Raw genomic sequence first — 72089 nt, forward strand, 5'->3', positions numbered from 1 at the left:
TTCTGTTTTCAGTTAGCTAATATAAATAACATAAATAACACTGTCAAACAACACGTTGGAAGTGCTGACATTTCTAGGCTCTGAAATTCAAATCATGCTGCAATTACAACCTTTCATGCTGTTCAGTTATCCCAGTACTTGTTCAGTAGTTAAAATGAATGCATATTTAAACACCATTTATAAGCCGTTATTTTTATTTTGCTAAAGCAGTTTATATAAGATTTTGTTATGTTTGGCAAGAAACAGAAACAATTTTTGCAGCATCTAGGTATAAATGGTTGCCAGAAGGAAATCCAGGACTTCTAATCATTTAAAGCATCGGGGGAACAGAAGGGAAAAGGGAGAGAAGAGATCCTAAGAAGGCTATTGGAGGTTTTGAAGACTGGTAGTAGTTGGTTTTGGTGACAGCGGCATGTGCATGCTTCCGACAGAACTGTCTGACTATGGAAATGGGCAACAGAGGTTTGAAGGTTTCTAAGGAATGAGGACAGTTTTAACGTCCAACACTGATATTGCAGGTCTTGCAGCTGGGATCTTTCTTTGCATTTGCAGTAGACAAGCTCATTAGTTGGTGACCAGTAATTTCAGCAACTGTGCCAAGGGAGAGATCCACAGGATCAGTGTAAATTACTTCCAAAATAACATCCTGGGCATGATGGTAAACCATGACCCCGTCTTCTTCATCGCAGGTCAGAAATTTGTTATCTTTTATGTTTAGCTGGGGAAGGCGCTGCTTACAGAACTCATCTCCCGGTGACCCCACGGGGGCGATCACAAGGATGACGTAGTGGTAGGCTGTGTACATGCAGTAGAAGTCTCCAAAGTACAAGTTAGTATTTGGGTTGAAGAGTTTTTCAGCTGCAATCTCATACCTGTATCTTCCATAGGGTGAATCTTGGGGTGGTTTGCCAGTGTTAAACTCAGTGTTGCAGCTAAAGAAGATGCCTTCCAGCTTCCCACTGATTGGAGAGCCGTGGCTGCCACTGTTATCCTTAACAGAGGGCTGCATAGCATTCCCATGATGCTCTCTACAAATGAAGGACTGGTATTGTTTATTTTGTAACACATGGCAAAGAAAAAGTGGGAAGTTAGGGCATCATGCTGTTTGGAAACAGGACTGAAGGGACACAAAGCAAAACCATTAAACTGAAAGATGGGGATTTCTGCATTGACCACATGGCATAAGCAACCCGGTTTTTATCTCAGTAAGAAGATTTTGATTTTATAAAGCCTATTATGTACCAACCATGTTTGTATTTATCTAGTATGTAATGGCATGATGTGGAACATGATGCCATTATGATGTCAGGGTCTTAGGACCAAGAAAATCAAGTACCATAAGACTTGGGAAGTGCTAGAATAATTCCTGTTTAAAGGGAAAATCTACTTTTCCAGCCTGTCTTCTCTGCCAGCTGTCTGTGTATCATAAACAGACAAAAAAAAGCACAAACAAAAAAGCCCCCAAATCACAAATATCTTTAATTAGCTGATTTGTTCAGACTTTCACTACATTTCTAACAATAAACACATGTTGACAATTGCAAGTCAGTCTCCATATGCTGAATATACTGCTTGTTAATATGTATTTTTAGCATAGGCAGTATATAGTTCATGTAGAACACTGCCAGTAAAAGTTATTTCTGAAGGATGCTTTTTAGAGAAGTTATAGGAAAGAATATCCTGCCTGCCAGTATATTTTGTCCCCAGATGATCATTTCAAGTCTAATTGGTCTACTGCTGACTTTAATCAGTGCAGAGCTGGACACAGAGAATTAGGCAATTTGGTTAGTTTCCATTTTGGTTGGTATCCAGCTTCTGCAGTCACTAGTCCTAAGGGGAAAAAAAACCTAACTTTTTTTTTTTTTTAAACTTAGCTCAATTTTATTCCAGTGAAAAGAAATGTACAACGAACAAGTGAATTTTTAAAACCCCAAATCCCAAATTGCATTCAGCAGCATTAGGCTGCTAAATTTAGGAGAATATTCCAAAACACCCCCTCTTACTCTCCTTAGCACCTGAGATTTTATGTATAGCAGGGCATTCTCCAGTATTTGTGTCCCACACAACTCTGGACATGCTTCAGTGGCAGCTTTGGCTCCCTCTGCACCTGCAACCACATAATACTTGAAAGGGAACCATCGCCTTTTGTAGGTCCTGCAAAACACCATATTTGCTAGGCACCCTTAGAACAATATCTTTATACTCACTGACATGACTAAATATGCATGAGGCTGTGGGCCTGGAGATTCTTATGATTCTTATATTTCCCTCTTGCTTTGCTTTTACTTTTTTTGTTTTCTTTTTTCCTTCTTTCCTTCTTTCAGGAAAGGGAAAAACAGCCAAGAAAGACTGTTCTCTCTCTGCTTCTGACTTGCAACAGGTCCATGTAAAATGGTGCTGTGTGGGAGAAGGTTTTGCTTGGTTAAAGTGGGAGGTAGCAGTCAAAGCAAACAAACTCAGTGTATACATTACAAAACATCTCTGAATCAACTCAGTAATATCTCCTGCTGTGAGTAGTTTTTCATTATTTGTAATCTCCTCAGCAGCACTTTATTTTACTCTAAGATACATTTCAGAAGTTTTCTAAGCCATTCAAATACTACTTACTTATTGTCTCAAGCCCAATTTCATAAGACATTGATTGGAGTGGGGGGGGGTATAATTAGTATTTTATGACTGAAGAGATTACTAGGGAGAAAAAAAGAGGGAAAAAACCCCGTTGAATAAGCTTAAATAACCACCTGAAACCTCTGCAACCTGAAAAGTCAGGGTTCATTCTGAGAACGTAGGTTCCATTTCTGTGGCAAGATACTGACATCCAGTGGCCAATTAGGCTAATTATAGGTCTCCCTTTTGGGGGATCTGAGCTGCTTTTGGTGCTCCCAGCCCAGGTAAGCTGCCATGACACAAACACCCCTTCTGAGCTCACCTCAACCCCTCCATTTGGGGCTGCTGCTTCAGCACCAGGAGCAGCTGCCTGTATGCCAATGCTACCAGAGCTTTTCCAGGCTGTGTGATGACACCAGCGACCATGCAGGCATGGGATACCAAGGAATTTTCCCTCATAAGAAGCATGTGGTTAGGGCTTTTAATGTAAAATACAGACAGGTGTACTGGGGAAGGATTAGGCCTTGTGACTGTATTAGTCTTTTTCTGATCGCAAGAGATGACCATCAGCCAGTTCTGGTAGTTTAGTTTCCCACTGACCTGGTAAAACAGCTTTTTGTCTCCAGCTCACTAACACAGGGAAAACAAACCCATCTCTATTGGTGTCAAACCAAGAACTTAGCAGGAAGAAGAGGAACAGATAGAGTGCAATCAATTAGAGTCACATTTGGCAGAACAAGGCCAAGCCCACAGCTATAAATGCACCTCAGTGGCAATTTTCAGCACTAATGAACAAAAAGGCAGATGCGCTATGATTACATAGCTGAAAACAAAGCAATGTGAGGATCAGAACAGCACAAGCATTTCCCTTCTGTGGTATCCAGCCCAGGATGGCAGCAGTGGTTATGAGGACCTTGAAGAACCTCAACAACTGCAATTTATTCTCTACCTCTACTGAGTTTTGCAGCTGTGTCCCTATGTGCAATAAAATAATCGTTCCAAAACACAGAGGGGGAAGAGCAAGCCCATGCTCTGCAATATCCAATACACTCGGAATAAATTAGATACCCAAGACTACAAAGTGGGAATGCTTCCAAATATAGTGGAGTCTGTTCTTTGAAGCTGGATTGCCTTGAGTTGTTTTAAAAACTTTCCATTCTAGGCAGGTACTAGTGGGACACTCACATAAAACTGAAATTATGTGGCACAGCAGGAGCCCAGTCTCCTGATGAATATTAAAGAAGCACATCAGCGGTGCAGCCTTCCAACACACTGCTTACCTCTCATCCATGTTCTTCTAACAGGAGGTTACTCTGTGTGGCTGTTCCTGCTCATGCAGCATGAGCTTTGACTCCTTCTATCAAAAAGTCTGCTTTTCTCTTATTGTGATGTTGTGATGCTTCCCACTGTGTGTGGAGGGCACACTGGGTCTCCAGCAGAACAGGGAACCTATCTCCAGCAATCCTGTTTTTTCATTCCAGCTGAACCATGGTGGTTTAACACTGTCCAAACATAATGCCCTCTCCCTCCCCACATGGTCTATAAATTAACATTTAGATTGCAGAGTCTGTACAACTGCATTTGAGCATGGAAATAGGATGGTTGTACATGGGAGAGCAAATATTTGAAATGGAACTCTTACATGCAGGCAAACGCCTGTGCACACTGTTGTACATTCCTCCTGTCAGTCACCTCACTCTTAATTTCTCAGTACAATGGAAATATTTGGCTACTAAACTCTCCATTATGATTACAGATGCTGTAATCAGGCTGGAGTCCCTATGAGTACCTCAGTTTCTGCTTCAAAACAGACTTTATTGCCTAATGGAGGTGCTGAGTTAAGCAAGGTGAAAGAAATGAGTTGTGTTTTATTCTTTGCCTTCCTCTGAATGGGCTATAAAGCATATAGGCATTCTGCTCCAGCTTCAGCACAGCTGTCTCTATTTACTTATTTTCATTTCTCCTTTAATTTGCCAAAGGACTTTGAATATGCTTAGTTTCTTACCTGATATAATCAAAGTATTCTTTGTGCTGATTCCGATAAAAAACAGACAGTTTAAGCATACGGCCTGCAATCACTTCAGCTTTTTCCAATAGCTGTGTTAGGTGAACTTTTGAATAATCTGAAAAGGAAAGACAAACTGCTAGTACAGGGGGCAGGAAAAACTACAACACTCTCCAAAAGTCACAGACACACAGACTGAAAACTAGGAATAGAGCCTTGGTAATATACATCATGCCCCAGTTTTCAACAGTGGCAACAAGTAAATCTAATGGCAGGAGCGGGTGTTTGTGATTCTCCCCACTCCTTCTTCGTGAAGACTCTGCAAGCCTGCAGCAACTTTCAGCTCAGGATTTCCTGTGTTAGAGCTGGTTTCCCTGTATTTGGGACAGCAGTGCAGCTCAGGACTGCAGAGGAGCTCAGGACTGCCCTCTCTGGCTCATATCAGTTGATAAACTATTTGCTACAATATACCTCGTTGTGAGCCAACAACCAATGACAGTACTAACAAAGCTTGCCTAGGACCTAGCTTAAATGGCTTCCCAACCAACACGGGATTCATACTGAGCTTGCCTGAGCCCTCAGCTTTCACACAGGTTTACACAGTGACAGCAAGTCATGTTCATCCTAAGGAAGCCTTTTAAATCAAAGACAGGCCAAAGTGACTCTTGAGATGGGGTGTTGATAGCGCTGAGGCTTTGCAGCAGGCAGAAAAGGCAGAGCAGCAGAGTGTCTTGAGCTGTCAGAGAGCTGCCATTCTACCTGACCCCACAGGTGCTGGTAGCCAGCAACAGGCACACAAGTGGCTCTTTCCTAGCCTGGGACAAGCAGTGGTGCCAGGCACAGCACTTTGGGAGAGCTAAGCTATTGCACAAGAAAAGGGCAGTCCAGCTGCCTCTGCTTTATATGCCAAACCTCGGCACATACAAAGCCTAAAGTGTGAATTCTAGTTTTCCAGAGGTGACTATTTAAGGGGACCAGCACAGCTGGCCCCGGCAGCTGATCAGCCCAGTGTGTCAGCAGAGGCAGCACTAATTAACTCCAGCCTGTGGAACAGGAACTCTCAGCTGTTACCTGCAGTGCAAAACTCGATGATTTCGCTCCACTCGGACACGACGTAATCGCCATCGACCTGCTTGGAGGCCGTCTGCACTGCCACCGTGTACTCTGTCCTGGGGCTCAGGAACCAGTGCCCACGCACCGTCATGGGCAGGGGAACAGCCTTGGCCACCAGCTTGGTGGGCACATCCTGCCACAAACAAAACACCAAAAGACACACAAGTCAGCAGTAAACCAAACCAAACCAGTCTGCCACCCTTTCCTTCACTGCTTTTGCAGCGTAGTCCCCAACTGTGGCTCTCCTCTGCAAACTCAAGTTATTTCCCACAGTTTGTTGGTGCAGCAAGGCGAGCAGTGACAGAGGACAGTGGTGTAAGGCCTGTTCTAAGAGACATGGGGATAACCTGCATGTATGAATTAATTATTTGTTCCAAGTGACTGTAGAGTAATACTACCATGTATAGCCCAAAGATATAAATCTCTCTAGGGTCATTTATGCTTATATATGCAAACAAAGACATACTATTGAGAACAAAGGTATACTAATTTAAGAGATTCTTGTGCTCTCACTGTTTTCTTTCAGCCAATGTAATCAAACAAAATTCTTCCTTCTGTCAATCAGTTCAGCTACACTGCTGCTGCTACCTTCCAAACTAAATTTCAACAGAGAAAATTAAACACATTGCAGAGTAACTATGGCTGGCTTACATCGTTCAAAGTACCCTTCTGTACATCAATGGCCAGAAGAAGCAAACAGCTTGAGCATATCACAGAACCTCCCGCTTTCCCCTCCACTGCCCCTTCAGATCCTCTGTTATGCTCTTCCAGTATATCACAGCCCCAGGGTGCAACCAAGAAAAATAGCTGCTTGTTGTAGTTGAAATACTTGATTTCGACAGTGCCAAAGACTTTGGTGCAGACCAGCCAAGGACAGAAAAAATGGAATAACGGGACATTTTATGCAAGAACTGTGGGGAAAAGGACTCACAAGGGAGTTCAACGATTCTCTGTAGTGTACCTGTGGAGCTGTGATAGAATGAGAGATATTTATTATTGGATATTCACCAGTAATAACAGAATAGTAAGAGAGCTGCCATGTGAAGTGGGCACTTTAAATGACATCCTTAACTGTCCACCTATAAATACTATTCCACAATCATCTACCTATCTATAGTCCTATACTAGGACTATAGGTAGATGGACAACTATAGTAGTCCTATAGCATCATAGTCTTTAAAGGAAAAAAGGAATAGAAGGGAGATATTTCCTGATCATGATCTCTAAGCAAGATCTGAAGGATTTTTTTTCCCCTTGTCTTCTATTATGGAAAAAGGTCTTTTTCCTTTTGTTTTCCTATCCACAAAAAAATTATCTTCAGTTTCTGTATTAGGAAACTGTAAAATTAGCAGCTTTGAATATTACAAGAATTGATGTAATTGAGTGATAATCCAGGGTAAAATTTTGTTGTCATAATTTCTCTTTTGCCAATTATCATTTAAATCAAGTAATAGTTAGATGAAAACTTTATCTGAAAAGGAGAGAGTTGTGCATGCTACAATTCATAATATGTAGAGAAAAATTACAAAGAAAAATAAAAAAAAAGAACACCAAATGGCATTTAAAGCTACCACCCTGAAAGGTATCCCATTGGACTGAGTCTGCTACTGTTAATGCAGTCAGCAGGTGCCACAGTTAACATCATTGGTCTTCCTGTCACCTCTTCTTGGGTTATGGTAAAAACAGCCTCCACCTGGGTCAGATCTCTCTGGTCACACCCCAGTAGTGGCTTTTTCCCCGTTAATTTTGTCAATTTTCATCTAACATTAAAAGCCTTGTTTCCCCAAGTGTCAAAGCTTTACCCTCCAGCTGTGCATCATCTACCTCTTAACCATACCAAAAAAGGGAGAGACTACAAAAAAAAAAAAAGATAAAAAGAAAGAGACAGACCACCACAGACCTGAGGGTTTTATGTCTTGCACAGCTGGAGAGGAGGGGCAGATGTGATGCTTCTCACAACGCTAATCTGCTGGTTTCTTCCTAAGCAAACACCACGTTTTTTTAAAGGCCACAATAGAGAAGAAATATTCAAATGTTCACATTGAGGTAACTCTGGGGATTCTCTACTTCTCCCTTTCATCTCTCTTCTGCTCAGCTCTCATTCCTGGCTGAGCCACCAAAGAAGTGCAAAGCAGGTACTGTGCCAGCTCAAGGAGAGCCAGGATCCTAGAGTGGCAGATGGCTGCTCCACTACCAGCACCCACCAGACAGCTCTAAAGGTACCTAGATGGCAATAATTTCTAGGAACAGCCTGGGAGCTTTGAATAGCTAAGCAGCAAGGTGTATGAGTCACTCTACTCTCCTTTTTGGGAAAAGAGTCAGCTTTCAGTATTTAACTTTCTTCCATTTCATGTTACCCTTCTCTTTGCCAGGTCATCTCATAGAACACATTATGGGAACTTAGCACACCCAGATTCTGGTCCCAGTTTTGCTAAATATTTGAGTATTTCCTTAGTACATGAGAGTAAGAAAAAAGCAAAATTGCCCTACTTTATTTGCTATTACAATTAAAAATGGGGCATAATACATGTCTATTATGACATTAGGTTTAGTAGTGCTTCACACACTGGTTTCTAGCAATTGCAACATCCTGGCCAAATATGTAAAATTCTCAATTTCAAGAAATAGTAAGTGATTTTTTGTTACTCTTACTGCACATGTTACTTCCAACCAAAAACAACAACAAAAAAGGTCATATAAGAAAATTATACACCTGCCATTAACAGAAATCTTATGAAAAATACTCTCACAATAAAAAGCCTCAGAGAAATTGGTGGGAATATCTTCTGTTTATCTCACTGACTTAGAAGCCAACAGTTATTTAGGTGCTGAGAAAATTACAGCCCTTACATTTGTTTGGACAGTTATTTGTGCCTTGGCAAACCTTATCTTTTAGACAATGCCAACATTATTTTTAAATTTGAAGAATGTTCTATCTCAATGTTTCTCTAGACATCTCATTATTTCAACTGTTCTGAGGTCAAAGTAAATTTTGCTGGATTTGGTAAGTAAAACATTTGCAGATCCTACAATGCCTTCAATATGTTCCTGCACCAGAGGCTCGAGGAAAGAGGCCAGATGAATATTCAGGTCACAGTACTGAATGCTGCAAACTGAAATTGCTGGAAGCCTTCCTGAAGTGCATTAGAATTTGTGGCTCTTCTGTTGAAATGATATGTATTGCTCTCAGGAGTCTGTCACTGAACAAGGACAGGCAGAGAATACACAGATTTTGTAAATAATGATAAAGACCTAGTCAGGAATAAAAATGGCAGTCTTGTACTACATTGTAGAGGTACCAAAAATGCTTTCAAATGAAACAGAAAAGGTAAAAATAGAGTTCTCTGTGAAACAAATGTATTTGTGTGTAAATGCACACAGGCTGGAGACAGAGAAGGTACTTTGAGTAAACCAAAATTCCATCAGATTAATCAAAACCCACCTTTGCTGGATATCTAATTCCTGTTTCCCATGGCCTGGCTTTGAAAGGTTAATAAAACACAGAGATTCATCTGTTTAAAATCAAGCATTTGTGCCTTGATTTTTAAATGAAAATTACCTTGTGTTTGAATTTGTTGGAATTCTTGTTTTCTTTCTTGTTGAGATCGATGAAGTAATGAGTAATGCGATCCTTGGATTTAGAATCCATGTCCCAAGAAATCTTGAAGGAATCACACGTGATGTTGCTTATTTTGATGTTGTGTGGGACTGGAAGCTCCTCCATCTCTGCAATCCCACTATCTTGTGATTTATTCCCTGCATGGAAAATAAGCACAATTTGTTCAGTGGAGGACCCATTTGATCAGTGTTTTGTGTGCTCCAGTATCAGCACATCCCTGAACAGCCTTTCACAACTGCTCAGAGGGGTCCTCAGCAGCCACTGGGGGACAGTTATACAAGTCTGGATGTCAGTGATGGAAAGCAATGGAGAGGGATGAAATTCCTCAGGTGAATAAGTACTAATAACAGCACATAGTGGCTGGCATCACCACTGTGTGTGCTTGCAGGCTGACAGAACAAACCACCTGAAGCTATCAAGTGCTCCAAGGTTCAGTTAAGAAGCCAGCAATGCCCACAGTTAACATAATGGCCCTATTCATATCTGTCAGCAACTTAAACACAAGCAGAAATCATATCCATCCTTAAACCACATTTCAGGCACAAAACACAGCCAATCTCTACAAGGTTTATAGATGGTGGATGCACATACACATAGGTGTTCACATATTTAAAACAGCAACTCCTTTGAAATGAAACAATTAACAATTTGATGAGCCACAGCAAAAGAGACACATAAGCAAACTTTATTTTCTGTTCTTTATTCTTCCCGTTTTCCCAGCTGAGACCCTGCTGTTTTCTTGGGAAGTTCTTTTCTAAGTACAGATGGGAGATGAACAAATAACCATTGACCCTAAAAAGAATCACTGGTTCTAACTTTAGGTCTCCCCTTAGTTCCCAAGGCAATTTTATAGTTCAGCATTCTGTGAACATTAGAACGCAGAGATGTTAGGTGTTCTTGCACTTACATAAGACTTAAGTCAAAAGAAAACAAATGGAAAAAAAAAACAGTAAGCTGAGAAAAAATACTGGGTAAAAAATGAAAAAATCTATATGATGTATGAGAAGAAGTAAAGGAACAAACCAGAAAAAAATGAAAACGGACAGATAGAATCAAAGCTAGTGTCTCTATAAGAGATTCAGGAAAGCTCCCAAATGATGAAGATGGGAAACTCGTGCAGAGATGTGAGACAACGCATTGTCAGAATTATTCATAGTCACATTGAATTATAGAAAAAGATAGTATTTATACTTTCATCAGAACTGGTAAAAAATTATAAAAAACTGAACTCTGAGGTGTTTAGGCAGTAATAAAAGTTAAAACTTTACTCGGAAAACATTAGGAACATTTCAGCCTCTCAACATAATCTGCCAAAGAATTATTCCAGCACTTCATTGCAGGAATATTACTGTTGGCCTGATTGCTCAAAATTCTGCTTATAGATATGTGAAATTCAATCACAAAATCTGCAAAATTCATAGATCACCATCTAGTATTGTTAATAATGTATTTTTACTGATGACTTCAAGAACTAATAAAACTATTTTTCAATTTTTGTCTTATTTTATGCATTTACATCCAAAAGGTTGTCTATTCTCCAAACATTCTATTGCTCCTTTTTTTTTTCTTTTTCAACTAAAACCAAAATCAGTTAGTGCATGGTTTTGCTCAAAATGCCCCCCAATTTGTGCCATACACAGTGACATTTTCAACAGCTGCACTGGCTGCAACAGACTCAGAAATACCAGTCATTACTGAGAGCTTTCTCCTCATATGAAAGACGTGGTAAGTGCTTTTCCCAACATGACATTTCAGAAAGCCAGCAGGGAGAAAATGGCACTGCTTTCTTTTGCAAGCAATTTGTATTTGAAAGATGACTGAAAGCTCTGCCAGGTAGACTGAAAAGGCTTCATATGTTCGGCTCTTCCAAGAGCAGGGCTTTGTGTTTATGTAAAATGTGGAGTGTGGCTGCTGAGGTTCCCAGAGCTGGAGAGCTGGACAGACTGAGACCCCAGCACACTGAACACTGTGTAGCATCCTGAACAGACATGCAGCCAGGAAATCCAAGCCATAAATCCACAATAGCTCAATGTGCAAATTATTTGCCTAAAAATTAGCTTTTGTATTCCATAGCCAGGGCCTGAGCCCTGTTACAAACAGCCAAGGTGGTTTCAGCCTCAGGACACATGCAAAGCAGTAATGACCATTCACAAAAACAGAGAGAAAGAAACATTCTGGAGAGCACCAGTGGTAAAGAGCAAAAGTGCTTCTGGAAATAGGTATCATTTTCTGTGTGTTTCTTCGTATTAATATCTGGCACACAAGTTCAGATATCTGCACTCCCATTCCTTTTAATTTCTTTGCTTTTGAAGTAAATAAATAGCTGTAAGCAAATGTCAAGCAGAAAATCTCCAGGTAATTTTTAGGGTTGGGATATGGGTTAGAGTAAAAGAGCCTACAGCTTCAGGAAAACTGGGGCTAAAGGCACACCAAGGCTATTCCAGCAGGGCCTCAACATTGCTGCTCCTACATCCTTGTGATCTGGAAACCCATGGCGCTGGGTTAGGGGTAGGGTAGTGCTTAGACAGAAAACTAAGTGATACAACACACATATTTTAGGGGAAGTATAAAGACAACAAAGAAATCTAAGCACACCTAACATGCCAAGTTCCTGAAGAACTTCCATCTCTAACCCTGGCCTTTTCCCCAGGACTGAAAGTTTGCTACAAAAAAAGAAATCTCAGATTCAGTGGTGATTGTTCTGCTCACCCAAACCATGTCCGTCTGCACTCAAGGACCTCAAAGCAGCCTCTAGGTTGCTGGAATTTTTTTATGGTGTGTGAGACATCCAGAAGCCACTGAATGAATTGGGAAAGACAAAAGCACAGGGAAGCCCTGGTGATATCCCACAAGCAGTGACTGGGAGGAAAGTCAGTGGAACCGTGGTGACCAAAATATCCTGTGTGTCACCACAATATTCCCCTACACTGATGTAATTGCCCTCGTTGCGGCTGCTGTCATGCAGGAGAGGGTGCACCAAGTGCTGGGTGTAGTGTCTGGGAATACACACAAGACATTAACTCCTGCAGTTACTTCTGTGAGCTGTCAGCTTCATGAAAACCCAGGAATGTGATAAGGGAAACGTGACTCAGTTTCATGAGCCAGAAATAAGTGAGACTGTACTCACAAAGTACAAAATTAAAAGTAAATGCTAGATGCTTAATGCATTCTGGGAAGATATCTGAAAATCAAAATATGCGTAGATGAGGATGAGAAGCAATTTCTGAGACCCTGAAAGATTAGATTGATATATATAGATATATATAGATATATACATATAGATATAGATACCAACAACACATGTAATAAACACACTAAAGGCCAAACAGAATTTTATAATATGAATCACATTAAAAAAAAAAAATCTCACCTTATTCAGATTTTAAAATGCATGGCCTGGGGAAATCAGAATGCAGTTTTCTCAAGTTAACATTTTCAATACAATGAGAGATATCAGCTATGGTATTTTGAAGAAGAAATGTTTGATGAGAGGGGATCAATGTCTGAGAGCCCACATGTCTTAGGTAACACGACATAAGAAATCCTCTTATAGACGTGGATGCTAACTGAGAACAACTCATTTACAAACAGGAACTCCCATGACATGAGCAGAGAAACACTTACATCTTCTGAAACACAAAAGTTTCTAACTTTTCTTGTCTTGATAATTCAATCGATAGGTTAAATATCAGATCTATAGAGGTAAAATATTGTAATTACAGAAATCTGATATAGACTGACAATATTTAAGTGCTGTAATTGACAGTGAATTTTCCAATTTACTGAGAAGTTATTAAATTTCCTCAAAAATTCAATAGAAAGGAGAAAACTTCATTCTGTATAACCATCAAAAATGACAGGGAAGTGCCAGGCTATTACATATTAGCTGCTATTTTAAATTTAACCAAGCAAAAATACAGTCTCATATTTTCCTCCTGTGCTCAGGAATGAATGGCTCCCAGTCCAACTGCTGGCTATACAGAATTATTTTACAGAGCCAGGACAATATGTCCCCACCAAGCAAATAATTAACCTGAATACCAACATTTCAATGTTTACAGCAATACCTTGTTCACGAGAGATAGTGAAATCACACAGAGGAAATACAAATGCAACAACATTAAAAAATATTAAATTGAGGCTGTTATTTGTTAGGCTATGTAAGTGCACTTCTCTAGGATAGTTACTCTATATCAAAGCTCAATTTTTTATCCACAACCTCCGAAGTAATGTTGATGTTTTGTTTGTGCCTCTTTTCATGTACAAAAAAATGAGTGAAGAGTCTTAGACTCTTAAGTATCTCTCTCTTCTCTTCCTAAGAATCCTGGTAAACTACCTCCCAATAGAGATTTTTATACTTATTTAAGCATATTTAGGAATATTTTCTAAATAAGTACCCTTGTAAAACTAATTCCTAAATTAGATAAAGAGAGAATGCCTGACCCTAGAAATCCTGTTAGAGGGATAAACCCCTCTAAACCTTCTCCTCATTTCCTCCCCATTGTCTGACACTACTGCTGTGAATTTTCGAGTAAGAAATGTGCACTGTGTCCAGTACTTCAAAAAAATAGTTTGAAAACTAATGCATTACTTAACTATGACATGTATATCTATATTTACTGAGTGTTTTGAAGCATGCATATACACTCAGATTCTCATTGCATGGTTTTAACAGCCTAATTTATCTGTTTCCTGCTAATCTAGGACATTGACTTGAGCAGGAATATTCCACACACAAACCAAAGAGAACACAACTGGACTCTGCGAGTACAAATGTGCCTTCAGTACAGGCATCTTCTTCAGCTGAGAATGCCCCCCAAAGAGTGCCCACATAAACAAAGCACTGAGCAGTCTCTGGATTGCCTGGTTTCTGTGCTGAAAAATTTGTCTCAGCCCCTTACAAAGGACTCGATTCTTCCTCCTTCTCACACAGAGGATGAATGCACTCTACAAGTGGCACCGTGATTCACATCAGCAGCGGCTCAATCTCTCACTCCTGCCACGGCCAGCCAGAGATGTGTGCAGGCTCCCAGGTCCTGCTCTCCAAGCCTGGTTTCCCAGTGTCTGCTGTATCACCAGGGGCCTGCAGCCTTGCCCTGCGAGGCTGGAGGTGCAGCACAGCAGCTGGGGGACCATGGGTGCCCATGAGAAACCACGGGCTGTGAGGCCCACGCTCCAACACCCACCCAGCCCAGATGCTGATTTAACAAAATGCCCTGAACAAAAGTAGATGGGACTTCAGGGGTTTTGTTTCCTCAAACGTGTGTGTTTCACCAACACCACTGGGAATACAAAAGCATGAGTGGCAAACCTGACAGCTAGCAGCAGTCAGCAGAGGTACTGTGGCAGATCTGGAACGTGGTTATGCTATCAGAACTGAGGGGCTTTGGTTTACAGCTCATTCTCTCAGCAGGCACTGAATACAACATTATGTTCAATAGGAAATTAAGTGTATCTTTACAGAGAAGGTTACTATAATTAGTAAGCAGAAATTAAATAGTCACATTATAACATTTCTGTGGAATATAAATTTTGGCATAGATACTAGATTCTCAACGGTGGATTTGTTGGGCCATATGTATTCCTTCTAAGTTAATGATAAAACCTAAATATTTCTTAAATATGACAGCAGAAACAGTAACAAGAAAAGAATCAACAATATTCACTCCTGTGACAAGATCATAGACATCTTGCATTACACTTGGAATAATTTTGCTATAAAATATGCATCTGTTAATCCAAAAGCAAAGGCTACTCTCCAAAAGATTTTATGCCTATTACTTGCAATGATGTTTAGGTACAATTTTCATATGATGTACATAAAATAAATATATGAATTTATATATATATATATATATATATATATGAATTTTCCAGACTACTGTGGAAACTGCTAATACTTTTACTCTGCTAATATAGACAAAAATACTGACAAAACCCATCCCCCTTGGGCATTGAGCCTCCTCAGGCTCACTTTGCATCCAGTGAAGAGAGGCCGTTTCCTAGATGGGGTAATCTGAGTACCACAGGTAACTCTCACATTTAACTTGGCCCTGGAGGAATCTAATTCTTTTCAGAGACTAGAGAGGGAGGTCACAGAAGCTAAGAGCTAGCTGAAGTTACCCTTTCTAATAATTTTCTAAATTACACTTGTCAATTTGACTGATTCTCATGATGCAACAGCAATTTGCAAGATTTCTGCCAGAGAAAAAAGAAAAATCATGGGGATAAATAGTATGTTTTGCATTGTAGCCAATTTCTGAACTCCTTAGCAAAGAAATCTATGTGTCACTGTCTCAGAAATATCCTTTGACTAATACTTTAAAAAGGATAAACTTTTCAAGAATAATTTTTCTGAATTTCTGTGTTAAATACATCATTTATCCCGACAATATTTTTTCTGAAAGCACTGATAGAATCAAATATCTCAGGACCATTTAAGCTTGAATGTGGATGAATTTATAACTTGCTAACTTCAATTATAGACAAATTATTTAATAACTCTAATTTCATTTTAAATAAATAGTGCATTTAATTGCATCATTAAACTAATTCCTCAAAATAATTGCTTCCTCTCTTGCTATTTCCATACAGAAAATTCAGATATATCACTGTACATTGTCCTCTGGTGCTATCAGCCAAATGGTCTAAATCAGCAACAATTCTTCCTTTGATTTTTGACCTATCCTTACTTGAAACAAAAATTTAAGTAATGAGTAGTAACATCTTCAGCTAAATTATTTGCAAAAGTCTGATTGAGATCAATGGAATCTAAGCTGAGTTACTCAAGATCTTCTGAAAACATGATTACCACTATGTACACAAACTTCACAAACCCGAAGGAAATCAGATCAATGGCTAAATTGGCAAGGCTGACCTTATTCTTTCACTAAGATTTAATAGTTATTTGATATCCTGAAATTATTTGATATCTAGAAAGTATTTAATATTTATACCTTACTCATTCAAAACTAAACCACATTTTCAGAATGTCAATAGCAGCCAAACCCCTAGACTGAGTACTGCAATGGAAATAGATGAAGTCTATGTGGATATAATTACCTTTTTTAGAGTTCTCCTTACTCCTATTAGATATTTTTTGAAGAATATTTGTACAAAAACTGGAGGTCTCTATGCCTTTGTAAAGTACGTGGTGTCACACAAGGCCTTTATTATTGAATTTTTCCTCTTTTCTTTTTGCAATTTTGTTACAAGTAAGTTGAGGAGTGTTAACACGGTAATATGCTAAGTTAACACACAGAGCTTCACACAAAATTTAGTTTTCACTGTATTAAAAATAAATGGAGAAAATATAAAAAAGGAGGAATTTTATTTTCAGATGGAAATATGGAACTGTAAGGTTGTAAATAATCATGTAAGTTCATTTTTCTTAACTAAGCACTAGGAAACCTGTGAGACTGAAAAACCACTTAATCTAGAAAACCTGTGAGACTGAAAAACCACTTAAACTGCCATCCATGCTATCCTGACTACTCTCCACTGTATCCAAGATATGGAGATCTATTGAGATCTCTTGACCCTACCATGCTCTAAGGACTGACAAAATCCCTGGGTGGAGAGCTGAGAAGTGCTGGGATCTCCTTTTATGACCCATGAATACCAAAACTAAACCAACGGAATTGGCCAGATAAGCTGAGACTGAGCGCAAACTTCGCCACCATCCATCAGCATCTTGCTCCTCATCCTGTTTGCTGAGTGACTCCTATATGCAAAACAATTTCTATCCAGTTCCCTCTAAGGTTCTCAGCCTGCTTTTACTAAACATGGCTACATTTTTTACTGTACCTTGTCACATAAAGTTAAACAAGCTTCTCTGTGGCCTTCTGTAAAAGGAGAGTTGCAGTATGAAAAAAAAAAAAAAAAAAATTCTGTCTTCTTGAAACCAAAAAGGACATTATTACTGCAGGCCACAAACACTAAGCCACCACAGTATTTCCTCCTAATTAAATACTCCTATTTTGTTCAGCACAGCGAGCCTGCAGTACATGGGTGGTAAGTGGCTCTTCTCAGCATGTGTTGGCTACAAAATACATTTGAAAAACAAATTTTAATTAAAATGTGCATTTCTCAGTTGCTGAAAGGGAAAGAAGGTAACAAGGGATGTAAAAAGCTCTAAATCGCCATCTCACTTAATTTGAATGCCACTTAAAAATTAAAATTAACTTTACAGTCCTTACACATACAACTAATATTTGAGTATAATACATACCTTCAGTTATACAGAATTCCAGTATGTCAGAAACTACTACAAAATCTCTCCTAGATCAACCTATCATATGCACTTCATTCATTTAGCAAAAATCTGTGTTATCAGATCTCTATTATTATCTAGCCAGTGTGAAATTCTGACCACACTTCAGACTGCACTCAGGCCTATTTTGTGGTGTATTTTTGTAAGGATGCTATCTCAGTGCTGTTCTGCTGAAAACTGGGAATAAAATTTTTCAGCAGACTCCCACCCTGTTGATTCCTAAAGGGGCAGATTTTGGAGCAGGAAGAGATACAAAGCTTTTAATGGCATGAGGTTTGTCTGTGAATAAAATGTACAGCTGTGTCTGAGACTGTGGAACTGCCTATGTCTCCAGGACTAACAACAAAAGAAAACAGATCTCAGATGAAGGCACTGACTGTGTGACCCCAGACAAGTTGCTTGGGGCCAGATTCTGATCCAAGTTACACTGCTATGGGTCACTGGCCTAATTGCTCCAGTGCTCTTCAGCTAACAGCGTAACTGAGGCAAAGCATTGCCCTTAGTTTTCCATTGCTTTTAATATAAACTGTGTATTAGAGAAGTGAGTGGCCTTTCATGATTTGTGCTTCCACATGTCACTAAACAAAGGAGAGACACAAACAGTTCCATTTTAGTTTATTACTGGGAACCTCATTCATATTGGTTTACCTCATTCTTTGGCTGGCAACAAATTGTGCCATTTATTGCAGCTGTGTCTTCATCTAAACCAAAAACGTGTTCTCTACTTCAAGCTGAGTCATGTGAGTTCAAATCTAGCAAGATGAGGCAGCCTTGTTGTATTCACATGAGCTTTAATGTGACCTGCCAGCTTCCCTGAAACTGCAAGTGCCTTGATCACAAAAGGATTTTTTCATTTAAAGTCCACTTCCTTTCACCAAAGGGAAGCCCAGACAGCAAGGCAAAACTCGCCACTTGAAGGGCAGCAGAGAGAACTCAAGGCTGGGGAACATAGTTTTACTAAGCATTTTTCTTGAGAAAGTAGGGTGCTCAGCATGAGTGGGCTTTTGTAACTCTCTGAATACCCTGGCAGTCTGCAGCATGAATGAGCATTTCTTTACTCCAGTGCACTGGCAATTGCTGGGTGCTTTTCACGCGCATCTCTTGTAAGGAATGGGATTAGGCTCAGGTTTACACTAGTTTGTGCTTTTTAGCTGTGATTTGAAATGTATAACATATTCACAATAGTTCAAGAAATTCTACGTTGTAACTTGTACTGTTCTATTTTATATTTAAATTGTATGCACGTTTCAGAATTGTATGCCTGTTTCAGACTTTCTCTCAGGCCCTAACAAATAAAGGATATAGGAGTTTTGAGAGTCCTTTTTTTTTGGCAGGAGTTGTTCTGTTTCATTTTTAGCTGGTTTCCTAGGGAAACTAAACATTGCCAAGGCCTTTAGATGTAGGTCTGCCACTGGTTGACTGCTCCTAACTTTTGAACTTCTGACAAGAGCAAAGAGCTCACAGGTAACTTAGGTTGCTGTCAGTTTCTTTAAGGCAGGCAAGCATGCAGAAATGAGAGGATCCTGCTAAACACTCCTTATCAAGAGGAAGGCTACAATGAGGTAAAGCTTTTCACTGTTACTAGAATATAAAGATGACACAATTATGAATATTGTAGCCAAAAGAAATCTTTCAGCAGTCTTCACCACATTGGAATTCACCCCTCACTCAGACGCAGTACAGCACACTGACCGTGCATATTTATTAAAAGTCCCAGCTGTAGCTCATCAGCTTCCTGTCCTGATGGCATTTGTGACAGAACTCTCCTGTAGGTTATCTAATGAAAATTGTCTAATGGAGAGGAGAAAACTCAAAGCAAAGTTTTGATGTAATTAAGTTAAAAGAAACCTACAACAATTCTAAAAACATCAGATTCAAATCCATGGTCCTCAATAACTCTCAAATTGCTCTTTAAAATAAGCACAGCTCAGTTGGCTACTTACAATAGTTCCCATTATAAATTTTTCTGTAGTCTTATTATGCAGGCTGTCAACAGCTATTGGACTGCAACAATGGCACCAATCATGATCATGACAAGACAAAAATTGGTTAGCTATAGAGGAATAGCTGCACAACCTTCTACAAATTCACAATGCCAAATAAGTTCTCTTGGGTATGGTACTTAAAAAGAATTCATATTTAGATTAGTTTTTCATCTTTTGGGTTTAGAGCATTTAAAAGCATCTCAAGGAATGCTTTCCCGTTCACACTCCCTACTATATGAGCTAATCTAATAAGCATACTGAGATACACTGAAGGATTTAGTTTCCCTCTCTGGCTTCCACTTCCAGCACTGCAGACTTGCACTAGGGCTGACAGCCCCACCATGCAGCCTGGGGGCTCCCTGATGGTCTGCTTGAGGGAGCAACACAGAAACCAGCTGAGCCTTAGAGAATATACAAAAATAGAAAAAGGAGAATCACTATACATGGAGATCATGGTTCTGTCTTCTCTGCGCTTTTCCAGTTATGAGAAAGCACAGAGTACTAGATATGTTCCTATCACACAAGCCAGGCTGGGCCACATGGCTACCTAATGTGCCACAAAACCTGAAATTAAACTCTCATGCTCTAGAAAGGCTGCCCTACTCAGATCCCTGGATATCAAGTATTATTTCAGAACTCCATGCTACCTAAACAGTGACAGAGAGAAGTACAGAAGTGACATATTTTTTGTGTCAGGGTCCCAAAGCATGGCACAGAGCTGTTCACAGAGCAAACAAAGAATTGTAGTCAGAGTTTCAGGTGCCTCCATCTATGGGGGAAAGAAAGAAACCTCTACACAAGGGCAAAGGTGAGACAATCACAATAAATGCCATGAGAAATCTTACTGCCCAAACCTGTCCTTTCCTGAGGTGTAAGATGGTAGCTATGTCATCACAGCACAGGTAACACAGCCTAAAATTCCAGAATGTTCCACTCAAGAGGGACATAAATTCCCTGTGATCTTCTGGAATCAGTCAGGAGCCTGAAGGGATTTTCAGTTCCTGTGAAATATGGAACATATTCCCTATTTAGAGATATGTCTTGGAATTACACTGGAAGTGTAAAGGCTAGAAGTTCATCAGAAACAGTGCTCTGAAAATCACATGCTTTCTACTCAACATCTATATTAAGCTACCAGCATAAAGTTCATCACAAAAGCGTAAGTACATAGTATTTACCTTATGGTGTCACATGGAAGATGTTCCTTAGTAGCCTTAGAAAATACAATCTGCTGCACGCCCAGTGATTAATTTTATCCTTCCTTTATATAAACCCACATATAATTTCCCTTTACATAAGTTGCATTAAAAAGAACAACAACACAGCATGAGTCACTCCACAGATACTTGCACACTAGAACTTACAGCTGGCCAAGACTAAAGGAGCCTTTTAACATCTTTTTATTCTGCTTATTTTGAAGTCTGAATGTTTTTGACTATGAGTACACATGGAAGTGAACTGTAAAAAATGCTCAGAATAATCTTTTAAAAATGTTATTTCTAGCCAGAAGTTAAAAGCAGATTATAAATACAGGTTAAATATATAAACAAGTATATAAATCTATCTTATAAAAAAAGACAGATTAAATCCAGACAAAGTGCAGAAAAACTCCAAATGAGATGCCTATCTGTATGAAATAAGCTAGAACACACACACCAAAGACTAGGAAAATACAGCACTTGTAAAAGCTTAATCATGCCGTATTATGAATGCAAATTGGTTTCTACACAAAGTCTTACTGAAGCCAATAGAACTGGTCAGGAAAGAAATTTATGAGATGTTTCAGATCATTGCAAACTGAAGAATTCTCCTAACAAGAGTGCATGGATATACAAAGGTTAATACTGCAATTCCTTCAACTGTTCTTCTCCTAGAACTGCCAGCTGGGAATGACTTTCCCCAATATTGAAGAAATCAATTACAGACTCCACTCTGCTTGGAACTAAGAGTTCAATGCTGATAATACTTTTTGTCACTCTGCAGGAATGAAAGAGCAACACCAAACTAGTTTTAAGGCTTCCCATTCTTGGCAGCAGCTACACCTGTCAAGACTCAGAGAAACACTTGTTAGCTTATGAAAACAGTACAGCTAATCATTGCTTTTGGAAACATCCATGCAAAACACCTTGTTCATTCAAGCAGAAATCAAACAAGAACACTCTGAGAACAATAAAACAAAACTGACTAATGATTCAACTACAAACACCACTGTGAAAACTGATTCAGTTACAAACGCTACAATGAATTCTAAGCAAATCTTCTGTGCTGAAGGAAAATATTTCAAGGTCAAATAAAGAATGCTCCACTGTGGAACAAACCCTAGTGAAGAAATCACACTAAGGGATCCTGGAGCAGAGTTTTCTTTAGTTTCAACTCCTTAAACACTGTCTTTGTTCGTACTTTTTTATAGCAGTGACATATTTTATACACATATCCTGTACTGGAAGGGTTAGCACCGTTTCTCCAGATATGTTTACAAATTTTTGAAGAAAGTGGTCTGCAAGAAAAATGCTGAAAAATTCTGTCAAAGAAGACAGTTTAAGCCTGTGTTCAGCCAGTATTAAATATAGCCTTCAGGTCACAAAAAGCACAAAAGGCCACACATGCTGGCAGAACAGAAGATGTACCTACTGTCCTGAGTGGTCTAAGAAAAACTCAGACTTGGGAGGATTTTAAAGATTACCTCCTCAGGTAGGGTGGAAGATAACACCACTATTTCAGCAGCACAAGGGGACTGAAAACTATCTTATTCAGAATAGGCAGAGCCTTCAAACCTGCTGTTTAGAAACCATGAACAATAAAAGATGCAGGAAATTACAAGGAATGGGTAAACAAGGAGATCTTTCTAGATTCTAGGGGAAAAAATGGAAAACTAATCAGGCAGAGAAGTCCCAGAATGAAAAACCAAGGTCTGGAAGACAGGTTGGAGACAAACACAACAATGCCTGACTAGAACCCATTCAAAAATCAGTGATGAAATACTAGAGAAATCTAAATAAGAATATGATAGAGTCTTTCCTCAACACACCTCACAGGACAGAAGGGATACTCTGCCTATTACAGAAACTATGGCTCTGGGACCAGGAATCTCACTGAGAAGCTGTTGGAAAGACTGAATTGGCCTTCGGGGTGTACTCTGACCCACATCATACAGGCAGAATGGCAGGAATTTGGAAGCATGAGCTCAGAACACTTCTCACAAGAGGTGGTAGAGCCACCAGATTAGTAGGCTCAGAAGAAAATTGCTAGTAGAATAGAAACATCTAGCCTAAGATGAAAGATGAAAGAGATGAATTAGATAGTAATGGCTTAACTCTTCCTCAATAAAAACAGCTTAGTCTTTGAGATTTGCAGAAGATATATGAAATTTTACTTGAGGGGTGGGCTCAGCTTCTTCTTCTAGGGGACTGCTTCTCAGATGCTGGAGGGGTTAGAATTTCTCTCCCTAAATGATTCCTTCTGCCACTGTACTCACTGAGAGCTACTGATCTGCAGGGCTGAAGCAGGGCTGGCAGAGGTGAGACTGACATATGGAAAAACAAGTAAGGAGCTCATGTGCCCACTGTGCTACCATAGAGCCTGTGGCTGGTTTCAGGCTTTGTGTCTTTGTGAGTGATCTAAAGAGAGGTCACATTTTTGTATTGCAGACAACATTAAACAGAAGGAGCTGCAAGCACAAGATGGCTTACAAGCATAGGCAGGAAGTGCTCCAGTGGATTCTGTTATAGAATAAATAAAAGAATGCATCTGGGATCTCTAATCTGAAGCAAACACAAAGAAGAAGGAACATACACAGGAGACAATGATGATTAAAATGCTTTAAGTATAAAATTGACTAGAAATTAACTACAAAAGCTATATTATGTGTTTGAGTTTCAACCCAGCAATATCAGCACTGGGAAAGAACAGTGATTCTGTTGGTGAATCTAGAATAATTACACATCAAGCATTTCAGTAGCTTTATAAAGGATCTCGTAGAGTTGCAGTAAAGAATAATTTAGTGAAAAGGAGAAGAAATAGAATGACAGGCAAAACATAAATAGTTTATAATACATAACTTGGTCATTGCCAGACAAAATAGCTCATAATCAATAATATAGGTTCTGCCAGACAAAATAGCTCATAATCAATAATATAGGTTCGGGCATCATAAAGCTCTAAAAAAAGATGAGAAGGAAGAAGGAACGAAAATAACCCCAAAAATTCATGAATATAAAGGAAGAATCTGGATGACTACATTTCTTGACACCAGGATGTTGAGTAGCCAGTTTCCAGCAAAGCATTGCTGCTTAGTGACATCATTACTTATGATATAACCCAAGACAGGATGAAGTACTTCCTGAAGTGGAAGCCATAGGCAAACCATTAGTTTTCTTTTCCACAACTCTAAAGATCATTCATGAAGACTTGTTGCTCAGCTCCATTTAGTATTTTTCTGTTCTAACAATGAGGAATATATGAACTCTTAGTCTCTAGCAAGAATCTAAAGCTAAAACATTAATTAGCATTTTTTGCAGCAAGAGAGCTCTTGAAGTGATGTACTACATTTTAACTCCTACCTGAAGCAGAATGATCATTTGTCACCAAAAAAAAAAAAAAAATCAAAAATCATAATGTTCAAGTTTAGCCAGGTTAGACATAATTTTATGGAAGAAATAAATTAGTGAATTTTTAACACCAAATTTGCAGCCAGGGAGATGAACAAACCAACAATAAGCATAACCCTGAATTTTGTGTCCTGTCAAAATATCACAAATACAAGCACTTCTCTATTATGCTGGATATAGAAAATAAAGATTCAGGACACTAAGAATTACTGTGAAATTTGGATCTCTCAGTCATACATGATGACATTTCAGAAATAGCAGTGACACTGCTCCATAATGCCAAAAAGGGGATTTGAAGATTGCATCCAGAGACTGGATGATGCCACTTTATCCCTTCTGTTTAAAAGGTGAATGTGTACACAATATGGCAATGTAAACCACAATTAATGAACTGCAGAAAAATATTTCTGAATCCTCCAATAAATCCAGCATGGTAATAAACTCCTGAAATAAATCAGAAAACATGAGACATGCTCCAATAATATGAGGAGCCAAAGATTCAAGCTGTTTACATGAACCAGAAATGACATCTTAGCTTATATGATGTAATGTTTTTATACAAGCCTGGTAGACTAAACAGTTGTGGTGGTGCCAAGTGTTTGGAAGGTGATGAAATTGATTGAAACTGGCCAAGACACCAGTTCCAGCTCTGATCCTGATTCCTAAATACTATCTTCAGATATATGAAGGCAAAGTGTAAAAGCACATTAGTGAGATTGTATAGCTGAAGCCATCAATGCTTAGAAATTACCAGAATGAAGCATACTTGAATAATCTTACATTGGACACTTTGTTTAGATTATGATATAGCCTTTAACTGCATGATTATGTACTAATTTTTCCACATAAATTCTGATTCATTCAGCATACATAATGAATAGTGCATACATAATGAACTATTTTTTTTGTAACAGCTAGTTGCTTTTGTTCAATGTGTAGTCCCAGGACTTATTTGCTACACATTATTCATATTCTTCTCTGAAGACAAAATTATGAATTTCATCATGGGTTTTTCCATGCACCTCATGGGTTTTCCAGGCTACTACAGCGTCTGTCTGATTAACAAACATTCATTAGTTTATTTTGAAAACATTGCTGTGAGGGGAAGCAGCAGTATGCTTCCATTTTACACATGGAAAACTAAGGCACAGGAAAATGACTTCATGTGCTTGATATTCTCTTCAAAGCCTTTTTTTTTTTAAAGTCCTACTCTCACAGAAGTGAGCAGCAGCCATTGACTCTAGGTACTCCATGGCACCCCTCTCTGCTGGCAAATGAACAAGGAGAATTTGTCTTCTTGGGGTCATGTGTGTGCACTGATACACATTGACCCTTCTCTGGCAGTCACACCAAAGCATGGCCTCTTCTGCCCTGTTCCTTGAACTTCTTCCTGCCCCTCTTCCTTCGTCTTCTCCAGCCACACTTCAAAAGTCCTGTTCTTCATTCCTAAGGCTGTCCTTTCAGTCCCAGTCTCTCTGCTCAGCAAGTCTTAGTTCCATTCCTATACTCCTGAGCTCTGTGGTCCAAACTTCCAAGTAACCCTGTCTTGAACTTCCTCATTCTTCAAATTAGTCTGGGCGAATATGCCCTCACTTTTTTTCCCCTCAGCTTTAATTCCCTGAGCATGCTGCCTGAACTTAGATTATCTTCTTGCTCCTTCATCTTCTTTTTCCATTCTGGGTTATTTTGTCGAATTCCCATTTAACCTAATCTCTATCTTGCAAGTCTTTCCTGTTCTTCCACCCTTGACCAGCCACTGCTGTCTGTTAGCACCTCCAGGGCCAGTTTTCTTGCCTCACTCCCTTGTCTGTGTGCCCCACGTTCCAGCATCCTCTTTGAAGGTTTGTTTCTGTGCTCCTTTCCTTTCTGCGTTTTGACAGGTGTCATTGGGATCGGTGTCTCCTGCTTTCCCTCTGTCTGTGCCAACGAAGGGCAGGGGAGTGAATGATGGTGTCACCACCCTCGGCCCGGTGGGACCCACAGGTACAGTGCACCATCGTCTGTAGGGGGAGCACAGCCGCAGAGGAGTTTCGGGACATTCAGCTGCTGACATCCAAGACTGTTCTACCAAGCCTGGGAAAAGCTTGCTTTTTCCCAAGACTTTCCGACATCAGCTATATTTCTATAGCATTGGCATGCTCGTGACACAAAAGACATCCATTCATCTACTCAAGGTTTAATCTCTAGGTAAAGCTAATACAAATTTTATAAAAAGGTCACCAGAATGTTCAGCACTGATTAAACATTCACTGCTGGCCTAAGCTTGCAGAAGTATGGCTACAATGTTCAAATATAGCAAAGAAAAATAACAAATGCTACACTTTTTCCTATACACAAAGTGAGTTCAAGAGAGTTCTGAGGAGCTGTGCGTCAGACTGAGCTGCGCTATTAGACCCATGTAAAAGAACAAGAGCAAATAAGGCAAGATGTCTTTGAAAATAACAGCTCATAACTGGCTTTATAATGTCACATTCACTTTCAACCAAATCTTATCAGGAGTTTTTATCTAAAAAAATTTCCAAAGTGCATATATTTCTTATCACTTATTTAACATTTGCAAGTTTTTTAATTGATTTGATTGGTCAAGAGAGATAGCAGTGCCTGAAAAAATAATACTGAGAGAAATCCAGAAAAAAAATCCAAAAAAGATGAACTGCCATGATATTATTAATTACTTACTCCAATTTCTAGATTTGTGGCTCCTGTATATACCTTCACAGAAGGTATAACCATGTTTGCTGAATATAAAACATCTCAATATTAATTCTCTCTTTTTAGAAAATAGGAAAATATTTTGCTATCTACATAAATTTTCCATTACTCCTTATGTTTCTACTGCAGCAGTTCTTGCAATTCCAACTAAGTGCATTGCAGAATTTGTCATCATTGGATGTATAATGTTATGGTTTCACTGGCTATCTTTACAATTACTACAGCTTAACACCAAGGAACATTTTCAGATTATGAAAATCTAGCATAATTATAACTTAGTATGTGTAATACATTGCTATTTATAACAAGACTTGGTTGAACCTCAATGATGCCAATCACCTTAAGAAAATCACCCTATTCAACAAAGATACCCTAAAATAAATTGCTACTATTTAAAATACAAATGTACCCATGTGCACACTCAGGGATCTAAACGTATGGCGGGTACATTGGTACACTTATCTCAAAGATGAAAGCCCTAACCTTTGCTTCCTTGTTTAGTGCTTCCATTAAAACAAGCTTTTTGATGCATAAGTGCCACCTGTAGGAAATAGTGGAGTATGCTCAAGAGCAGCCCTGTGCCAACTGAGGCACTGAGTTGTCTCCCTGCCATCCCCAATACAGGCACCTCCTGTGGAAATTCAGATATGTATTGAGGAACAGCCCTGGATGATGGCAGCTTGCTTGACAAAGGTTAGTTTGTAAAGCCACATCTACAGGAAAGTTGTTGTTTTCCAGTAAAGTCTAACCAAAAAGGAACTGAAACAAAAATACTACATTTTTCCATTTGCTGGTCTCTATGACATTAATCCATAGGAATCATGCAGTCCTTTTCTATTGTATGTTGATCCAAATAGAGTTTGTCGCGATTAACACAGATTACTTCACTACAATTACTTAGGGTACACAGATATGAAAGATTGCATAATTTATCTATTTTAAATTATATCTACTATTAATTAAAAGGAATATATGTGAAAAAGTGTTTTAACGAAAACCCCAGTGTAATCTCCACTACTAAACATAGTTCAGTTTCCTGTGGCAGTGAGTAAGGCATGAATGGATGGAAGTACATATATCTTAATTCCAACATTAGAAGAAAAAAAACCAAAGAATTTCTAATGTAACGATAAAAATAGTACTGATAAAAACCTGATACTGATAAAATATTATTTGAGACTTTTTAATGCCTCATCTTTCTTCCCCCCCCCCCCCCCAATATTACAAGAAAAAATAAGAGCTTACAAAAATTCAGGTTCTTAAATGGTCTGAGTCTTAAATGGTCTTAGAGTCTGCCTAGGTCAAAAAAGTGAAGTATTTAATCCCAATTTGTAAAAAATAAGAGAGAAAACTGGCCTGACTCCCTCTATAGCCATCAGCTTTAACAGTTATGCTCCAAAAATATGCTCACCACAAGGAAATAGTTTCATTAATTCAGCCGTAACAGTCACTGATACAGTATCCCGATTCCTTGGTACATTTACTAGGTAACGAATTCCACACCCAAAGCATATTTTGCATCCAAGAATGAAAACTTATTTTTAATAATTCGATGTGAAACGACAAGATAGAAATTATCTGATACATGAGAACAAATGATATGCCACTCTATGAAAAAATATTAGTTCATTGTTTCACAGCCAGGGAGTCTGTTTAGTTTTGTCAGTCACAGCTGGGTACAAACGACATGTCTCTCTTCTCCCCTACTCAGCCGTCAGCGTCGCTTCCAGCACGTACGCTTGTTTTGGCTGTCCCCCGTCACCACCTGACATTTACCTGCTTGCTTCAACACAGACAACCTTTAACACCCGCACCTGCTACTGTGAAACCAAACTTCGCCTGCCTGTCGGGGAACAGACGGGCGGCCGGACTGACAGTCGCTGTCCCCAGGGCACTGCGGTTTCCCGCGGCGGTGCGGGCGCCAAGCGCGGCGCGGCGGGAGCGCGGCTGGCCTCGGCGGGGCTCGGCGTGCCCGGGCCCGTCGGCGCGGTGCTGTCCGCGGTGCTGAACCGCTTCCCGCTCGGTCTCCCCCCGTGCCCCATCTTGCGATCCCCACGCTCATGGGGGCCCCGACTCATGGCTCTCACGAGGGACCGGCAACAAGTCTGGCCGCTTGCCCACGCCAGCCGGCACATCCGCCCGTCTACCTGAAGCACGGGAATCGCCCTGGATTACAAAGGACTTTGGAGACCGCGGGCAACAAAACGCCACCAGGGCCGCTACCCCATCCCTAGCTCCGGACTCTCCGTAGCTCGGGCTCTGGCTCCCATTGCTGCCTCTCCCCAGCGTCCATTCCTGGCAGGGGCAGGGTTGTGCATCAGGCTTGCCCGGGGTAATCGCGCCGCAACGCCAGGCACGGCTTAGGGAGCGGCGGTTTTCCCTCCCTTCCCTCCAGCAAGGTGCAACCTTCTCCTCTTCTTTTGTTCTCAATGGCAGGAGGGTGGCGGCAGCGGTGGGAGGGGTGGGGAACACTTGCACCTACAAATTCATGGGGGATAACAAAGGACCATACGACGCGCGGATTAATTTGCATTAGCATCCATGAGGGCAGCAGCATCTTACGTCTGCAGGGATTAGCCGCGCCGAGCCCGGGCTTACCGTCCCTATCGCAGAGCTGAATCGCCTCCAGGCTGAGGTTCTTGATCACCTCCTCGCAGGGGCTCGTGGGGCTGCTCATGGTGTGCGCCAGGCGCGGAGTCTCCATCGCGCCCCTCGCCGCTCCCTGCTTTCGCTTGGCCGGGGGCTGGGGCTGGGGCTGGCCGGCTCCGGTGCAGAGCCGCGCGGCAGCGCTTCCCGGCGCCGCCCGGCTCGGCTGCGAGCGCTCGGCGGAGGAGGCGGGCGAGGAGCGGATTTGTCACCGCAGCGAGCCGGGGAGGGGGCAGCAGCGAGGCGGGCGGCCGGCGCGCCCCGGGATCCGCGTTTAAAGGGGCCGCAGCCGGCGCCTCGGAGCCGTCCCTTCCCCCTCCGCTCCTTATGTAACAGCAGCCGCGCTTCCACGGGAAGCTCCCGGCGAGTCCAACCCCTCCGGGTCAGGCCCTGCGAACGGCCGGTTCGGCTTCCAGCCGGCCTACCTCGAGCACAGCTGCCCACCGCCGCGGCGTGGTTTGTTTCGAGGTTACTCCGTAACCCAACAGAGTCCCCCAAGGCAAAACCGTCCCCAAGCCACAGTTAACGACTTCCCGTTCCCGAAGTACACAGCCCACCATCACCACACTGTGAAATCACACCCAACTGCAAGGGCTCGGCCGTCCGCTCTGATCCTTCCTGATTATGCAAGAATTTGCAGCAAGAAATATTAGCCTTTCCAAATATTAGAAAGAAATATTTAGGTTTATCAATCTAAAACCTAGAAAAGCTGGCAGAAGGTAATTCATTGCAAGAGAGGGTATGGGAATGAGCCATTTCTTGCTATCTGCCCTGCACACTTCCCACCTGCCCTTTTTGTGGGAAGGAGAAATAATCCAGATGGTATTGGTGCCATTCCTATTGAGCTTTTTTGAAAAGTACTTATTTATCAGTTCCCTGCTTCAGGAAGAAGAACAGGGCCAGAAAAGGAGAAAATTTTAAAAGGAATAGGATAATAAATTAAACTTGTGTAGCACTGAGCCATCATCAGGTGTGACAGCTCAGCTCCCTGCCCACCACAGCCCTGCAGGCTGGACAAAGGAGCAGCCTCTGGGCCTGGGGCTGCAGGAGTGCACTGCTTTCTCCAGGTTATGGACCGACTGTGGGGTCAAGCTCACCGTGCAAGGATGGGATCACTGGTTTCCAGACAAAGTGGTTTGAGTCCATTTCCTACCACACATTACAACAAACATTCCTGGCACCAGTTTGTTGTTTCACCAAAATAAAATTGACACTGTTTAGCCATTGATAATGAGATTTCAACACTAGTTGCTTTGAGAAACAGCAGTTCACTGCATGCAGGCTCCCCCCAAGACTGAGGCTGTGATGTTTCTTGGTCAGCATTGCATTACAGCAAGTCCAGAGAGTCCCTAAAGCTCCCATTTCTCTTTCTGTAGTCCCAGGACCACCCAGTGTCCTCCCTCACTGATCTGGCACAGTAGCAAGCCCATGCACAGCTGGATATCTGTCATCCCACTAACAATGGACTTTGGGATCCTTCCATTTTCTTATGATGGTTTCCAGGGACACTAATCTCAGAAAATGAACTCTGGTGTTGCCTTTCATGAAGCCACGACCAAGTGCTGCAGCTTAGAAGCAAGGAATAGTTTTTAGGAACCTGGATTCCTCTGACACCTTCAAAAATCTGTAGTACATCCTGGGGAGAAAGAGCAATGCTGAGCACCCTTCTGGGACTGTGTACTCTTTACATCCCCCCACCCCTCATTCTTTCTTGTTCATCTTTTTGTTTTCCTCCCTGCTCTTTATTTCTTTGATGTTTTTCATCATGATAGAAAATGTATGCAGAGGGGTCAGGCAGAGGAGAAATGGAATGAGTGGGAAGAGAACCTAAAGGAAGAGAAAATGAAAAGGAAGTAATAACAGGAAGGGAGAGTGTGAGTCAATTGGGAGGTGGGAAGGGAGAGGAATATATGAATGAATGCACAGACAGAATGAGGACAAATTTAGAATCAGAAAGGGAAGAAATTAAAGTGGGTGAGACTGCATTCATCAGGTTTTAATTTTGTCTCTGACAAGCATTAATTCCCTGTGCTGAATCAAAACCTTTCTCCTTGATATTGCAACTGTTCTTAGCACACAGGCATCTCCTACGTAAGGCTGGAAAATTTCTTTCCCTGAAGATGGTGTATTCAGTCTCTCAGCCTTATGTTCCACATTCATTCCCTTCCACAATGTGGCAGACTCTTCAGCAGCTCACACAATCTTGTTACTTTGCTATAACATTATATAAAGTCCATTTGAAACAGACACTGTTCTTGAATACTGAGAGAATTCCCAATTTATTCTCTCTGCCTCTATTTTATACATCTTTCTCTCCTCTACTTCCTATTCTATGCAACTGAAATCGGGTTTTTATGAACGGATGGATTTTACATAGCTCTTTGAAAGCAGACAGCTTTGGAGATGTTCCCATTCCTCAGAGGCCTCTCATTTCTCAGCTACCTTGTAGCAATAACCCCTGTCTGAGCTCTATTTCTTTCTCCACACCATTACAATTTTTTTTTAAGAAAAGACTGATTAACTCTCCAAATACCAGCAGACATCAGTGTAAGTGTAGAGCAGAGAAACCTTTCCCATAGCTCTGCTTTTCTAAAGCTAGACCTGCCTGAGACAGTATTTTGCAGAGTCACACTTCAGGCTGCGTGCTTCCTTCAGCCTATCACCACTCCCATCACCTGGGCAAGGGATTAACATTTTTTTAAAGCTCAAATTCCTCCCAGATGTGATTCCATGCAATAACTTGGAAATGAATTTAATCCTAGGTATTTCAGTCTCAGAGCACACAATGCTCTCATGGTGGTTTTTTCACCTGAGAGAACTATACTCTGCTTGTCTTAACAAGGAATATCATTGTCTGAGCCACAAGTTATGTTTGTGCTAAAGGATGACAGTCTCAGCATATAATCAGAAAGCTTATTCTGTGACAGATTATCCCTGACAGTGTTTAGCAAAAAATGTCACATATCACAAATATGGGTCAACATTATGTAATGGAAAGTCTGCCAATGGCAGCACAACGATAGAGACAGCAGAGGGTCATGTGCTTAGAACTGCAAAAGCTTGCAAAGAATTTACCACAACAGCAACCTCTCAGACTTCCAACCTTTAGATAAACAGAATCTTACCAACTTCTGTAGTTCAACAACAGTGTATCTGTTATTACAGTAACCTCACATAAGGAGAGTAAAGCAGCATTTCCTAGCGTGATGCGCATACCCTGAAACGTGAGCTGTGACACACAGCTCTTGCCTGGCAAGGTTCAACAATCTCAGCTCTCCTGCCTCAGCCTGGCATTCAGAGTGCCCCAGGTAGGTCAGCAAGATCCTGCTGCAGGGTTACCACTCTACAGCAGAAAGGCAGAGAGGCTGCCAGCGAGCTGGAGAGGTGTGTGGCTTTCCTAAAAGGCACAACCTCTTTCATGTCATAAAAAACAAGGGGAAAAGAGATTCCTGTGTATTCCTTTCCTCCCCCATACACAATTAAAAAGTTCAGTCCCACCTGTGTTGCACTCTGTTTTGGGAAAACTGCTGAGCAATAGCAGCAGAGCGCAGCACAGAGCTGAGCAACCCCATTCTCACTATTTGAAAACTCTTTTGTATTTTATTGTAGCAGGTTTTTATCTGCAAGTTATAAAAGAAACCCCCTTTCTCAGACCTCAGCAAGACTCAGAGTTCCAGCGCTGCCTTCCCACTTGGGAATAAAAAACGGCTTGTGTTATTGCTCAGTGGACTGTGCAAGCAGAAGGCCAAAAGGCTACAGACATGGTTTTCAGGAAAGAAAAGCCAGGGAGGAATTAAAGAGAGCATTTTGGGGTTATTTTTCTCCTAATAATATGTCACTTTTGATGAGAAAAGCAAAATATTAAAGGAAAGAAAGAAGGATGAAAATCAGTATTGAGGATCAGTCCCAAAAGGTACACTGGCTAAACTCAGCAACTAATCCCTGAAGTTTCATGGAAATAAATTCTTTGCAATTTTGCAGTCATTCTCTGTCTTTAATAGACATATCAACTGTTTCAACTGTGCAGAGGCACACACTTGAAAAGGGATTGTATGCAAAATATTATTGAAACACCATAGAACCGAAGTAAAATCCACAACTGGTAACAGAAAGACAAAAAACCCACCCCAAAACTGAAGACCCTAAGTGAAAGCCATGACTCCATAGAGTTAATGTGCAGTGTAACACCTCATGCTGCTGAAACAGACTGGTGTATGACAATTTAGAGCACTGGGTACAGTATCTAACCAGGAACCTCTTTCTTTTTTCTCAGATAACAAAGCAAGAACCTCCACAAGTGCTCAAAGAATGAGGATGATGGCAGAGGTCCCCCTTTTACACTCTAGGAAAATCCAAGGCAGAGCAGCAGTGTTTGTTCTTAGCTCTAGAGTGAGTCTCTCTCTCTCCTTCTGCAAAGGTAGCACCCATGGCCAGGCACCCTGACACCAAGTCCTGCAGTGAGCCTCCAGCTCCCCTGGAAATGTCTCTGCCTGCTGTTTTCTCCTTTACTATTGTTGGAGATGCTGGGAAGCCCCACAACTTCTGGGAACCCTCCGGTGAGGTGCATACAGTGGCTCATATATCTCAAAATGTGTCTCCTTCCCTGTTCAGAGGGCTTCATTACAGCAACTGAATTCAGTTTATGCATTCAGGCTTCTCTTGCAAGGCCATAAAGCATACTTTGAAACACCAAGGTACAATTCTGAGGTAATCTTGTGCCAGAGAACCTACTCATGAATCTGGAAAAATGGCTTCAGTGTAGGCAAAACTAGTTTACAACTTGCAGAAAAAGATAATCAGTCCATGAAAAGGACAACCAAGGACATATAAGATGGAAATTGCCTAAAGCACAAGTGGCACGAATGGGATGCCCAGAGTCTGACTTTGCCAAGTCTCCCAATAAAGAAGTTAGAGGGTGGCAATTGCAGTTAATAGCAGCAGCTTCAGAGCAAACAAAAGGACATAGTACTGTTGTATTGTGTTCTTATATGTTTTAGTTGCATTAAGTTGTACTTTGGTTTATCTCAGTTCCCCCCTGTTGGAATGGTTCTGCCCCTGCTGCCTCCTCCCTTCTTTTAAATGTCAATCTCCCTACCCCCTCCCCCAGTAACCCAAAGGGGCTGAACCCTTCCCTAAACCCCTCCCTGGTGTCCTGTCCTTCGCTCAACAGCCCATCCCCTCCCTCTAGAAACTTGTACCAAGGGCATCGAGTGATAGGCTCAGGCACTGGGAACCCTCCCTTGGGTGGTCCCTATTGGACCCCCTATCTGCCCGTTTCCCTGATCCCCACGCCTTCCTGTATCCCCATTGGCAGGCAGGCAAACCCCTCCCTGGTTTACTCCCCTCTTTAAAACACCCTCCATGGTTCACGTGCCATTTTGGGGTTTTCAGCTGGTTGGGTTTCTTATTTTAGGGGTGTCGTTTGAGCTCTGGAATAAACCTGGACTTTGCCCCCAGCTGGAGTCCACTCTCCTTCTTCTACTTCCGTCATGCTAGTTTCTCGTCTGAAAGGTGAAGGCCTTTAGCCAGTCTCCCGACCTCCCGAGAATGAGAGAGTGTCCCTCGCTGCCTGCAGTGCCAGAGCAAGCCGGGGTGACTCTGAGCACACACTCGGAGAGGGACTGCGACAGTGGTGCTTCCTGCAATGAATGTTATGGTTGTAAGACGAAAGCACAATGCCAGTGCTTGTTCATTTAAGGGAAGGTTGGAAAAGTTCATGCAAAAGGAATCATTCAGAGTTACTAAAACCACAAGTGACTGAGCTGAGAGTGACTGAGCCCTAAGCTGAAAACCAATTGAGTCCAGGGAAAAGTTACTGAAGATTGTTATATGTGTTTGTCATGTCCTTCATCTTCGGTAAATACCCATTTTCAGCCCCTGCTAAAGAGACTGCACTATCCTGGCTCAGTCCTTAGTCTGACCCAGGACAATCACAGAAGTGCCCTGCTATCCGACCTTTCATTTCTTCCTACCCACTCCTGCCGAACCGTCCTCATTCATGAGGAAACTTCAGAGTATGGAGCCCTCTGTTGGTACCGGTTGGGTGTGCGAATCTCAACCTAATCTAAGCAATATAAACAATCTAAAGGGAATATTCCTCAGAACAAGAAAGATAGCCAGCAAATTACCCTTTTATTAATGCTATTGATGTTGCTGCTTTCTGAATTTCAGTTTTCTGATTATAACAGTCTGAATAAGCATCTAAGAAAGACCAATTCTTTTATATGCAAAAAAAAGTATTTCTAGTTCATAAAATTTATTTGTTCCTTAATGGGCATAAAATGCTGCTAATGCTTAGCATTATTACTTATTAATTTCATTTTAAGTTTAGCCTCCCTTTATGAGATCCAGAGTAACCTTAGAGAACAATCTGAACCTCTCTCCTCTGTAATCAGTGTTCCAACTTTTGTAACCACTTTCACATTTAATTAATGCCTTATCCTCCAGACATTGGACCATATCTTGACCTTTAAAGGATACTACTCTCTGCTTATCCTTGACAATGCTGACTGCTATTCAGATTTAGTTTCTGTTTACAGTTCAGTGGCCAGCTTTGATACCTTTTAAGTGAATTTTAGCCCTGGCTGACTTATTTCAGTAATTTCCTTAAGATATAATGTGGCACAGCATCAAATGTCTTTGTAAAGTGTTGATGGTGTTCTGTCCTCTGCTAATCTTCTGGCTTCATTGTAAAAGATGTGGAGGATAAACATTCTAATTGGCCTGCCTTGGTTTGCTGCAGTACACCTGGGCCATATCAGAGTCTCATTACACTATTCACCTCCATGTAAATACATTGCCCCCTTCAGCTTCACTATTTATAGTATTTGTTTCAATTTGGAGCCATGCCCATAGGACAATAGTTTCCATAGTTACTCTTAATTCAGTTTTTAAAGACTTCTGGCATGCTGACACTTTATTAGTCTCCTGATACTTCCTCAATTCTCTGTGGGGTTTTTTAGCAACTAGCTGTTCCATCAGTTCTTTAAATATCTGAAGGGACACCTCAGATGCATTTCTTCAAGTGATGATATTTCATTATGTATTTCTTAGTTATTTTTCCCCAGCAGTTCATAATTACATCAATGATTTCTTAAGCAAGCCATTATTTAAAGTTTAATCTCCTTCCCAATAAACTTCATGGCAAAAGCCCAATTAGTCTTAGGGAGAATAAGAACTGGTCTCAAAATTTATCTCCTTGTTACAAATTATTAAAATTAATATTTTCTTGGTCAAGTAATTCTGTGTTATTGTGCCTTCAAGACTTATAACACAGTCTTTACCTATCATTTCTAACCTTTTAGCAGCTGTTTCAGTGTATCCTCATGCTGTCCCTGTTTCTCTCCTGTGTATTAAACTTGGAATAAAAAACCCTGTTTTGGTGACCCTCCAGTTTTCTGTTTCTAGCACAGTTCACATTTTGGTTTTAGTTATTTAAGTAGCCCACAGTGACCCAATCTCTCTTCAGTGTTTCCCATTTTCATTGGAACAAGACATTTCTGCTGGCTTTTCATTACAGTATCCTCTCATGTTCCCCCTACTACCCTTCCCCTTTCCACAAAACCTTTTCTGAAACTCTCTCAACTGATCCTGTGAATGAGATTTTTCTCATAATACTACACCCTTTCACTGGATAACCAAAACCCTTCACATAGCCAAGAAGAATGTACATTAATAAAGATAATGAAGAAAGTGTAAGTGATTAGTTCCTCAGTGTCATCTCATTTTCCTATAACTGTGGAGCTATAAGCATTTTGCATAAGCACAGAAGATGGAATCTAGGTTGATGTCACTGCTTTTGTACCATCACAATCTGCTGTGACTGAGGTGATGTGGCAACACTGGACTGACACCATTGCTTCATCCCCCACTGCTACCATGAATACAGTCAGTTAACCACTGAGGAAACACCAGGAAGATTGTGTTAAATCAGTGAGAGCAGAAACACCAAGGCATGCCCTCTCCTTAGCTCAGAGACTGGATGAGTAGTGAGACTAATCTTTAATTTCTTTCATTTGATTCAGCCACTTACTACAAGCTCTGATACTGTTTTTCAAATCTAAGATTATTTATATACATGTTTTGCATTGACCCAGGCTGGATGCCAGATGCCCACCAAAGCTGCTCTGTCACTGCCCTCCTCAGCTGGACAGGACACAGAAAATAAACAGAAAAGCTTGTGGCTCAGTAGAAGGGCAGGGAGGGATCACTCAGCAGTGACTGTCATGGGCAAAATGGAATTGACTTACAGAAATGAATTGAATTTACTACCAACCAAAACCAGAGTGAGATAATGAGAAGTAAAAAAAATCTTAAAAACACCTTCCCCCACCCCACCCTACCCTCATTTTGGGCTGCACCTCCTCCCCAACCAGTGGTTAGGGAGATTGGGAATGGGGGTTACAGGCAGTTCATAACAGATTGCTTCTGCTGCTGCTCAGGGAGAAGAGTCTTCCCCCTGCTGCAGCATGGGGTCCCTGTCACAGGAGACACAGACTTCTCCACAGACTTTTCCAGTGTGAGTCCTTCCCACGGGCTACAGTTCTCCATGAACTGCTCCCAAGTGGGCACTGTCCCATGCAGTGCCTCAGGAGCAGTCTGCTCCAGCATGGGCCCCCCATGGGGTCACAATCCCTGCCAACAAACCTGCTCCAGCGTGGGCTCCTCTCTTCGCAGGTCTGCAAGTCCCTCCCAGGAACCTGCTCCAGCATGGGCTTGCCACAGATTCACAGTGTTCTTTGGGGCATCCCACTGCTCTGGCATGGCTCTCCATGAGCTGCAGGCTGGTCTCTACTTCCCTGAGGATTTCCATGGGCTTCTGGGGGACAACCTGTCTTGCCATGGTCTGCACACGAGCTGTACACGAATCTGCTCTGGCACCTGGAGCACCTCCTGCCCCTCTCCTCCTGACCTTGGTGTCTGCAGAGTGTTTCTCTCACATATTCTCAGTCCTCCCTTCCCTATCTGCAATTATTTCTGCACAGTAACTTTTTTTTTCCCTTCTTAAATATGTTATCACAGACGCATTACTGCAATTTCTGGTTGGCCTGGCCTTGGCCAGCAGTGGGTCTGTCTTGGAGTTGGCTGACTTTGGCACTGTTGGACATGGGGGAAGCTTCCAGCAGCTGCTCCCTTAAGCTCCCACTCCTGTCCCCTCCCTGCTACCAGAACCTTCCTACGCAGACCCAATGCAATATTTGATCCACAATTAAAATGTCACAAAATTTCACAAGAAATAATTTCACATTAAAAGCATCAACGAAGAGCTGTGTTTTTCATGGGTTTGCTCTGGTAGGAATGCATATCCACTTAGCACCCATAAACAGGCAGATTAGATAAAGAAAGTAAAGAAACAAACAATAAAATGAGCATTTGTCTGCAGCACTGTTCCTTTAACAACATCCACAAGCATTTTAATTAAACTGTGTTCTGCTCTGAATTATGTCCTACTGCTGTTACTCGTGTTCTGAATATATGTCAGCCCTGCAGTATGTTATTTATTGGTAGTGTAGCAATCCTTACAGATTTCCAGTTGCTGGAAAGTGCCCTGGAGTGTTTAAAGTCAGTGGAGGAGTTGTGGTTTTCTGTGAGCCTTGAAAATCCTAGAACTGACTCAAAATCTGTTAGTGACTGATTCACTGCTCCTGCTTCTTAAACCAGGCTGCACAGGAGGATAACTGCAAAGGCCATCTTTAGCCTAAGGAGTTTATTTGCCTTAGGATCTTTCTGCAGTCAGTGGAGAGTAGAAAAATCCTCATCTGTGTCTCAAAGGGAGTTCATTGTGGGTGCTCAGAGTTGCTCCAGAGGAAATGCTGCTTCTTGATTCTACAGGAAGCAGGGGGAGAAAAACCTTCTGAGGCTAAATTTAGTCTTTGTGAATGCCCTCTAAATTGTTCTATGTATGTTTGCAAGAACCATCTTTGATAAACCTGCACTATATTCTGGAGTGAGAAATGAGAACAGCAAACAAATTTGGCAAACTCTCTCTCCAGGGCTAACACAAGCTCCTCAGCTCCTTCTCCAAGGTTCAGGGGGCTTAATCTCCACATACTGATGGGGACAGGGCTGCCTGCAAAGCAGAACAAGGGTTCATTTATCCAGGCACAGCTGTTGCCTGATGACAGAGGTCCGACAGTGGCTCCTGTGTGATGGAATGTGGGTCTATGTTCAGACTTGTCTGATCACTGCTTATCTGAGACCTCCTGAACTCACATCAAATGCTCATCATTTGGAAATTCTTTTCCTCTAATTTCCTCTATTTCTTCCATGTTAACTGCTAACATGATATCTTGCATTAGTTTTTGAAATCAAATTTACTAGGGTTATTTATCTAATTTTTCTTTTTAACATCAGTATTTTTCTTTTTGATTCTCTCTGTTCTTATTTTATCCATTTTCAGTCTAACCTCCCCTACTCCCATCTGTCTGAGAGCCAGCTTCTGATTAATGTATCTCCACATAAATTCAATTTAGCCATCGACAGTACATTTTTGGGGTTGATCACATGACATCCACCTGGTTATTTCTGGGATGACGAGGGAAAATGAGGTAGAAAGTAGCAAAATAAATTTCTTTCTGTGTTGAAGCATTTGATTTTAATTAATGAAATTAAATTTTACTTGGTTTGCATGGCAAAGTTTTGGTAGCTACAGGGAAAAGCTGCTGAAGTTTCCCCCAGGTCTGAGGGAGCCTGTGCCAGTCAGCTCCAAGGTGGACCCACCCACATTGGTGGCAGCACCTCTGGGATAAAAGATATAAGAAGAGGGAAAAGACTGTGCAAGAGCAATCAGAAGAGAGGAATATGTGAGAGAAACAATGCAGCAAACACCAAGGTCAGTGGAGAAGGAGGGGGAAGAGGTGCTCCAAGCTCTGGAGCTGAGATTCCCCAGCAGTCTGTGGGAAGGAGTCACGTTGGATAAGTTCTAGAGGGACTGCCTTCCATGGGACAGACCCCATGCTGGAGCCAGGGAAGAGTGTGAGCAGTTCTCCCTTGAGATGGAAGGAGCAGCAGAGAAAATGTGCGATAAACTGACCAAACCCCAAATTCCCCATTCCCCTGTGCCACTGGTTAGGGAGGAAATAGAAAAGATCAGGAGTGAAGATGGGGAAGAAAGGAGAGGAGGGGGGGAAGGTGTTTTAAGATTTAGTTTTTATTTCCCATTATCCTACTTCGATTTGATTGTTAATATATTAAACTAATTTCTCCTAGCTGAGTGCATTTTGCCCATATCAGTAATTGCTGAGTGATCTCTCCCTGCCCTGATTTTGACACACAAGCCTTTCATTACATTTTCTCTCCCTTACCAAGCTGAGCAGGGCAGTGACAGAGCAGCTTTGGTGGGCACCTGGTACCCAGCCTGGGTCAACCCACCACATAAATTTTCTGGTCTCTCGTCCTTAGCAAGCTACTTACAGTAGCTGCCAGTTGACAACAAGAAAGTTGTTTGTGTGGATTTTTATCAATCTTATAACATATTGCCTGTCATACTGTGGAAGTATTAATTTGTACACATAAGTGACAGTGAAGCTTTTCAATACCATATCGAGCACAGCAACACAAGTAAGGGTATGAGGTGATACAGTTTTGTACCTTAAATACCAATCTAGATTAGCCCTACTATTTTGTGTGGGCAATAGCTAGACTACTGCAATTTAATTTCTTGCATTTTTAAAAGTCATTATATTTTTAAACATATTTTAATGCCATAGCTCCATCAAATTAATTTAGAGGTTGCACCAGCTTAATTATACACACCCCTACAGTAATATAGCTACAGTTCACCAAATCTAAGGACAGCCTTCCCCCTTAATTTCTGTGTACCATTAAACTGCTCCTGCCAGGAATGAAATAGACCTGGTATTAAGGCAGTACTGAACCCTGTATGGGTTTTTGGAGGAAAGCCAAATGTTCACGTATATTAAAATCTCTAGAAATGTATTGCTACATATGTGTTTGCATTCATAAAATTTATGAAGCAAAGCTATCCAGAAAAGAAAGATATGACACAGAGTCAGCCTAAGGAGAGATTGAAAATGGGAATATTTTATCGCTAACCAATGACTATTTTCATTTGTCTAATAGTGCAATAGAAATGAGTGCCAAATCCTCCATTCTCTGCAGACAGTTTGAGGCCTGAGGAAAAAATCTTCATTACCACTTTTTTATTGTTCTTTATTGAAGTTGAGTAATATATCACTATAAACTAGGGGAAACAAATGAGGTATAAATAAAGCAAAATTCAAGGATTAATGAGATTAGCAGCTATCAGATCCATAGGCTATCAATAAACTGACCACTAAGTCTTATGCCCTCAGGAGTTAATTACAGAGGTATCACAACACTGAAAATGCACATGACTAGCCTCTACCTGAATTGCAAACATACCTTTCCAGTCCTTGCACAGGAGCAGTGATGTCTGACAAAAATGTGGCAGCAAATAATTCAGAGACAAAAGACAGAATAGTACTCAATAATGTCTTCAGGGCCTCCTCCCATGTTTAGGAGGCATGAGGGATGCTCAGTGACAAGATAAAAACTGGGAAGCTCAGATGTCAAAGCAGAGGTTGGTCCCCCCTACTCCTCTCACCAGAGAGTTCAAAATTGCCTTTATAATGAACACTCGGGGAAAATTATTTAAAAGTGTGCAGTGATCATGATGGCTAAGGTGGGGAGACCCAAGCACTCTGGGCCTTGGTTCTGTTTTGGTGCAGTGCTTCTGCAGTTGAAATGGTGCCATGCAGCCCTTTTGGGAACAGTTGCTGTCAGGAAGCATTATGAACTCACAGTCAGTCTGGACAAGCTTGCTCATTCCAAATGTGGCTGTTTGGCTGCAGGAGGCAAATTCTGGGAGTTAAGAGGAGTGTCAGTAAAGAAACAGGAACAAGCGGTGGGGTTAGACTACAGTCACTTTGGGGGTTTGAGCACTCATTAAAATGACTGCCTGACAGCACTGTCTAAATGGAAATATTATGCAAATGGTGAATTCATCCTGGAGTAAAATCTCCTTCCTGTATCTTGCTGGCAAAAGCACTTTCCAGGCTGAAATAGATCATGCAACCAGCTTTAGAGAGAACATGTAAGTCTTATCCCTATTTTCTAATTTTGGATTTCTCCATCCTCTCGAGGGATGGTGGTCTGAACTCCTTATACTCTCAAACTCCCACTGACCTCAACAGAAAACAGCTCATCTCAAAACACAGCTGAGCAGAGCAGCTAGCTGCCTTTGCCTGAGCCAGCTGTTCCCAAACCAAGGTTGCAATGCCACATGCAGCTGCAAGGCAGGCAGTGAGAGCAGGGTCAGTTCTCCAGCCTATTATGTGGTGCTTCCACAGACTGTGGGAGCAAAAGCTTTGCTACAACAATGATCATGGGTATCTTCTTTCACTGCTTTAAAGTTGTTTTCCCTCTTCCTCCCCCTCAACTACTGGAGTCTTATTACTGCTTGATCCAGCTGAACCCTAAGGCAAGGTTTTCAGCACTGGGCACACTCCTGCAGAGAGAGTTTTGTACGAATTATAAAGTCAGGGCATTCAAATACTACATCAATTCACTTCCCACAGGCTGTCGTCATGAATGCTTATTCATCTTGAAATGACGGTACTCTAAGAAGTCACTTAAGCTCTTAAGCTTTCCTGATCTCATATCAGAACTTCAAGAACAATCAAAAGGAAAAATGCTTGGAAAAGCATATAAACAAAACCCATAGTCAGAAAAAATTGTTGCTGCAACTTCTGCTAAATAAAGTGATCACTCCCTGCAGATACAGCATAATATGTTCTGCTGTATAGCTCATTAAAAAGTTTGATTCAGTCATTTCTGTCACCAAAAGATTATTGCTGTGGTGTCCTCTGTGTTTTGGGACATAGACAAACATAAAAACCCCTCTGCACACACCGTTCTAGAGACTAAAGGAGAAGCAAAGAGTTGCTCCTCCTGCTTTGCTGGGGGAGGGCTTGTGACTGTTTCTGACAATCAGATTTTCATTCTGGCAAAGACACCTTAAAAATCATGTTTTGTTGTCATTACATGTATTAGTATTGGTAGCCTTTACAAAGAATTCTTGTGTTTCAAAGATAACATTACCACACAAACACTGGCTGTGCACTTCCACAAAGGCTAAACAACACGTTTCTTAGTGCCTTAAATCGTGTCTTCCAGTACTGCTGGAGATCAGAGGGGCTGGCACAGGGGAGCAACTAAGTGCAAGTCACTTGTAATGTTCTACCTGCTAACTAACAAGCAGACAAACCGTGGCAGGCTGGCTGGAGCTGCAGGCACACAGCACTTGCTGGAGCTCATTTCAGAAGTGTAGCACTGCTTTCCTCTCTCTCGTGCCCTCTGCCACATGCCAGCAAGCAAACAGGATCACGGGAGCAGCTGACCACTTGTGCTGCCAAGGACTGTGTGTGTGCACTGTAACAGCCTGTGCTTGCCAGCACTGCTCAAAGGAAACCAGAAGCCAGTGTTCCTCTCAAGCCTTGGCTGAGGGCAGGGAAGGGAGGGGGAAGGAACTCCCCCCATGCTCTTTATCCTGTCGTGGGAGCCAAGCAGAGGAAGACAGGTTTAGGAAAGTGTGAGTGTGAGACCATGGCAGGTTGTCCCCTTCCACACAACACAGCAATTGAGGGAGTGCTGTCAGGGCCATGGCACCAGCTCTCCATGCAGAGTTCACACAGTCTGGGAAAGTGGGCAAGGTGGAAGCACAGGAACCCCTCTGCATCCTGATGCTGTTCCTTCCCTTCCTAGGGCACGGCACAGTGCCTGGGACAGACAAAGGAGTAAACACAGGGCAGAGGTGCTCTCAGAGAGTCACAGAAAATGCTGAGCTATCAGGAACCCACAAGGATCATCAAGTCCAGCTCCTTGCTCTGCATAGGAGCTATCCCCACTCTTAAAATCACTTTGCCCTTTTTTTTCCCCCAAAATGCTTTCTCCTACTCACTAAGCTTACCAGTGGTCCTCAGGGAAAGGAAATAAAAAGGAAAAACCACAACGGGCAAATAAAACTTGACATTTCCAGACACCCAGCCAGGACACGGTAGTGATGCACTTCTCCTGTCCCTGACCAGGCACATATAGAGAAACTCTAACTCTCGGGACTCAGGTGACATCTTCTTGCCATGTATATCCTGACTGTGTCCCCTCCCCACACTGCCATAGCACTGGGTCTGCAGGATCACTGAGCAGCAAGAGGCTGCTGGAGACAGTGGACTCCACATATTTCCATTGTTCAGAGGCAGTTTATCAATTGTTTGAGGACCTGTCCAGGTCAAGTTTGGTTCTATTTTCAGAGCTGTGTAATGACTGTTGATGACATCTGCCCACAACTGGCAGCACACATTGATGAGTACTGTAAATGACCAGTTTCCATATGTACAGCCACGTGTCTCCTTTCTGCTCCAGGCTGCTGATAAAGATCCACTGGTGGTAGCTGCTGTTTAATATGGTAAATGATTTTGGAGATTACAGTCTTCTCTTGTGTAATCTCCTTACGTAAGGACTGAGAAAGAAAACGTGTGAAGTGCAGAATTTGAACATTAAACAGTAGTGGATCTGGAGCTCAGCATCTTGAAAATCTTTTCTGACTATTCCAAGCTAATAAAAAGCCAACAGAAATAATGTTCACCCTCTTATACATACAAGAAACTTAAACAAGAACTGCACCTCACTATAGAATCTTGTGTGCTAGTCCATTATGTGGTTCTTAGCTAATCAGATGTTCAGTGAATAATATGGAAGGTAACTAAGCAGGTCAATTTTAATCTAAGTAAAAATTAACAAAACTGAACAAAAAGTTTCAAAAACTGGAGCTTTGGGATTGTGAATGGGTTTTTCCCAGGTTTAAGTTGGAAAAAAACACATTGCTCTTCCTAACCAGCTACCTCATGGTGAAACACACATTCTGAGACTTTTTGCATGCTGATTTATGGTTTTGAGCCATGATATTCCATTTGGTCTCCTCATGTGCAGCATCAGCAGTTCCTGCTGTTGTTGCTTGTAGTTCCTTTTGCTCATTCCTCATAACTTACACTTGTAGTAAAGACAGAGGGACTGACTTAAAATGTTTAAAATCTTGGTGGCAGAGAGTGAGGAATATAAAAAAACCAAAACAAGATAAAGAGAATGGAAAAAAAGTGAAAGTAGCAGAATGGGTGGAAAATGTTGAGAGGCTCTTTTGTCCTTTTCATTCCTATCGATTACTGTCTGCTCTGTTCCTTTCTTTATCTTTCTTTGCTGTATCATGTGTCATACTGCAAGCTTTGAGAACACTGTGCTCAGATACAATGACAAAGAGCCAACACATGCAAGACCTGAAAATACCAAAGAGATGAAAAATATTCATGGGTGGAGGCTGTTTGCAGTAATGTGAGGAATTTCATGTCTACAGAAAAAAGGTCACCATTAGGAGAGGGTCTTCTGAGCATGAGGTATAGAGGGCTCACAGATTTACAGAACTCAGTAGGAGATGGAAGTTTTCATTGCTTTTAGATGAGAGTTATATGAGTTCTTAGGAGAGCTGAGAAAATACTGGAAAAACCTTCCACCAGCATTTGCTCAAACTTTTTAATGAATTCAGTTTAGCTCTGTTTGTCCTTCATATACGTTCTAATGAACAAATATGCTGGTGATGAGACTCATAGCCAGTGCAATCATTATGCAGATTATTCAATGAAGGATTTGGAATAATGCATTGGTAAAGACTGGATTCCTAAAAGACAGAGACAACTAATGAAATTTCACCTCTTCCCTGTTGATGCACTATATATAAACAAAAGGCCTTATCCAGAGAGGTTTTTGTCCTATTCTAAAAGCGGTAATTCTGAAATTGATTAATATTAAAATGTTTTTCCTGCTGGACCTGATCAGCCTCTCAAATGGAAAATACAGCCTAAACATGTATATTTTATCAAAAACTTTTTGTTTTTCTTTCCTGTTTGTGTTTTTTTCTTTAAATGCAAAATCTTGGTTGAGGTACTTTTTCTTGGCAGTAAGATGAAGACTGAACTGTAGGAAAAAATTCTTAAAGCTTCTAACATTGACTTTACAGTGAAAAAACACATACATAACAAATCCAAACACCCAAAAATGCAGCCATCTTCTCTTATACCCTGCAGAATGGCTCTGGTAGAAAGAATGTCCAAAAAGAGATGAGTAAGGAGGAAAAAGCCCCAGACTAGGGGAAAATCTATTGCATGTTCTTCTTTCATGGTGGAAATGGAGTAATGACCCATTGATAATCTCTAGATCCAGTCAGTTTAAAAAAATGAGAATTTCCTGTGCTTGTTTCTGAATGAGAGCAGTAAATGAGAGCAGCCCTGTGAGCACCGAGGCTGATGGCACGAACCCCACTGAGCTCTGTCCCTGCTGCTCTGTGCTGTTGCTGCACACACCAGTGCTGCAAGTCTCCTGCTTTGCGGGGCTCTGCCCACCAAATGAATCTGCTCATGTCTCTCACGGGTGCTATACTGGCATCCAAGTTCATCATTCTTTAGACAGACTCCTCAAGATAGCTCTGGAGAGCTGGTAACTAAATCATAGTGTAACATGCTTATCTGGAATTTCTAAAAGAAGTGTTCTTTGTGAGGCAGACAATGATAGCGAAACCAAAACCAAAGCCAAAACCCCCAATGTTTTAAAATTATTTTGCTCTCATCACACAGAAACACAGAGCCAGGGGAATTTCAAGAAGCCAGCTTTTTTCTCAAATCTATCTTTCCTATTAACAATTTTCTATAAACTATCCCTGTAATTTTCATAAGGTTCTTCCCGTGCTCCTCTTCCTTCCACTTGCTGGGTTGTTTTCCATCCTAAGCAGTAAGTTGGCTGTCTGGCTCTCTTCATTCATTGTGACATTAGGTACTTAAGCCTAAGGCACCAACAGCTCTCAAAAGGTTGTGCAGGGTGGCAATGCTTTGATTCAGAAGACAAAATGCATCCAGGCACACAACTCTGAGTTTCACTTATTTCTTGACCTGTGCTGACAATGTGCACTCTTTTTTCCTCCACTCCTAGGAGGAGACATTCAGTCATCCAAATATTTGTTTTGGACACAAATATAGCTTAGTTGCAAAAACCACTGAATGTATATCAACTGCAGACCTTATTTATAACTGCTGTGTTCTGTATGTGATTGATTGCCTCCAGGAGGGCTCCTCAGATGGAGCTCAGCTGTTTGTGTTGGAGGCAGTGGCTGCAGAGCAGTGTCATTTGGTGGTCACCAGATAGCTGAGCTTTCTTAGTGCTCCTATGTACATGCCCCAGCATACAGTATAATTTTAAAAGTTACTAATAGTGCTTACTAACATTCTGAAGGAAGATTTTTTTCTCTGGTTCTGCAAAGTTTTTGCTTTTCCTTTTGCACTGAGGTCATAGTTCTACTTCTCCTCTCAACCTTTGTTTGCCAAGTTGCCTTTTTAATTCATTCATCTAATAACATAGCATACACTATATAGTTATTCTTTATTTATATATAACACCTAAATATTTCCCAAGTAATAGAGAGTAAGGAAAACCATAAAGATTAATCTCTTACAAAGTCACCTAAGACAAAGATTATGTTCTTTCTTCCCAGAGTGACAGCACAAAGGAAGTTCACTGACTCCAACACAAGAGATGAAACAGAGATTCAGCTCAAATACACTCAGTGGATAAGCAAAAAAAAAAGGATTTTCACAGGAAAACATTCTATAAATAGATCTGGAATTTGATGGCACTGTATTTCAACAATAATGATGATAATAATAACAACAAATACTACTTTATACCTATTATGACACTACCTCAAGTAATTAAAGAATAATATGCCCTGAAGCTATAAACAAATAATTTGGTGATTATCTGGAAGAATGCTTTTAGTTCGGAAAACCCAGAATAAATTCAAAGAATGAAGTTATGAAAGAGTCTGAGCAGCAGAAGCCCTTCTGCTTTAAGAGATGTACGTGTTGATGTCTGTTTCTATACATTGCTTCTAAGCTAATACATCCCTAAAATAACATGACGCCAGAACACAGATTAGGTCAGAAGGGAATGTTGGCAAACGCCATCATAACACAGAGATCCTCCAGGGCTCCACTTAAGAGTAAATAGTTCCACACAGCCATGAGTACCCAATGGGAACTGCTGAAAGGATTAATTGTGCCTTACTCAGGTTTCATCTCTCCTGTAAATGTCCTACTGAGAGTAATAAAATACTGGCTAACAGTAGATTACAACATCAGGAGTTCTGAAAGCATTCAAAGAGTGACACTCCTGAAGAACCCCTCTTGACACTATACCCAAACTCCACATAAGAATGGTACTGGTGGCATTTTGAAAAGATGCTGATACATGATTTAGATGTATTTTTGTATTCTGTGTTTCTATTTCAAAGTACTTGAAATTACCATTAAGTTCTGAAAGGATGCACATAAAAAGCTGAAGCCTTTTTCCTCTCGTCTCGATGATTAGAAAACCACAGTATGTTCTTTACATGCTTCCTATTCATCACAAGTCTGAGGAACATTAAATCCTTAGGAACAGGGAAAAATTACTATGCAATCACAGAAATGGTATGCTCCAAATTAGGTATATTTATTTGGTTTTTAAATGTGAGAAATATAACTCCATTAGAAAATTGTGTCAACATCCTTAGGAGTAAAAAGGAACACAAATTTAAGTTTTGAATATACCCTTGCAGCATATTTTGGAGGCAAGCAGGCAGAAACTACCTTAGATCTAAAATAAATTCTTCTGAAGATGAAAACTTATTAGAAATTATCATCACCTCCAGTTCTGTGCGCTCAGGAGGGAAATGCAGTTCCCATGCAGTCTTGATAGGGAACAGACCATCATGGGCTGGAGCAGCATAGCCTATGAACAGAAGGGCAAAAACCTTGTGTGCAGTTTAGATACAAATGCTGATTATGGAAGTCACCTTATCTTGTTGCAAAGCAGCCCCATGGCTGGAGGAGCCTTCTGTAGCTACATGTCTCTGTAGTGCCTTAAGCACTAAACAATGTGTCCTCCAGCACCCACTGCAGGAACCCATCCCCTTGGGCAGGATGGGAGGGATGAGCTGGGCAGCTGCAGGAAGACCTGCTCCACTACGACTAGAACAATAGCTGTCTGCTGAATGTTCTATGTACAGGTGCTCATTTTAATTAAGGTTTAATCTCCTCAATCTCTACACTAATCCTTGGCTCTCTATAATAATATTCACACAGAGGACTCCAGGGTGTTTTCTGGCAACAAACAAGTCTTAGCTGCTGGGTTTGTTCTGGAGTACAGACTCCTGTGTATCCATCTTTATATTCTAAGAAATATGTGACACAGCAAAAATATCACTGTTTGAGCATTAATTGGATGATAATGGCAATTTATGGATTCGAGGAGGAGAAAGGTGCCACTAGAGTGTGTAAAGTGGGCAGCTGGCACAGTAGCTTTTGCCAACATTTGTGTCAACGTGGGAGTACAGCAATATGGTAGCTGTTAACGTTGCACTCAATAAATATCTCCCCATATGTGGAGATGTGACTAGCCTTTTGGAGGAAGAAGCTGAGTATTCTCTGTATCTGTGGCAGGATTTTTAGTGTAATCCTAACAAATCTCAGCAGGCTTTCATGTGTGCTTAAATACTGTATACATAAAATTGCTTTCTTGAAATGTAGCGTGTAGGGAAGCAGTGAAATAATAATGTAATAATTCACACATTGAATTATCTGGAGAAAAACAGTGTAATGCTCAACATGGCACTTTTTCTCAGCTGATTCAAGCCTTAAGGAAAAATACACAGGCCTGTTGTCCAGTGCATGTGACTATTTTTGTTACTAAGTGGCTTGGATTCTGTATTATGTATTTGTGCATCCACAAAGGCACTTAAGTTATTTACAGCTTTTTTTGTTATTGTTGCTTTTGCTGTTAGAAATAGGAAGGACATGAAAATTATTATTTTAGGACTGAGGAAATTGTTTCTGTTACACATGAACTTATAACTATTGGAGTTAAACAGCAAAAATGATACTGTAGATAAAAATGGCACTAGACCTTTTTGGGGTATTATTCTACAGATATTTCTTGCCATGAGGTTTCCTCCTGTGGATTTTCTACAATACTTACACAATGATTCACTAAATTCTTTTAACAGGGGAAAAAAAATTCTGGTGTTAGGTTCTGTCCTCTAGTCATGTTTTGTTTTCATTTTGCCATGACCTTTCTCTGTGTGAGGAGTGTGCCCCCCATTCTCCACCTCTTCGAAGCCTTCTTCCCCTGCCTCCATCCACCACTGCTACTCTTCTGTCATTCCTGCAATACTACTAATTCTGAACAAATTCCTCAACCCCATTCCCTTAGAAGAAAATTCTCCATAATAAAAATTTATCTTGACATCAACAACTGAAACATCATCATTCTGAAGAGTCAAACCCACTGAGATTTTAAGGAATTTTTTTCTATGAAGCCTCAAAAATCTCAATTTATAGATGCAAGTAAAACAGAGCTGTAGAAAATTCAAAATATATATTATGTAACAAACTGTCCAACCAAACCACTTGTAAAATCAACTGGCTACACAGGTAGAGAAGATTTTTCATTCAGTTTCAATGATGCCTATTCACTCTCCAACCAGCCAACAAAATGAGGATTATACCAACAGAACATCACCCATGCATTTCTTTTTACATTGACATAAGCATAGACAGTCTTTTATAGAAGGATTTGGGAATGTAAGGTGGTGTAGGAAAAAAGACAGTATTAAATGACAGTGCTACTTCAAACTAAAATGACAAAATGCCTTACTAAAGTGCTTTGGGTATTATGATGGACAAAAATGCTCTTGTATGCATAGGAAATTAAGCTTTATAGTTTCTTATGCAAATATAAGAAGGGTCGTTTACACTTTCTTACTGAAAAGGTAATGACTTTTACATTTCCTAATAAAACACTTTCAACAAGCCTCATTAATGCAGCTATTTACATTCACAGTTATTGGCATAAGCACACAAAAAGAGAAAATACTTTCTCAGCCCTGTCTCTCAAGCCTAAAAACTTGAAATTTATAGCTGTAGAGAAATATCTTACAGCAACACTGCCTCATAGCAAAACCCAAGCATAAAATAGCACTTTCTGAATGGAAATGAAGATCCTGAAATGTTGGTCTGGAAAGTGAGACATCAGCAAGCTGATTTTAGCAGCAGGTGGCCAAGAAAGACTAAGGCAGAGGTGGGTATAATTTTTTCCTGCCAGTGTGGGGTAAGCCTATCACAGGGATGGGTCTGGATCTTCCCCAGAAAGGACAGAGGAGTGGGGAACCTGAGGACTCTGCAAAGTTACCACTTCTCTTCCAGTTGAAGAGCAAGGCTATATTGTGTTGCTGCCTCATCTGTATTTACCGAAGAGGTGGAAGAGCAGCCTCATGCTGCCATCACTAGACTGGTGGGCAGCACTGAAATTGAGGGATGAATCTCACTCTCTCCTTTGGCATTGCCAGTACCCCAAGGAGAGCAGGAATTTGTGCACTCACAATTTGTTCAGAGGGGGCTGTGATCCATCCCTGTGGCTGCTGCTTCTAGCTTGGAAAGCTCTTTTTGAGCAGATCCTACCTAGTGAGTTAGGCCTGGCTTGCAGCCAGTCCCTGGGTGGAGATCTGTCCTGTGGATGCTGCTGCATGGTTTGTGTGTTTGATAACGACAAGATAAGGCTGCAGCCATGGCTGTGCTAGCCAGCTGTCCTCAGCCTGCCTTCCAAATACCAAACAAGTCTTGGGAGAAATACCACTGGGGAAATACTGTATAACTGCATTTTGCATAGAGAGTACCCTGCCATGACACAGACAGCGCTATTTTGGAAAAGTTTCTTAATCAAGCAGTAAATAATCTTGTATCAAAATAAAGACAGCTGGGACTCAATACCCTACATAACTAATTTTTCAATAAGAATAAAAATGAAGAGAAAAAAATCAGTAAATCCAAGCATGCTGACCTATGTGAGATACATGAAAATGGAAGGTTATATGAAATTTATAAAGCCAAGTACTATTTGTTTTATAGTCAACCAGTGCTCTGGTGGGGTTTTGAATATTAAGGGAACTTGAAGCAAAACCACTACTCAGCTGCAGAGTAAAAGCACCTATTTCCTAAAATAGGTGTCTGACATCCCTCCCTGTAGAACAGAGCATTTTGCACATATAAAAATAAACATATAAAATTCCACTCAGAAAACAAGCAGCAAACAAACAAACAAGCAAATCTTTATCCTAGAGCACCCGTGATCCAATGACATTCAAGTCCAAGAAAACAAACCATATTTGAGCTTTGTACAAATACCAAAGAGCAGGACTAACCATCCCTTCAGAAGAGGGCACCATCTCTTACATCTTATTTCCAAATCACATACATGTTCTCCCCACTTCCAAAGATAAATTTTGAAAGGTATTAATTTCATGGAAACAGTCATATTCTTTTGAACAGATGGAATGGGATGCAGTGAACCCCTTATTTACTGATTTCAGGAAGAGATATTTCTGATTTTGAAAATTGGTTTTAGAGAGTTTTCTGACTTCATGGCTTGGGAGAAGATCAGCAATTGTAGAAAATACAATTGTATGTTGATAAATTGTGGAGATAAGTGCAAATCAGACAAAATAAATGTAAGCCAAGAAGAAAAATGCACATTGGAGTTGTCTTCATAACATGAGTATTCCCATTCAACTCCCTCAGTCACTGCATACTCAGGATTGAATCAAGGCTTAATTGTACAGTAAATTCTCCTTCTTCTCCCCATAGCATCAGCACTCCCTTGTTTCTGCATATCTGAGCATCCCATTGAATCTTATTTTCCCTTCAGGCAGTGGATCAGGTTCTTCCAAGCCCCTCCATCCCAGTTTCTCTGCTCTCTTTAGCCCCTTCCCTTCTCAGCTGCTCACCTCTTTCCTAGTTCCCTCTCCTCCCCCTGTGCCCCAGCAGTGCAGTACCTCGTGCACAGGGTGACGGTCTGGGATCCTGGCTGGGGGAGCTGCCTTCACTCACGCAGGAGATGGCAACTTCTCCTGGGCCCTTCCCATCACCGAGGGCTCTGCACTGCCCTGCTGGTGCTCCTCCCCCAGCTCCTGCCAGTCCCCTCGTTCAGACTCAGAGAAGAGAGGTTTTGTTCAAAGTTGTGTTGGGGCCTCATGAGGGAATGGTCCTGCCCACTCTGGCCACCTGCCAGACTCCAAAGACACCTGAAGGGAGGGATCAGTAAGGGTCCTGGGATATTACTGTTTCCATCCCACTATCAGATGGGCATGAGCTTTGAGCTCTGAAGGCAATGTGCCTACCAAAATCCCTTTGCAGCCAGCACTTCTGGTAACCTCCCAGTACCAGAGCTGGGGAGGGCTGAGCAGGGGAGAGGAGGAGGTGGCTGCACAGCCAGGCTTCCCCTGCTGCCACTGTCATCGCATTTGCATTGCAGGGAGATGATCTGGCTGCCTTTGTGTGGCCCTTTGGCAGGAGCCCAGCAGCATTTCTGTGCCACTGCTCACATTGTACTGCAGGAGTATAAACACAGGCTTGTCCACAGTGCTCTCAACAGCTCTGGAGGAAATCCATGATTGCCCAGTGTCAAACAGGCCAGAGAAGCTGGGTTTTCTGCATACCAGCTACTGTCCTTATCCTAATACCTTGTCTCTTGTAGGAATGTAGAAATTTGCTGGTATCAGAGAAATTGGACAGTATGATATTACTATGATAAATATTCTACTATTTCTAAAGACTCAGATGGGTTAGTGTTTAACGTTTCTCAAGACCATGCCAAGGTGCCATAGAGAAATATAACTGAGGCAGAAAATAATGTTTGAGAAGAAAAAAAAGTGAGTTGTTAGTGTGAGGAGAAAAATTATTTTGAAATTAGAAAATAAAATCTCAACCAATCCTTTCCCTATACTGTAAATATTTAAAAGCATAAACTATGTTACCAATACTCTACTCCTTCCTGTCCAATTTCTCTTTGACAGAGAGAATAATACTGGAAAACATAAAGACAAGATTTTTCATCTACCTAGAAGTCTTAGTACCCTACTGGCTAGGCACTATATATAAGCTACTTATATGAGATACGGGACCATTATGCTGATTTTGTGTGACCATACAAATTTCCATTCCTGAGAACACAAGAAATAGATCAGAAAAAAATCAGCAAGGTTGGTCCTCTCCAAGGTTTGAGGTCTCTAGACTGGAAAAAATTCCACTGCACTTCCTGAATTTAATGCACAAACTCGAAACCCTCTGGCCTTCCTTGCTGATCTTTCTGCCTCTTCAGCCCTAACTGGACTCGTGGCAGCCCAGTCTGCCACAAGCATGGGGTGTCCACCTGCCCCTGGGCCCCACCATGTACAGAGCAGGATCTCATGTTGCTCCTACAGTGAACTGGGGAAATTCCAGCAGCTTTTACAGGAGCTGGTGTACATCTTACAGCCCCAGATGATGTGGGGTTTTTCATTTCTATGCTACCACTTGTGCAGAGCTCCTTTGCTCACAAGGGAAGCCCTCGCCTGTCTGTAGTGTGTGGTATCTAGGAAAGTGTAGGTGTGCAGGAAGGACCTCCATCTGCACCCCTTTGCCTGTCCCACAGTGGAGCAGGCAGAGGGGTGAGGGCACACACAGTAACACTCTCAGCTGCTGCTTTACTTGTCTGAATCAAACACGGCATTTCATGAATAACCCCTTTTCCACAAAGACAAAAGCAGGATTTTGCTGCCGACTTCCCTAATGCTGCAGAGACCAGCTGATTAAACTCTTTGGAAATGCATGTAAATTATCTTTATTGCACTGACTTCAGTGAAGCTAGACAAACTTACACCCACTAGGAAACTAATCCTTATGTTTTACTGCAGTAACGTACTACTGGACAAAGAAATATAGCTATAAATGTAAATATGAATATGAAAAGAAAAATAATCTTTCTCATTCCTAGAAGCTGTTACCCCATCAGATTTCCACAGGACTGTAAAAGTCTTCAAGCTACAGACTTTATTCTCTCTACCTTTCACCTGAAATTAATGTTGTTTTAAACAAATACAATCTTTATAATTTTTTTCCTATTCCAATTCAGTTACTATTTCCTGTTCTGCATTTAGTTCCTGATAAGAAATTAAATATGTACCCTGATCAAAATTTTTTTTTTCTTTTGTATTGCCCAAGTGTTAAAACTCTGCTTCTGTGGCAAAGAGATGGCACTCTGATGAACAGAGCCATCTACAGAAATCTTTTTGATAATGGTGTCCTTCTTTCAAATCCAAACATTTCCTTGATGTAGAATACAAATTGAGCTCTAGTGTATAAGTCAGCTAGGATTTCAAAGTTGGCCTTTATACTTTGCCATTAATTAATTCTGTCCAAGAAATTCAAACAAAGATACAAACAAAAAAGTTCTCTAAATACATTACATAAGGCATTCAGAATATTCTAATTCATTCCCCTCCAGGAACACAGCAGAGTCAAAGAATAGTGTACACAGCATGTTTGGACTGTATAAAGAGCACTAGAAACTGTAAGAATAGTTTAAAACCCATTTATTTAAAGCTCTCCATTATAAGAGCTATTGTAGAGTGTTTGCTAATCAATCTACACTTCTGAGTTCTGAACAATTGCAGGCTAAATGAAGTGTGCTTTTCTTCACTTTCAGATGCAGGAACAAAGTTTCCTATTAAAAGGAAGGAAATGCAGGCAGAAGGCAGAAGAACTCTTCCAAAACTTACTGGAACTTCTGGGTAGTTTAGATATTGGCTAGAAAGTCAGAAACTCTTGTTTGTGATCTGAGAAAGAGACATTCTTTCCCAAAACACCCCATGTACAGCTTTAAGTCAGGTAGAACAAGTGTTTTCTCTGATACAATGAGGAAAGCCTCCAAAATAGGGGAAACTCATACAAATTACTTCAAGATTTTTTAAAATCTCATTTTCTTGCAATTATCACAACATATCTAAAACAGAACCTGAGAATATGGGTCAGTGGTCAGTCAGCATAGTGAGATCTTCCAAGCTGAGTAATCGAATGTAGTTTGTGCTTAGGAGTAAGTACAACAGCATGAAGTAAGAACAGAGGAGCTATGCCTGCTCAGCCTGAAAGTACATTAAGAGTTTTCTTCTTCTCAAGATTCACTTAGTTCAACTTCTATAGAAACACAAGAGAAACTTATCCCTTCACACCTTTGGCACAAAACTTAGTAGCATTCATTCACCTGAAAACTGGATCTGTTAGATAGGGGAAGAGGCAGAGTCACAAATGCAATGTCAGAAAGTAAAAGAAAAAATAAAGTGAAAAGTAGGCTTTGCTGTGCTCCCCATTAGCCCACAGTATGCAGATGACACCTCCTTCCTTGTCCCTCCTGTGTGACAATTTCTAATTCAACTAAGCCACAGAGCTTAGTTGATAACACAGTGCTATAAGTACCATTAACTCCTAAGAGATTTCCCTACGCCATCATCTCCTACTCTTAGCTGATTATTCCCTGGAGCCCAACTCACTGAACACTAATTTGTGCAAGGATCTTGTATGGTCATTGTTTTTGTGCAGCCCATCTCATTATTTTCTTGTAATCTTATTTACTGTGCACTGAGACCTAGGAAAGCCCACATGAAACTGAATACTTTATAGGACTTAATTCCTAACACTTGATTGTGAACGTGCCACATGAGAAAGCTAATATTTGACATCCTCTTCACTTTTTATTTTGACACAGACCTACAATAATGCACAATCTTAACAGAGTTTTAGGTTACAATAACTTGCAGCATTGCCTGAGACTGAGAAGATGCAGCTCCTGTAAAAGACAGAGATGAATTCCAGTGCCTTTATGGGCATAGAGAAGCATATATATTTCTATTTTTCTTTGATCGTGTTTGATAACAAAGACTGTATTTCCATCATGTAAATTTTGAGGGATTTGAGGGTTGTGTTTAACATGCACTATAATTAGAGCAAGCTGTTTAAATATTCATCAATGCTCTTTAGGCACTGAACTACAGGCACTGAAAGGCAAAAAGAAATAATTTCACTTTATATATTGTAGGAATCAGCTACTGGAAACAAACTAAATCGAACTGGGAACAATCTAAATTGAAACCAAGAAAAGATCAATGACTTACCTCTTTCCTCCCTATAATAAATTCCAAATGTCTAGATTCAGTCTTTTTAGTCCACCTGAAACTGAAGACGCAACTAAAACCATACTGAATACATTGTATCCCTCACTTAAATATCCCAAACCCAGAGGAAGCTGATGCCTACATTCTCAGAGCTTATCTATTTGCAGAGCTTTGTAGTTTCTCATTCAAGAATTTGGATTTTCTCTGAGATATGTGACTTGGAAATGAGTCTGGCACAATATAATCTCTTTTGTTATGTAATTGGAAAACTTCATATCTTCTTTTAATATTAACATGGGTTTCAGAGGAAAGAGTAAATTCCATATTTCTTAAGGAAACAAAGCCCATCTGATCCCACATCTTTGCAAGGTACAGACAGATATCCAGGCAGAAGGAGCAGGCTTTGCTGTCCATGAAAAGCAGCACCATGCGATGCTATCTGTATTTTTATTGTGACTACAATTTACAGACCACATATTCTGGTGTGGTGACAGATGAATAGTTCTCCAGCACAGCGTGGGATGATGGCCCATTATAGAGCTAAGGGTCTGTAAGGAAGGTTTCCATGACAGCATTCTGTGTATCACTGATATTTTGGAAATAACATTCAGCTTTGATCTCTGACTTCTACAGGTTTTACTGTTCCCATGAAACATTATATTGAAGCAAAAAAAAAAAAAAAAAAAAAGCGCAAGCCAGGGCTAGCGTGAATATTTTACATACAGCCAGGAATGCCTGGAAGTGATATTCCTGTGATAAACTGTAGAGCTAAGTGATAAACCACAGAGCTATTTGTTAAATGCACCTATTAAATATCTTTAATTACCTGTTCTACTCTCTGGCCAGTAACCATTCTGTCTTGGGACTTATTCTGAAGTTTTATACTGCTGAATAGGTTCAGACAGCTGGCATTTCCAGCCTGCTGTCTACATTAAAATATAGGATTTTTTTGAAAACAAAAACTGATTCAAAGCCCGAGAGAAGTTAGCTTCAATCCTGGGCCAAAAAAAAGGGCTTTTCTATACATTAAAACATGATGGTTTTTAAAGCACAGCATCTTTCTCCATAGAGCTGAGGATGAATTTAACACTGAATGACAGGGGAGAGTTGGGACAGGAAAGGCCTTAAGAATACTTCACATTGAGATGTTCATAAAAGTTGTTCCAAGTAAAGTTATAATCTGTTTTGCAGCTGTTTATTCCTCTACATTTGGATAGGAATTTCCAAGGGGTTTGAAGGAACTAGATGCCCAGTTCCTATTGAATTTCAGTAGCATTCCACCCCCTAACTCCAGTGGGCTGCTCTGAAGGCTATGAGACATGAAACACAGCCTCTGTAGTAAGCTTAAACAAATACTGGGGATCTGTGATTTTTCAAGAACAAGGACACAATACAGGTCTTATATGCAGCACAGGGAGAGGTGCTGGGCAACTTTCTGCTAGTTTGGAAATGAAGGCTTTTCTCAATCCACACATGACTCTGCTAAAGCAAAATACACTACCACATTATGCATATCTGTCAGTAAGCATGTACTTACAATTTATATACAATTAAATATCTAACTTGCTGCAATCTGCTTAAGGAGCTTTTCTCTTAACCATAGGAATTTCAAAGCATAGAGAAAATTGCAGAAGGATTTTAATTGTATACAAGATCTGAGCTCAGATAAACCACCTACATGGATTTTTAATCTTTTGTGGGCAGCCAGTACTTCTTAATCAGTGTAAAAAAGAATGCAATAATAAACACAAACACTGAGTGACAATACAAAAACATGGATTTTCTAGCACATTTGAACATATGGCATGAAAAAATTATCTCTGATAAGGAAGAGAAGATGTAGTATTTCCAAAACGCAGCTGTTATTAATCAATTTCCCCATATTTTTTAGAGGATTATGAGTAAAATCTGAAGATGGAGAGAATGAAGTGGTCAGAATTCCTCAGCTGTGCTCTCATGGACAGAGAGGAGACCTATTCACATTGTCCATTCCTAAAGTAAATCCCAAAGTGTTTTTCTGTATCAATGTCAGGCAGGAGCATGAGCCACTGGTGTCCTACTTTTCTGCATGCTCCTCCATTTCAAGCTCCAAATAAGCCAATAAAATGTACCAGTGAATGTTTCCATCCTTACAAATATTTTCAATTGTCCTGCACCCTGTCAGGAAAGCAGTTTTATCGGGGCACAGCAAGGAAATGAGCATTTTTCTCCTGTTTAAAAAAAATGCACTGATTTAACTTGTGAAAAAGTTGGGTGTAAAGGATTAGCTGATATCTTTTGATAATAGGCAACATGAAATCAGAGCTTCCACAGGAATCAACAAGAGCAGGATGCACTGGTGGCACCACAGTTAACCCAGCACAGCACTTTGCACTGAGCTGTGATACTGCCTAATGATTAACACAGTAAGAATTTGTGTGAGACACCAGGGCTAGGAGAAAGTCTAAGGCTCTTAGCGCAACCCTAGCAGTGAGGGTACTACATGTGATAGAAATTTTTTGCTTCTCTAAATTTACAGCAAGAGAAGGGGTGAGATGGAGTCCTGAGCCAAAACACAGAGAGGAAGCAGGGGAAGGCTAAGTTTATTGCACCAACCTACTCATCCAATGCTAGAGGAAAGCAATGCTTAATCTTCTTCAGGGTTAGGTAGAACGCTCAACAGGGATGCTTGGCTCTAGTTTTTTTCAAAAGGAAAGGTTGTTGTTTGAACTTGTAGCCAGCTCTGCTCAGCTACTCACCTGCTTTGAACCCACAAGTCTCATCTTAGACTTGTTTAATGGTCTTTGAAAAGGTCTATTAGAGCATGGCACTAATAATGCCAGGGCTGTGGGTTCAATCCCTGTATAGGACATTCACTTCAGAGTTGGACTTGATGATCCTATGGATCCCTTCCAACTCAGAGGAAGGGACCCAATTCTGTGCTTCTATGATTTGGAGAAGTTTGGTCTGGGGAAGAGGCAGTCTTCAATTTCTGAAGAATGCGAGTAATCACAAGAAGAAGTGATGGTAAATTATTTGGTGGGTTGCACCAGGAATCTATGTAACTGCATGTAGGGCTGTTCATTGCTACCTCAGCTCATTTATCAGGTCCAAGGAGCACTCACTTCCACAGGAAAGGGTTGTTACTTTACAAAAAAGAGTAAATGAAGAGAGGAAAAAAGTGTTGCTCAACCACTGTCTTCCCAATTTTTATCACCAGGCTTTTGTTTATTCTATCACAGTGTTCCCTATCCTCATCTTAAGTACAAGATAGCCAGGTTGAGGAGGACATGTATGTAGGCATTTGGAGACTGTTTGGTATACAGAAGCTGCAGAATTTCCCAAGTAAGCAGGCAGTCTGAGCCCACAGAGAGGGCTGGCACTTTGCCCTGCATCCCCAGCTCCAGAGACACTCCTCACATAGAGGGGTGTGTGTTACATGCCCTACAAGTCTGACAACTGTCTCCTCTCTGTTCCAGTCTTCTTGGCAACATCACTTTGGAAACAGCATGGTACAAAATGTGGGATGATAATCAAGCAAACCTACAGTCAAGGGCAGAACAACAGCGAGTCAATAGTGAGTTTTAGTGATAAGGTATTCCAACACAGACAATCTGGATATGTAACCTGCTCAAGCCAAAGTCAGAAAATAAAAATGATATATGAATTAAGAAGTTGTGAAGGAAGCCAAAGAGGATTTTTGACTTTCTGCCTTTCTTGATCTCTTGGCAGCTGACAAGCTTTTGAGCTGGCAGAGGCTACCTTACCTACCAGGACTGTCCAGCACAGGGAGGGCTGAAGGAAGGGGGCAAAGGGCAGGTACAGGAAACATCCATGGGCAGAAAGAGCAGCACTTTTCAGCAACTTAGAGCATGGAAGTGTCCAAAGCACTTAGATACCTAATTTTAAAAATTGTGTGTCATAGGGAAGTGAAGATAGATGCATCTTGGGAAGAGTTTTACTTCTGCTCTGAATGTGCTGGCAGCATGATATTGTGCACTTGGCAAGTTTCCCTAAAATCAAAACCTTAAATCAATGGGCAATGTATGCCAGTATTTCTTCAGCTCAGAGATGGGTTTCTCTTCTAGGTTTCCTTTTTTTATCTTTTCCTTACTGATGAAAATTTTAAGGAACTTGAGATGTAGAAAATACATTGCAGAACCCCACTTTTAAACAGATGCCATTTTTTAGAAACTGGTAAAGTGCTGGGGCTCCCTGGTTGTTTGCTTTCTCTCCCTGGCTGCAGTGAAAGCCAGCTATGTAACATCTGATGCCTACAATTCACTCATCAGCAGCTATTCTGCTTTTTTTTTCTTTCCCAAAGAGAATACCACGCAGCTCTAATCAGAGTTGATGTAGATCAATGTGAGCTTTTACTTTCATTATATTTAAAGGGACATACGATTTATTGATTTGCGTATCAAATTTTAGCACACGTGTTTTCTCTTTTGTCTACAGTCAGTGCAGCAGATCTGTAGATCCAAATGTCATACAGTACAAAACCAGAGTAATATCAGGAAGATGATTAGGCAAAGATATTGGTGTAGGACACATTTATCTTGTCATTTCAAGCTTTTAATATATAAAGATAACTACTTGAGCACTAAGTTAGAGCCCTGAGAAAGCATTAAATCTGGATGTCCTTGCTCTGAGGGGGTTTATAAAATGGCTGCTTGCTTGATTTAAACCTGATGTACTATTTCTAGATATTTTTTAATTATTTAAAATTAAAAGCTAATTTATCTCATGGCGTTGATAATTTGTTGAAATAAGTAAAGAGCTGTTTTTTTTTAAAAACAAAGAGAAAGCTCACATACTGTGCTGCCATATATCCGTTGCTTAATATGCCCTTTTCTTTTTGTTTTTCCTGAACAACATGGTCCAATTATACATCTGACATTAGCTTATCACTAGAGTCAGGAATTAGATAGTATTTACCTTACTGGCCACGTACAGGCATGCACATGTTAGAGATTTAGCCTGACAACTGCCTAGGGCTCCCCCTCTACAGTCCAAGAAGCAGTAAAGGCACCTCATTCTACTGCATCCCCAGACTGGGGTCCTCTCCAGGGACCAGCTCCACCTATACAGCTGACCTTGGCTACTTAGCTGAAATTTGTAAAGCCAAATACAAAAGATATAGGTCCCAGCTGCAGTGAAAGCTGCTGCTTTTACTTAAGATCAACTCTGCTTAATTTCACAGATCTGACCCAGCCCCTGTGCCTCCCTTCAGCGACGCATTACAGGTTACTTCCTTGAGATTAGAGCATTCTTACTGTCAGGCAGATGCAAAAGGGACTTGCTGAATCATGTCCTCAGTCTAAAAGAAATACTGATGTTCACTTGTTAAACCCTATAAATGATATACCATTCTTTATGGGGTTAATTAACACAGTATTAAGGACAAAGCAAACTGACCTGTAGTGCCTCTAACATAAGAGAGGAGCTTTTAGCACCTTTGACCTGTTCTGCTCCTTTCCTTGAAGTGCAGAAATATCATGCATAATTTTTTCTCTTTGGAAACAGGGAAAAGGAACATGGAATCTAAGTTAATACTTATGAATGACTGCATGATTGTCCACTAAGGAGGCATCATCAGCCACTAATAATTCATTTTTTCAGGACATAATGTACATTTATCGTATGTCTCCTGCATATTAGCAGTGCTGAAGTTGGGGACAGAGAATACCAGTTTTGCTTTTCTGTGTGAATAAAGGCATGATCCAATATGAATGACTCACTGCCGTTGTGTAAGCTTGTAAGCATCTTTGCGTGAAAGATGAAGGCATTTTAGATGAGCCTGCTCGAATCAGTGCCATCCTCCCAAGCTTCTGAAGAAGACAGACTTGAAATGCAACAAGATCTGAGCTATGGTATTACTGGAAAAGAAATCCACCAAAGATCAGTGAAGAAGTATTTGTTAATTCATTTTACAATTCACCTTGGCCATAGAAATGCCTCTGGTCAGGATCTTTTTGAACTACAACTCCAGTCATGCAGCATTTCTGAGGAAAGGTGTGGTCATTCTAAGTCCATTTAAGGGAAGTGGTAGGTCTGAAACACACACTAAAGGGAAGTAAGTTTCATGGTAATATTTTTAAGAATTTTTTCAACTATAGCAGACTGACCAATTTCTTCAGTTATTATTTGCAGTTTTAAAGGAAGCTTTATTTCCCTGCTTCCAGTTTTCACTGAACTTGACCTGTCCGGATGAATGTGTGTTCATACGAAACCCCACAACTAGTACCCATAGGCTGGGTACCAGCCCCTGCTGCTGTCCTCCTCTGCTCAGCCATATCAGCTGCTTGGACAGCCAGGAGAGGAGAGGAGCTACCCTGGCCCCGCCTGCCAGGCCCTTTGCTCCAAGACGCCTTCTCTCTCTGTGGCTGCTGGCTATCCCCCCATGTGTTGTCTGATGCATCTAGAGGAGCTACTTGGCTCCCAGGGTGGCACACACCCCTTGCTTGGGAAATGGCAGTGTGTACAGAGCCTGGGAAGCAGGGAGGGGTAGAGGTGTCCCATTTATAAGAACTGGTACATTCCTTTATCACAAGACTGAAAGTACATATGGCCTTTATGAACTTATAGCTGTTATTTCTGGCACTGGTTCCCACTATCTCACCAGTCCTGAAAACCCTATTAGCAGGTACTGCACGGATTACATCAATCACAGCCAAACATGAAAAATCTTGCAAAAAATTTATCATCTTGCCTATGTAGTCTTGCCTAAGAGACGACAGAAGGAAGATAATACAAACTTGAGAGACAAAACTTGTTTAGCAGGCCCTTGTTCTTTACTCATCCAGGACAATGTGTTGAGCTCTCTGCTTCCCTGGGCAACTGCACTGAAGCTGGAACACTTCTCTCACACAGCCCAAATGCCGGTTTCCATTTTTTAGAGCTACATAATTCGATTTGCTCTGGTGGTTCAAAAGGTCAGCGGGGAAGCGCTCCCATGGAGAGGAGAGCGAGCAGCTCTCACTAACAAATGGGTGCTTGCCTTGGAAAACAGCACATGTCTGTTCACATCATCCAAAGTGCTAAAGCATCCCACCGAGAGCAAGCCTGCCACAGGAGGAGACTTTACGGATCTTTCAGTCACCAGGCGTTACACAAACAAGAGCCAGAAAAAAACATTTTGCTCTTTAAAAGGGAATCATTATATATAGTGCTTGATAAAGTTCATTCTACTAGTTTGTGGAATTGGGAGGGAAAACATGACCCAGTTGTTTGAGGAAAGCATTCAGATGTAAAATGTGACTTCAGCTCAGTGGTGGTGTTTTGACAGGATAGAGACAAAAGGATATTCAAAATACACAGCTAGGAAAGGGGAAAGAAAAGCTGAATCCCAGCTGCCATGTAAGGACAATCATGGCGTCTGAGTTGGAAGGGAACCACCCAGGTCCAAGTCCACAGCCAGGGCAACAAGTAATACAAAGGTGGCAGTTCTTGTAAAATTTTAATTATGCATTACCAAGGTAAAGCAAAAGCATTTTAAGAGCAAATGAATAAAGATAAAAAAGACATTCCTTTCCACAAACAGAGCAGGTCAAAGCAGTGTTATTCCACAAGCACAATGGATCACAAGAAACGTTCCTCAGAAGTACTGTCCTGCCCCGCTCCCACTGGAGTGAGAGAACTCACTAAGGGAGAAGAATTAGATCTATACGGGAAGCATCAGTCTGCCACATTTATACAGCATCTCTTGTCACAAAGGTTTGAAAGATATTTAACATGCAGTGTTAGCAAGACCATTCAGCTACCAACAAATAGGTGTTCCTTGATTATAGCACAACAAAAGTGGATCCATCTGCCTGGAAGGCTCTGCAGTGGTGGGGCAGGAGAGCCTGGGCACATCCTCCTGGCAGACACACTGTGCCCACTCTGCTGCCAGTGGTAACCCTGGCTGCACTGAGGGCATCCCAGCAACATCAGCACCACCTGAAAGCCTGCACAGAAACCCTCAGTGCTTTCACCTGTGCACACCTCACTGCTGAGGGAGAATTGTGAGCATGGCAGATGTTGGCCCCTGCTGATCTGTAGCTCCTGGAAGCACTCAGAAAGGTGGAAGGGAAGTGCCAAATCCACACTGACTGGCAGACAGTGATGTCCTTGGTGCTGTGTAATCCTCCTGCTGACTCAAAGGTACACCAAAACCCCGCTGACCATAAGACATTTCTGAATAACTGCTCTCTGGACATGGTTTATAGAAGAGCTGTGTGGAATGGTACATCCAAAGCACCATGCTGGGCATAACCTACCAAAGAAGCTGCACTACCTGCTGAGCTTAAGCAGACCCAAAAAAATTATTTAGGCCTGAAGTTACCTGTAGGGCACTCTCAGCCTTTTGAGCCCTGTACTTAAAATGTCTGTTTATGACCTCTTTCCCTGCCACCCAACATAAGAGGAGATAATTAGTATGAAAAAGTCAGATGCTGGTAAGAGAATATTGTGAGGTCAAAACGTTTTATACATGTGGTTGAAAAACTAAAAAGCAGTTACTAAACTGTGGTTTACATAAAGTGCTCTTGGCATTATTTTTTTTTAAGGCACAGCAGTCCTAGAAATACTCAAGTTGGGTGGTCAGTATTTTTGTTTCAGTTTCAAGCAACTGGTGGAAAATAGGAACAGACAAGCCATGAAAGCTTAAACCTAACTTTGGCTGCATTTCTGGCAAGAAATCACTGCTCAGCCTGAAAATGTTGCCATAGTCTACAAGAATAAAACTGCAGATCAAATGGTATCTCAGAGTATGTGTCAGTTTTAATGTACTAGGCCTTTATCAAGAAGCAGAACTAGGCAAAAACCCCAAAACCACTGAGGGCATTGTGGCATTTTTTTTTCCCAGACAGTAGCAAAACTCCTGAATGGTGCTATTTGTGGTTTGTGTCTCTGCATCAGGAACATGTGAATTTTGGCTTGCAATTATTCAGACACAGGACAGGAAGTCTGAGCCAAGGATAGGTTTTATTTCTGCTCTGAAACTGCCTTTCATACTTTCTTGATATTGTTGAGGAATGGCCCTCAAATCCTGGAGTGATACTCTGTGTTCTTAGATCCATGTGCAAATGCATTAGGAGGAAAATTTGGTCAGAATCCACCTTCAGTCACTTCACTCACTTTCAACCTTGTACTTCTCAACTTTACAAATAAAAAAAAATGTGTTTCTAACAGCAGGGATAGCAAAATCCTTGAGAAATGACCCAGGAAAGAAACACTGCAGTGTTTAAAGAGAAGCTTAAACAAACATATCAGAAATGTGTTTAAAGCTTCAGGAGCTCAGCTGGAGCTGCTGCTTTGCAGCTGGGGAGGCAGAGGATGGCTGTAAGGATGTCCAGGCAGCACTTGAAGGTGAGGGAGCCCAGTATCTCTTTTTTCACCCTCACCAAGGCAGGAACTTTGGCTTACGTGCTGGGGGAAGTCCCAGAACTGACAGCCCCTAATCAGCCTAACCTGAAAATTTAGCCCTACCCAGAGGTGTTTTGCTCATTATAACAATAAAAATCAAAAGAAGATTAAAAGGAGGGGAATCACTTGTCACCGCAGGTTATGGGATGTTCAAAAAGCTTTGTAGGTTCAGTTGGGTTCAAAGCAATGTTTAGCTACCCTGCTGACACAATTGGTTTTCCTGCTTTCTTGTTTTGAGTATTTGTGCTTCAGCTGCTGCTCTGTCCCTTTCCTGCACAGTGGGCCATCTCCCTCCATGGCTGTGTTCCAACAAAAAGAAAGCTTGTACATGGGAAAAATGACAAAATTCTATCTTATCCCCAAAACCTTTCATCTAAAGTACTGACTGTGTTCAAGAGGTACCAAATGCATCCAGGCAGCCATTTTCTGCACTTACAGCACAGTCAGGGCTTCTGGGTTTCTAGAGTTCAGCTGTGGTTGATTCTTCATAAATACTGCTGAGTTCCTTCCTCTGCCTGCAAAGGGACAGCTCTGTGTCCTCATTTTCACTACTAGGATGTTTTTGAAAAACTCACCATTATTTTGTACTTTGAAAACATGCAGTCTCTTCAAGCATAAAATTTTGGCACAGATAGACCCTGGGGCTTTTATACAGTAAATTGATCAGATTATTTTGTTTAAAACTATTGTTCTGAATACAATTAGAATTTCTGGCTCTTGGACTGTGTTCATTTTGGCCTCTTCACAGCTAAAATTCTGACTTGAAGCCCATATAAATATTTGCCCTTTTAGCATTTATTTTTATTCTAATCATACTCATAGTTTGGTTGCCCTTTTTTTAAAGAAGAAAAGTACATATAAATCAGACTAAATATATCACTTTGCTACAGTTTTGCCATGAATGTCTGCTCTGCACAGCAAGATATCAATGCCAGATTTTTCCAGCAACCTCTGTAGACATTTACTCTACTGTCCCGTAATTGCTTTAACATGTATTTTCCTGCACAGGCTAACTATTCACCATTAATTTTATTAGCAGGAAGACTCTGCCTAATGTTCAAACTCCAGAAATTTCTACACTCATTCATGTTTACTTAAATACTCCAATCAGTCTTAGCAGATTTAGTACTGTGCTGTACAAACAGGCTGACCTCCAGCACCAGAGCCTTGCCATGAAACCCCAGCAGGTTTGAGGCACATTGCCCAAACCTATTCAGAAGACATCCATTTCAGCTTTTAAACACATGAATCTCTGACACTAATTTATCCAGGAACAGTGTTTTCCTGTTCATTTCTGGAGGTGAATTTGGATAAGATCAATGGCTGGTAAATTAATATATGTCTGGCTTATAAAAATGGAGTTCAGGTTTTTCTGACAAAAACAAAATCCATGTTTGGATGGATTCATCCTGTGGACTGACTCTCCCCACATTCCCAGGTGTGCTTTGGCATTTTGTAGTGAACTAATCCAGGACAATAAGACGGAGCCTTTAAACTCAGCTTGGCCGGTTCAGCTGAAAAATTTTTCAGTGTGTTCACAGTGGCAGGCACTCTCTTTTCCCAGCGTCCATAACAAAAGTTAGCATTTACTGCAATGCTCAGGCCGCACGCTGCTGTGCTGTGTTGTTTCTGAGAGACCGGCAGAGGCATGGGAGGGGCAGGGCCAGCGAGCCCCAGCGTGGAGCTGCCAGCCTGCGGCAAGGTGCAGCTCCCAGTCTGCACGCAGCATGTGCGCCTCATGGAGCACAGCACGTTGCTCGAGACCACTTAATTTAAAACATTGACACAGAAATTTATCACGATTAACATGAATTATTGCCTGCCTTGCCAGTTTCTGCAGTGCAATGGAAGGTTTATTGTGGTCAGGACAGAAACACTGGAAAACCTACAGTGTGCTTACTCAGAACAGCTGCTCTGCAAACACACACGACTCAGGTGATCTGGCTTTGGGGTTGGAAATGCAGGGCTTTGCAGAAGGCACAAATCCCAAAACTGAAATGTGAGAATTGATACACCACAAATTTCTTTTGCCATATGCCACGGGTGCATTGTGAGCTAGCTGAGATTCTCCAGTGCATCACTCAAGATCCTATTTGGTGTCTTTGCTCTGAAAAAACTTTAAAAAAAACCCCTCAGTACACAAGGCGCCCCATTTTTACCACAGCTTTTGGGAGAGGGAGAAGGAATTTATCAGAAGCATATTTAAAGGAAGGTACAGATTTTTCTAGGTTTACAAGTTTGGGGTTTTTTTTTAACAGAAAAATAAACCCATGTTTCAGTCAGTTCAACGTATTATACAATGATGAATATGCTGGAGCTCATTATTATAGCCAGTGATGTTTCTTTACTCAATATGAGTGTATCTATACTAGAAGGATATAAACAAAGGGCCAGATGGGAAAAAAGCAGACATTATAGCCAGACCCGATTATGAAAAGCTCCAGAACTGAATGCAGTGACTTTTTGTCAGACTAATGAATGCTATGCTGAAAGGCAGCCAGCAAGGAACTGGATATTTCAGCAGAATATGTCACTTTCTTGGATATATTTTTCCAATTGTGACTGTTATTGTTAAACAGTCCTGCCTTACTATTTGCATTCATCTGGCTGCAGCTTCCAGCTGATGATCATCCTTATGCCTTTCTCCACTAGATTCAAGAGCCCATTAGAAGCCATTAAAGTATTTATATGCTGTAATCAAGTTGCCCCTCAAGCATCTTCCTGATGTACTGCATAGATTGAGCACCTTAAAAAATCTCTCCCTAGAAGGCATTATCTCTAGCCCTGAAGTGAGTCTGGGAATACTTACCCCACTCTGCTTGCCTCCTAACAGCTGGCTTTTTAATTTGTTTTCTTTTTTTATAATATGTCCTCTTTTTAAAACCATGATCAGACCATCTTTCCCAATTCCAATTTACTAAGAATATACAAAATCATATCACACATTTTCTCCTAATTATTATGCCTTCTTTAGCCATCTGGGCATTTTTTCCCCAGGACTGAATACATATTAGCAGTTACATATGAAATATTGTCTCAATTGCCTGTTACATTCAGCAATAGAGACAGCGCCCTTTTCCACAGCTGTAGCAGTCAGTCCTTGTTCCTAAAGATGAATTCTTCCATTGAATCACTCAAACAGTTTAGGAAGTGGCTCAGATATTTCTGATACTCTGCTCCTCCTGTTATTTACAGTATTTTACCAATCACTGTGTTATCCCATTTCTAATGCTTACTCTCAGACTATGGAGAAACTGCACCTCCCATTGCACCTGTGCAGTAAGGTGCACTTTACAGACTTGATTTTGCTATGCTGATTAAAATATACACTGCAGTCAAAAAGTAAACTTGACCCAGAGGTTGAAATCAGTTTTGTCTGACCACAAGAATTACACTGTTAGACTTCAGTTTTCTGTGTCCGAAATCTTTTTCCTAAGATTTTTCTTGCTTTTCTATACAAAATGAGAACTATACCATTTTTCTGGAAATGTCCTTAAGTAAATTCCCTGCTCTTACACAATGATGGTGATTTCTTCTGCTGCTCTTTTGCATTTCAAAACTTTTAATGTATGCTGTTTGGTTTTCCCCTACTTCTTACTTTCTAATGTTTCTAATTTCTTACTTTGTTTTCTCATAAAGTAGAATGTGCTTTTAGCTAGAACAACATTTTCATATAGCTAATGGATACTGGTTTTTTGTTTACCTGGAAAACTCTTAGAGATCCTTTGAGATTTCTTTGATTTTTTGTGTGCACACATTTCATAGTTGTCATTATTTTTGTTCAGCTCTGATAAAGCAGGCCTTGGGAATCAGCCACCATAGACATCAGTGCTTGGGACTGGTTCTCTTTCCACTGGATCATATCCATTACTGATGTAATCAGGACACAATCATCAGCTTCTGTGCAAACACTAATTTCTGGCCCACCAAGTGACTTCTTTTGCTCCTTATAAATTAGACTCTAATTGCAGCTACTGCATTTAAAGATAAAGAAATTTTGAAATAGAAGTGTGCCTTTAGAATTGGGAACTTTAATAATGATCCACTTTGGGTGCCTATGAACTATGACATACAAGCTTAAGGGTGAAACTGGCCTTCCCATGTAAACCTTGATCTTTTCACCACATTTTGGAGAAGAACTTGGGAAATTATATATCATGTTCTCTCATTTTATTTATTATCCACAAAAGGTTCTCCACCAGCATCTTCTGATGGGCTTTACAGCAGTAATGCATTTGAATCAGACCTAATCTGTTCTCCTTTACCAATGTAATTAGTACAAGCAAAGGTCTCTATAATACCCAATTAGCAGACGTGCATCATCAGAAAACTCATTCAGATTCATCCCCTTCCAGGCTCATAATTTTCCCAAAATATTATCTGAACTCTGTGCAGACCAAAGCCTTTGATAAACTTGGCAAATTAAATGGTTCCAGCTACCTCAGTGCAGATAGCTCTATTCTTCATGGCTTAAAATCCTATCTGCAAAATCCTATGACTTAGAAACACTGTCACAGAAGAAAAAGATAAGCTGCTTATGGTAGTTGGAAAGTCATGTTAAATTACAGTGGAATTTGACTGTTTTCCTAGAGGAAATCCACATGTGTGTCAATTGTGGCAGCTAGAATTGGGTCTCCTGGTTATTTATGCAATTGGGGTAAAGAGAAAATTCCCTGCATAAGCTAAAGCTGGGAGGGCAGCTGCTGTTTCCCTCCCTGGCAGCACAGCGTGGCAGCCTGCTGGGCTTCTGCAGCCATGCCTCCAGATGTGCTCAAGGCTCTTTGCACAAGTGAAGTGCAACTGGAAAACTGCTAAGCCAGAACCCACCAGGGAACTTCTCTTTACTATGCCTTGGTGCAAAGCTGTTTAGTTCATTTTATGAATGACTAGTACATTGCGTGACTATTTCTATTTTTATTCCCTGTTTCAGCTGACAGATTATATAAATGTTATAAATGTGTTGGTACAGCTTTGCGTACAACACAAGAGAACAGAGTTTTCAAGCAGGTTATTCTGGAAGCTCAACAAAGGAGACAATGA

General features: G+C 41.0%; 1 protein-coding gene across 2 annotated transcripts; it reads right to left on the reverse strand.

Annotated features, from left to right (window-relative positions):
- Window positions 1-360: 360 nt before the first annotated feature.
- Window positions 361-38411, reverse strand: PHYHIPL (phytanoyl-CoA 2-hydroxylase interacting protein like). 2 transcript variants are annotated; one of them, XM_084210066.1, is made up of 5 exons: window positions 38213-38411; window positions 9285-9481; window positions 5684-5858; window positions 4613-4730; window positions 361-1028 (listed from the first exon to the last, which is right to left on the reverse strand). In XM_084210066.1, the coding sequence occupies exons 1-5, from the start codon at window positions 38406-38408 to the stop codon at window positions 494-496; spliced, it is 1221 nt and encodes a 406-aa protein (XP_084066192.1). In that variant the 5' UTR covers window positions 38409-38411; the 3' UTR covers window positions 361-493. The 2 variants fall into 2 exon arrangements, with proteins under 2 accessions (XP_084066192.1, XP_084066191.1); XM_084210065.1 differs by lacking the exon at window positions 38213-38411 and adding an exon at window positions 29519-29636.
- Between the last annotated feature and the right edge of the window lie 33678 nt (window positions 38412-72089).

Source organism: Fringilla coelebs, assembly GCF_963513975.1.
Source record: "Fringilla coelebs genome assembly, chromosome: 8".
Classification (NCBI taxonomy): domain Eukaryota; kingdom Metazoa; phylum Chordata; class Aves; order Passeriformes; family Fringillidae; genus Fringilla; species Fringilla coelebs.

Excerpts from the sequence above, each read along its gene's own strand:
- PHYHIPL (XM_084210066.1), bottom strand. The coding sequence starts at position 38,408 with ATGGCAAGACAGGTTGTCCCCCAGAAGCCCATGGAAATCCTCAGGGAA. Across the intron at positions 9,482-38,212 it reads AGGAGCCCACGCTGGAGCAG|GGAATAAATCACAAGATAGT; the intron begins GTTTGTTGGCAG and ends TTTTCCATGCAG. Across the intron at positions 5,859-9,284 it reads CCAACAAATTCAAACACAAG|GATGTGCCCACCAAGCTGGT; the intron begins GTAATTTTCATT and ends TGTTTGTGGCAG.